This window comes from Hippoglossus stenolepis, chromosome 13 (genome assembly GCF_022539355.2).
Source record: "Hippoglossus stenolepis isolate QCI-W04-F060 chromosome 13, HSTE1.2, whole genome shotgun sequence".
Lineage (NCBI taxonomy): Eukaryota > Metazoa > Chordata > Actinopteri > Pleuronectiformes > Pleuronectidae > Hippoglossus > Hippoglossus stenolepis.
In genome coordinates this window covers 11,437,192-11,509,280 of record NC_061495.1, presented here as the reverse complement: position 1 = coordinate 11,509,280, position 72,089 = coordinate 11,437,192, and the positions used below count along the sequence as shown (strand labels likewise).

Sequence of the window (72,089 nt, the reverse complement as noted above, 5' to 3'; positions counted from 1 at the left end):
TTATCCTAATGAAGGAACGTGTCGTCCAGTACAACGATGAAAAATGTTTTTAATCGTGTTTGGACAACTAAAGTGTCTGACGCAGGGGAACAAGCTATTTCAGGCTTTGTATCACACGTGTTGTTAGTCGGATCAATACGTTGTTGGTTTTGGTCTTAATAGGATTTGATGGCAATAATAAAAATATTGAATATCGTGAGACTTATCTTGTAAATGTCCTTTTGGTTATAGTCCGTGGTCAGGACAAGTCCTTTGTGGTATAAGATTATGTATACGTGATATGTATGTGACACTATAATGAAATATCATTAGTAAGGCAACAAACTGTTATTTGCATCTCTTAGATTTAATTTAATATGCTGATAAATTTTGAATTTAGCCGTCACTGTGTCTAAATGTTCTCTTTTGTTGAGGTGGACACATCTAAGAATAAGTTCAATTCAAAACTAACGACTCTCTCTGCTTTAGATGTAACAGCCAATGGCATCGTGCGTTTTCTTCCAAAGCTGTTCCCATTGGTTCAACTCAATTATATTGTTTCCACCTGTATTACTCTATTGTTACTTGTATGTAGACTGTTCTTGGGCTCTAATACCCTAATTCCCACTATTATCTCATCTCATCTTTTTATCTTAACTTGCATGATATCATCACAGACATACTTACACATTTATAATTGAATCCAAAATCCTGACTGGCTTAAAACCATCCATTACTGTAGAGGAGACTGAATTAATTCCTTTGCTTGGCACCAAGAATTTCTTGATGCCTCAGAAGATAATTTGCCATGTTATTCTTTTCACCTACATAAAAGCACTGACATACAGTACATTTTTATTTAACCCTGATAACAACCGTTAATTCATCAAGAGTAAATAAAATCTTTAGTTGGGAAAGTACATTAATTATCACGTTCATCTGCTTGCTGGTTCCAAACTGGGCTATAATGAAATGTGCTGTAATAGAGATTGCTCTTGGGGAGGCGAGCCGTTTATGAATTGCTAGAGGTGCAGCAGCTGCCTTCCCCCTTGAGAGATAGAAATTTATGCCGTATACCCCGCTGATTGTTGAGAAGGTAAAGAACCAATGGCAGCATGTTCTGAGGTTTAATTTAAAGTGTGTTTCTCACTAGGCTGCTCACAACACTTAATTAAACTCTGCTGTTTTGGCAATGACAAATGCTGTGGTGCAGGAGGAAGCTGGGCTGCTGTGACTGAGAGGCTTTTGTAATTTCCTTCATGTGCAGCGATGGCCAGATCCAGGTCAGAAACTGTAGAATTAAAGAACTAAACAAGATTTAGACATGGGGAATGGGAGGGCAAGGGGGTGGGCGGTTACAGTCGTTTCTTTCACAGGAATACATCTATTTTTCTCTCTCGTTCTTTTATGTCCTCTTGTCTCAATTTTGGGAAAGTTTTGTCAGAGATTTATGAGGGTTGAGCTCCTGTGCCTGGTTTTCTGCACTTATTGCCTCTCACACTGTCATTTCCTCAGGCAAGTATCTGCTTGATGGAGACAGCATTTTACTGAAAGGTATGATGAATAGAATGAATGGTAGGTTCCTGCACGGCATACCGCTCCTATTATTTTATAACGGCCTGATCTTTCTATTAAGTCGCTAAGCATGACTCTTGATTTGCCAAACCATATTTTTCACCAAAGGAAGCATTAAGTCTAAAATATGCAACTAAGTGTGAAATTCAACTTCAGAGGTGTAGCGCACCAGAACGTCAAACTCGGAGCAGTCAACAAACTGACAGGGAGTGACTAATAGCTTTTTTTTTTTTCCTGGAGTAGAAATCCAATTCATGCCAAACAAAAATCTTATTTTGTTTCTGTAATGGTATGACTGTATTACTGTGCATTTCATGAGATCCATTTAAAAGGTGGAGCCAGTCTAGCACATAGAGACTGCAGATCCCTGCCTTCTGCTGTGATATGAAGTCGCACAACTCTGGCTATACACTACAAGGAAATAACCACAAAGATGCCTGCGAGGCACAAACAGGAGCTGGAGCATTTCATTCAATAATGTAATCCATACTTTTAAGTAAAAGACCTCAATTCCTATGTCCTTTTTTATTACTTGAGTGAATGGTACCACACTTTTTTTTTTTTCCATCACGTGCCAATCTTTTTTGTACAGAGGTTTATCACAAGTGTATAAATATGTAGTGGTTTTACCGTGTAGCCAAGAAAACACACAGGTGCTATGTTTGAAAAGGAGCTTCAAGCTAAATTTGAGCACATTTCAAGGGTTGCATTAGATTTGATCTTTTATTACAATTAAATATTTCCTCCTGAAATAACCTGATAAACACACATGATTAAACTTGCTGTATATATGTTTCTTACATCCTGTCATAGAATTGTGGAATAATTTACATCTCAATTAAAATGAGACAAAAATCTATATTTACATTGTAATAAGCTAAATTTGTAAAAGCACAAATACACGTGAGGGACTTTCTTTATTATCATGTAAAAAAAATCCACCCATCTATATATATATTATCTATAGAACTGGAATTATATATTATATCCATCTTTTATCAAATTGAAATGTAGTAATTCCACTGGAGGTGAAAAAAACCTTTGACTAAACCAGATAATTGAATAATAAAAACAGGAGCCTATGCATATAGACAAGTAAAGGTATTTACCCTGTGTTATATAGGGGATGCAAACAGCTCCATATGTATTTTGGTGTTCTGTAAATGCCAGGGAAACACAGTAGCATCCGTTGGAGTTAACGGTGCAGCACTTTTGTGTTCAGTAGCACAAATCATTAATCATGAGGCCGGCCATATTCTTGTAGTGCCTGTGCTTTCATTACTGGGCCTAATTAAACAGTTCTGTGAACTGGAATCTCAGATTCCTCTGTTACAGATTATCATTAATTATGGTGAAAGTGCTCAGAGATGTTGGACTCAATTATATTCTGCTCAACCCTGGCAGTGGGGTGATTCATTGTTCCTAGCACTCCACAGCCGTACTGTCTCTGCTTATCACCAACCTCCACTTTTGTAAATTGGGCTCTGCCAGCCAACAAACTAAGAATTATGTGCTGCTTTTTCATTACAAACATGTTGGAGGAGCACAGACCAATTAAGGGTGGGATATTTTGTGTGGAGTGATGAGGCAGGCATTGGTGCAGGGAGATGGGGGGTTGGATGGAAGGGGGGGGGGGGGGGGGTACTAGGAATGAGCTAACCATGCTGAAGTTGTGGCTTTTCTTACCATGTGTGGTGCAGCCCTCCACCAGGTCTGTTGAGTGATTATTCTCAGCATATTCCCTAGATTTCTCAAAGCTCTCTGTATTGTAATGGTAAAATCTGAATTATGACTGAATAACACTGATATCTCTCTGGCAGGACCACACATATACACGCAGATCTCCATTGTTCTGGACTGGAGGAGGGTTTAAATGAAGATTTCTATTATACCGGGAGCTATAGCTTGGAAGGAAGCGTTCACTTTTCATAATGTTTGTGTATGACAACTTTTTATGCAGCTGAACAATGTCAATATTACTTCTGTGGTCTTATGTAGGGTACTCGGGGGTCTGCGATGCAAACAGTGTGTGAATGAGATTACTGGCCACCTTTTTCAGGGTCAAAGAATCAGGAGGAGAATCTGAATAAAAGAGAAGCAGAAGTTTGAACGGTAAGCTTAGGCCTTAGCGGTTTGCACAATTTCATATGCCACAGTAGGTAGTGATTTTAATATATATGAAAATCAGCCAGAGCTGTGTGCAAGTATCTCTTATAATATCACCAGTGGGAGATTTTCACTGACTTACAAAGCAGGACTGTTTTCGTGTCCCCTCACTACAGTGTTTTCTCGGTACGACTCACAATAAGATATCTGTCTCAGCTGCATTGCTTTAAAGAATTAACACCTCGCAGTAAAAGGGATACATGTGAGAGGAACAGAATTTTACTTTACAATATATTTGTTTCTCTCATAGTTCCTTAAACTGTGGTTCGGCCAATCCCATAATTCCACTGGCAAAGGAGCAAGAAATGGGATTTTTCTCCTTCTGGTGACACAGCGCCAGCTCATTGAAAATGTAATACACTACTTCCAAGTCACAGGTCAGCCGGCAATCTGAATTTTAAAAAGGACTGTGAATAATATTCAGTTTTATTTTGAAAATGAACTTGGTGGCCCCCATCATGAATCCAATATATGTCTTAATCTTCTGGGCTCTTGAAGCCCACAGCTCTGGAAGAAGGCCTTTGACTCCTGAACCTAATAAGGAAATCACTTGTTTTCTCATCCATCTTCTCATATTTATAAGGCCGGACACAAAACAGTTCTTTATTCATGTTATATTATATTAAGACGTCTCAAGTTCTTTCCTAAAAATCTATGTGTTACACAAGAGGCCTGAAGCAATGAAACAACAGAGATTAATCATAATTCATTATTGTCATTCAGAATTATCATTGATGTTATTATGCTTATACACACATTATACATATGTTATATACATATATCTATATACACACAAACATACATATTTACACATGTGCATTTAAACACAAGGATAATACAAATAGACACTATCAGATACTATTATAAAGATATATGTATATATACACATACATATATATATATATGCATATAGATATCTATATGCATATACATCTATACATATACATATAATATATACACACACATACATACACTGTACCTACCCAGAAGACAAGATGAGCATCTCAGCTGTTACTTTGAACTGAACATGGTTGTCAGTGGCAGTGAATTTAAGCGTTAATTACGTACTAACCTTTTCAGAATGGATATTTAGACGAGCTGTGTCCTGCAACTGTGAATGTTCAGGAAATGAAAACATCCAAAGACCAATGAGTATCTACTCACATTAGCATAGTCTGTTAAAGCCCAGTGCCCCAAAACATGCCACGGAAATCCTCCCCTATTTATCTTAAAATAGCCACTTAACTTTGACTGACACTAATTCTTACTACATGAAACTGTAGAAACCCCTTCATTTCCCCCTTCTGTCTCTGTCAGAAAATTACAAAAGACAGAGTTTGTGATGTCGCCAGTGTGCGAATCCCTTTATTCTGTCAGATTACAGCATTTGATATGACGTAGAGCGGCATTCTGGCCTCACATGCCTGCCAGAGAGGGGAGACCTGTCAGCAGCGGAGGAGCGCAGTGCAGATCATCACTCTGACTGATCCACAGGCCCGGAGACTGTCATCTCCTCCGACTGTACAAGTCAACACAAATAAAAGTGAGGAAGCAAAAGCCATAATGGCCGGGAGAGATCCGGGCACATTGTGGCCATTACTTTTATTCAAACCTTACAGATGACATGATGTGAAAAATGAGCCTGTGTCTAGTCGGGTGCCCATTAGTGAGTGAGCACATTATCTCCCCTTTTTCACATTGAATCTCCTCCGTGCATGCAGTGGCAGATGCTTCTGAGGAGTCACTCACTTTTATGGGCTTTTGACTGCCGCACTCTTTTAAATACAGGGGCCTGCACCAGGCAGAGATGACGTATGGCTGTCAGTGCTCTTTACCTCACTGACAGATGCCTTCAGTGGATCTCCTCTTTAAAACCCTCCGTTTAAAACTGAGGGGGACAGCTAACCTCTTCCCTCACCCAGCAGACAAGCATGCATCAAACTGATTATTACAGCAAAGGGGGTGATTTCTAAAAATCTTTATTACCAGAGAATTACAGTGCAATTTACTCAAGTATAGACTAAAGGCAGTCGTGAAATACAATTCCCCAAAACCCTTAAGAGTGATACTACACGGGGAAACTAAAAATTAATTAATATTGAGGATTTTAGGGGAAGATAAAGGTAAATTTGATTGGTGATAAATGATAGACTACACATACTAAGAACATTGTAAATTTTTTTTATTTAGCTTAGATTTAAAAAAACAACACTGACTCCTCTTTCTTACACCCCCAATAGTCCTTAAAACAGCTTCCCCAGCTGATGAAGGAAAATCAATTACTTTGTCAAATCGCTGTGTTCCTGTCATGTTGGTGTGGTTGGAACTGACATGGCGACCGGGTGCTTCCTCTGTGCTTTGTCCATCTGTGAGAATTTCACAGGGGTCTGCATCAAATTGTACAAACTCATAAATATCTGTCCCCCTTAACATGCCAGATTTTCTTGTTGTCACATGGGCGAGCGTTATATGAATCTAAGGAATCTAATTACAGTTTATTGGGTTTAAGGTGCCATTGATGATTATCTGCAGATTGTCCTTTCTGCCTTTTCACTCAGTTTTGCCTCTATTGGTTGATTGACTGGTTGATTGACAACCTTTGTATATATAATGGAATTAGATGATCCACTTGACTCTGGAACTGATAATGAACTAGAAAGGCACTCTCATACCTCTGCCAATGCCCCACAGCCCCCTTAGGAAGCCACATTCAAAATCACTAGATCCCCAAAAAATTTCCATCAAGATCTGTGAGTTGAATAATTGAGAAATCCAGGAAAATATTGAAAAAAGCCTTATTTCACAATGTTAAAGAAAATGAAAAAATTCCTTGGGTCATGCCCCACCACTCCACAAAATCTTATGGAAATAGGTGGGGTAGTTTTTGCGTAATCCTGTTAAACAAATAGGCAGAGGTATAAAATTGACTTGCATGGAGACATTTTCACAAATATTTTAACTCTTATGCAGCAGCAAGATTCACTTCCTGATGCAGTCTTTACAATAAATGAAGCAAAAACTAAATTTAAGTTAAGTTTGTCTAATTAGGTTCGTTGAATAAATCATCAGACATCCATTTAGTCCCTTGCCAACAATATAAATCTGACCTTTTCAGTGGTTGTTGGAACATAAGTTAAAAATTACTCAGCAAACTAATTAGAAATGTACAAATATATGAAATAAGAAAAGTGGGAAATTAACATTGACATCATAAAAATCTGAAAACTGAGAAATGTATATGCAGTAGCCAGTAATGCATCAGTGTGGTACAGTTGACAAATATGCAGCAGCATGGAAACCACCAAGGCGACTCGAGTCTATTTGAAAGTAACATGCACATTATTCTACAATAAGAAATGCAGCGCTACAGAGCAGAGCTCAGAGGTGGTGGTCACTGACAGAGTGTTGGCTTCTCTCAGGCATGAGAGTGAACCAGAGCCGCTTGGTTCAATCTAATCTCTGACAAGAAACAACAAGCCTCTGGGACACCCCGTGGTCCACCTCTACACCACACAACATCATAAGCAGCTGAACTCAAGGGGGTTAAATCTACTGTAGCTGTCAGGGGAGAAATAGGTTTCCATTTTACAACTTCAGTGGCAGAGAGGACCATACCAGTGCTCCTCTATTTCCCCCCCACTACTGCTCACTCGTTTGAATCTCTCTCGTCTCTCTTCGGCTGCTGTCAGTTTTCCCTCAGTTCACACCGACACACACTCGGGGGGTTCCCCGGTGACTGCGTCCCATTACTACCCTGAGACGGCTGCACAACAGAGCACCGTAACCCCAAGTGATGCCACTCAGTTCCCCACATTTCACCGTCAAGCAGTGCACAAGACAAACAGGGTTCAGTGGTTGAAGCGCCAGCACAGGTTTAACTCGTCGGTTGGTTAAAACTGATAGAATTCAAAGAGACTCCAATAAGTGCATGACTGTCTCTGTATTTTGGGTATTCATTTAAATAATAGTTATTCTAGGCCTTAACCTATTTACTCAAACTGGTACCAGACCCATCATGCAATATAAAAATACTGGTTGGATCAGAAAACATTTAGAAATTATGTAATCGTACTAGTGACATAGAACAAGACAGCTTCACAGTTTATATAAAGCGATCGTTTCAGATAACGTTCATTCCAGCAGCAATTCCACAATGTTCTTGTAGAGCAAAGTTTACTTGGATAGCAAGTGAGTTTGTTGTCCTACTCAATTTATAAGTTACAGGTATATTGAGAATAAGATGATATATTCGACAGACTTCTGTTGATCAAAAACTCTTTTATTATATCCCAGTACTTTACACTTTAAAATATTGTTTGAGTTTAGGGCTAATTCTGTCTTCCCGTAGATATTTCAATACTGCAGTAAAAAAAACATGAAAGAGGTCAAACAGTCTCCTTACAAACTTGCTTGTTGTGCACAAATTGTGTGTGTATTGGTATAAAAAAGAGGAGGTATGAGTTATTAGCCATTTGATAAATTATGAGATTATGGGATCATCAATACCATCTCTTATATCCTGTAGCAACGCTATAATTTACATCTTATCCTGTTTTTAAATTACCTTTAACCTTAGGCTGGGCAATAAAATAAAAAAAATTATAATTATTGCAATATAAATTCAATCAATAGCAATAAAACAATATCGATATATAGCTTCCACTACGTAATGCTGACAACATCAGGGCAACGCTTGGTTATGCCTAGTACAGTATAATGCTTGTAAGGTGTGTTTACAGAGATACTATTGTTCACAACGTCTGTTGCGCTGTCAGCGTTTATCCAAATACACCAAGTTCCTGATGTGATTCCACATGGATCTCACGCACCATCGTGCTAATCACCTGACACACCTGATTTCCCCGTTCACTCTCTCCACTCATCGAAAGCAAACGTAGCGGCAGCTTGCGATCTGTTTGTTTTGAGTTGTCAAAAAGGAACCAAAGGCATGTATCATCATGGAATAAACGCTACTGCAAGATGTCACCGGCTGCACATGATATGATGAATTACAATCATATGTTAATCAGTCAGAGTTGCAGTAATGGGTTGTTTACACGGCGCTCCATCACAAACCGTCTTGGACTGTTTTCTCATATAGAGATACGGATTCTTGAACAGACGCCACTACAATGAGAATACTAATGAACAGATTCAACTTTTTATTTGTGGCTTTTCTCCTCTTTATATTGTTTATTTTTAACTTAAGATGCATCCAAGGAAAGTACGAAATGAAATGTGTCTTCGGTGAAAAATTAACTGGGATTTTTCAAGCGATTATAATGACTTTGTTTAAGTCTGCCTTCATGTTATTGTTGTTGTTACACAATCTACGTACTGCTGAGACTTTTCATCATTACTCACTGTATTTTTCTCAGACATGGATGCAAAATCATATGTGTGTGCGAGTGTGAGTGTGTGTGTGTGTGTGTGTGTGTGTGTGTGTGTGTGTGTGTGTGTGTGTGTGTGTGTGTGAAGGTTGGCCACAGAGCAAACAGCAGTAGGTCCAGCAACAAGGTCAATACCTGCGTAAGTACCTTTTTATTTCCCCAGCCACCCACAGTGTTGAATCCTGCAGTTTGTCCAGCAAACTAACTAATGACTGGAACAGCTCTCCTGCTTCGCTATTGTTTTCCTTTTTCATCGGTGGGTGAACGCGGAGGATCTGGGAGGTATTTAAAGTAATTAGCAATCATATGAGAATACATAGATGAGCTATATCCTATATATCCATAGGGGGGGTTTGGATAAGAAAATCAATACATAGGTTTAAAGAGATTTAAAAAGCTGTGACGGTGTTTTTCAGAAAATGTACGAAATTTAATGATTTAGAGTTCAAAAAGCAACATTTATTATAGGGGGAGAAAATCACTAACTAGTTGTAAAACCATATATTAAAAATGCGACGCTACCAAATTAAGCATTTTATAAAAAATATCAATAAATAACTCAAAAGCGACCGACTTACTGAAATTCTTATTCAAAAGGATTCATAACATTAAATTGAACAATTTTGTACATGCAAAATCATAATATAGACAAACTGGCATTCGATACAATGAGTGGTCTACTATTATGCCTTAAATCACACACACACGTCTTAAGATGTACACATCAGAATTGTCAGTGAGCCTTTTTGATAACAGTTTTCTTAGAATCGTTTCGGAGAACAACATAATATGATCATGACTTCACAACAATATTTATGAAGTGCGGGGCAATGAATGAACATTGAAATTAGGTTGTGTCACATCTGCTCCAGATCCAATGAAATCCCAGAGAGCAGGTAAGTGGGTGGATTCAGACTGTGCCACTGAAGAAACAACACACCACCTGAGACCTTTGTTTTGCTGCTATCTTACCTGCATCTGGTCTCAATAGAACAACACATCCTCCCTCAGTTAGAACTCAAACATATATCGAACATTAAGCATAACGGAAAAAACACATGAAGTTTTTCAGTCTTAACCGACTTGGGGACTTTGAGGACTTGATAAATCCACCTCACTGAAACCAGCCATATCCGCAAAGGAGGATATTAAATAAGTGAAATTGCAAACAAGGTAATATTTTTAGAATATTACAAACGACAATATAACTAAAGTCATTATTACAGTATATGAGATTTGCGACGGGAGGCGACTGTCTTTAAATAAATGAGAATCGAGAGTAAACAGAAACATGGCGCGCAGAGACACACTTATAAACTATGCTACAACTAAATTGCTTCCCCACTCCACATGGGCTCAATATGCGATTTAAAAGAGCCTGGTGGTGGCAATATTCCTCTGATATGGTGTTTAGTTTTAATAGGAACCGTCAGCTCAAATATGAGCTGACAAACACAGCAAGACAAACACAGCCTCTCTCCGGCAATGAAATATACACTATCAAATAGACCTGTACCTTTTTGAATCCGCTGTGTGGGTGAAACTAAAGCGCAGAACAAACAGCATTCTGATATGGCTTTGAGGGTGATAACGGCGTCTGACAGGGCGGAGAGAGCAGGCTTTGGGCTTGGTGCGAAAACACAAGCCGTGATTGACATGATTCCCTGGCCTTAGAGAAGTTTACCTTTTAATAATAGCTCAGAGAGACCCTCTCAACAACCTGGCCCAGACTTTCACCATCAGCGGGCACTGGCTGGGGAGGTGTATGTGTGTGTGTACTTATGAGTTTTGGGGTTGTGTGTGTGTGTGTATTATGAGTTTTGGGGTTGTGTGTGTGTGTATGTGTGTGTGTGTGTGTGTGTGTGTGTGTGTGTGTGTGTGTGTGTGTGTGTGTGTGTGTGTGTGTGTGTGTGTGTGTGTGTGTGTGTGTGTGTGTGTGTGTGTGTGTGTGTGTGTGTGTGTGTGTGTGTGTGTGTGATGCACACGCGTGTCTGTGCCCACTTGTAGCAGATTTCAATCAAGGATTTCAGTCATGCCCAAATAGCCCTTCTCTTTTGGGCCGAGTTGTTTGAAGAAAATGAGTGGATTCAGGATCAAGAGCCTTTCTGGAGGAATTTAAGTCTGTTTGAGGATTACGACTTCTTCATCCTGTACAAAGCCTGCTGAGAGAGCTATACGCTAGCCCCCTCGGTGGCCGGGCTTACCAATGCATTCCAGGCAGTGATATAGCATTGATAAAACCTCGGGAAGACATCACAGAAACAGATCCTCAAAATAAATAAGGAAGTTAAAAACTTTCCAGTTTCACTCCAGACATATTCTGCTATTGTGGTTCTAAAATTTTTAAGAAGTCGAATGTGTTTGCACTGAAAATCACGTAGGGCCTTTTACTCTCAAGATGAATTAATAGCAGGCCTGCATCCTGCCTTGGTGAAATCCTGCAAACATTTCTCTGTATTTCTGACTCATGCTTTTCTGTTCCTGCAAGCGCTCGTTTCCCTGAACTCAACAAACCTCTGTGGAAAAGCCACACCTCCGTCCATCCGATTTATGAATTACAATTAGCGCAGCAACATGGTCCCCTGCCAACTCTTCAGACTTCAACCGTACTTCCTGCAGCATCGACAACATGCCCGATCCGCTTCTGAGAGATGTCACCAACAGACCTAGCCGCCACAGAAAAAGCCGAAATGGCCACTCGACGGAATCTTCATTAGTCAAACGGCTGATGAGTGAACCGTGTCAGCGACGTGGCCAGCTCGGCGTGGATCATCTCTGAAGCTCAAATCTGTCACCATTTACCCTGTTTACAGCATAACCTCAGAGCAAAAACAAGAAATCAATAGAAAATGGGGACAAATCACTGTAAGTGCCAATATTTAAGACAGCTGAGATAAAGGGCTCGCGGCCACGTAATAGATTCTTTCCATTTACTTTAAGCTTATCGACCAGAGGTTTCATCAATTCCTGATAAGACCATTAGTTAGTTGTTGATAAAACTATTTAGTATCATTATAACTCTAAATAAAACAAATGGAGGCTGTTCACAGATGAGATAGATTTCCAGCAGTTATCCTCAGAAGAGCTCATCACAGAGATTTAAGCATGTAACGTGTTGGCTTATCCAGCTAAATCTACCCTGCAGATCCTGCTCTGTAATACACATGTAAGTGGATGTGTAAGCTTATTACGCACACACAAAAAGAATCTGCATTCAGACTCCATATTACACACAACTCCCGCCATAATGGAACAGGAGCATTTAACCTTTTCTTAACTAATCTGAAATCTCAAGATTCATTCCTATCACCAATAACTTTATTGTTAAACCCATGAAAGGATCATACAAATGACTAAATTCCTGGGAATAATCCAGGCTAAAGGGTTGTAAAGCAACGTGCTATTAAATCATTAAATTTGGCACTTTTAAAAAGATGCGGACACACTGATCTCAGCCACCTCCCAACAGCGTGGAGTCTCCAGAATGCCAGCTTTGTTTAGAAGGTTACGGGACCTTGTTTGACCCGAGAGCGGTGCTACTCTTGGAAGTGTGGCACTGCTGTACTTCACACTTGTACCTTTAGTTCTTGATCGAGTGCACCCGTCCCCGTACAAAATGCAGCCAGGCAGAGCAGAGCAGAGCTGGGTGAGGTGAGACGAGGCGAGGTGAGACGATCATCTCGGGCAAACGAAGCCACGAAACGGGCAGGAAAGAGGAAGTAGCATCTCCTACAGACAGTCACAGCAGGGGACAGACTAACTATAGCCACATCAATGACTAACTCTCACAGCAAGGACACCTCCCTTCACTTTGAAAAGAAAATAAATTAAACAACAAAGGGGGACACTGACATTCACTGCCTTTCAGTTTATTGCACCAAATAACAGCTTGTTGTACGTCCAGCACCAGGATTACTGTCGAGTTCAGCGGCCAGCGAGACGCCGGTGAAATGAGGAAGTATTTTTTTTTAGAGCTGAAGTTCCCTTTCCAGCAGGAGTGATGATCGCTATATGGATTCAGAGATGAAGCAGGAAAAGTTGCCTTATATCTACTGGCCCTAATGTGGTCATTCTAACACAGGAGGAGACACATCTTTGTAGTTCTTCATGCATTACACACACAATCAATAATGGAAAAATATACACTGCGAAAGGCCTTAGTCGCACTGCCTACGAGCGGCATTGATAAATGATTTTGTGCCAGTTATGACAGCAAGGTGCATGCAGTGAAGAGAGTGGAAGGCCTTTTTAATAGTGCAAGGAGAGAATTAAATCAAACCCAGGAGGGCCTCCACTGGAAAGGAGAGATGCTGCATCTCCCTGCTCTAAATCACAGCTCTACTTAGGCACGGCCCTCTCTTTCCCCATTTTTCTACATTATCAGAGGAAACCTGTCACTGCTGTCTATGGCAAAGTTTACAAATCATGATTTATCAGAGAGAGGATCTCTAAACACCTGTGAGAGGAAATAAGCGTCCTCTGCATTATTATTTATGGGCCAAAAAGTTTTTTCAGTCTACCTTTAAGTTAAGAAAGTATCTAAAACATTGGGCATTTACATATTTCTTTAAATGCAATTAGATTTTTATCCCGTGAAAAAACATGTGAAAAAGCCTTAAAATTGGATGTGTATTTATAATAAAATGCTGATTGCATACACAATATTTTTTTTCACTATGGCCTGTAATTCATGTGCAAACAATGAGCCTGTTTCAAGTCCTCAGTGTAAAACCTGTGTAATACACAATTCCTTATTATCCCAGAGTGGGAAGAATAAAAAAAGGGGGGCTTGAAAAAGGAGTGAAAAGTTTCCAAAGGTCAAAAATGAATCAAGCTCATTACCTGCATGTGGAGGATCCAGGTTGCTGCTAACTCATTTAGCAGATTTTTAACCTCTATTTTCTTCCCAAACGGCTGGAGGTTCCCAAAAGAGAGGACATCCATGGCTCCTCACTTACATCTGGATAAGCAAATCATTGTGCTGCTCTTTGGGCCTCCTGGAAACACAGAACACCACGGTTTTATCAAACAGAAAGAACAAACTGTGCACAGTCTCATATTTGTGGACAAACATCATTATACATACTGCTTAATTATTTTTAAACCTGAGACTTCCTATGCATCATCAACCCATTTTCAAACCACTTTGTGCAGTACAAACGGGCAAAGCCAAGCCGGCTGGGGAGAGAAAATCCTTCTTACTGGCCACCGAGGCCAGTAGCCACCACTTTATCCAGTAAGCACTGCAGGAGAAAGCCACAGAGCGAAAGCCATGTGAGGGGAAGAAGTGAACCCAGAATAACAGGCACTCAGGCCACTGTCTTGTGTTCGATCCTGACGCACAACTTTCTCCAAGCAGGAGCTTTTCATGGAGGAGACACCGGCAGAAGAAGACTGTCAGACACACACAGGCCTGAATAAACAGAGCTTTTTATGTATTGGAAATATATCAGACATTTACTACTGGAAATATCTTTAAATTACTTGCATGTCAATAAGGAGCAATGTACAAATGCACATGCTGAAATAGGTAGCTAAAATTAATATATTCTAAAATCTGGATCAGTGTGAATTGTTTCTTTCCTCAGGGAAAGAGATACAGGACAGAGTGAAGGGTGATTTCTCATGCATAAATAGCTGAGGAGCTAATTTGAGCTGATTTAGGTTGTTAGGTTTATGGCCTAAACATTCTGTTGTGTTTGACTGTACAATTTGGACCGTGCACAGAGAGGTAAAGAGAGCACTACGATTGGTGAAAGCCTACACATGACGACAGTAAAACTGGTCAATTAATCTGAAAAAACTGACATAATTAACACACTCAGTTATTTAATACCATTTTTATGCTTCTACAATAATCTTAATGTTTTTATTTGACCATTAAAATCGGTGCAAAATAAAAAAATAAATGTTAATATAGGAACATGCAATTTAACATTTAAGACATGAAAATATTTAATTTTATTCAAATTCAAAATAAAAAAATAAAAAAGTGCTAATCTTGAGTTGTATTTTCCACACAAGATGGAAGAAATAGAAATAAAACAAACAAAAAAAGACATTAATGCTCTAAGGGAAGTCCAGGCTGTAAATGTGCACAATATTCCACATTATATGTCATTTCAGAGTGCACTCCAAGTGACGCAGTGTCAAATCTGTGTGACAGATTTAGGTGAACGCTGGTGAAGGGAGCCCTGCGTGGGGAGAGCGGCTTAGGGCTGACTCAAGCAGCTAGTACAAGATCTCCAGCAGGCAGGAAGGAGCCCTGCTCACCGCCGAGCCGCTGCCCGGCCAGACCACCGACGCCGACAGCTGAGCAATAACCTGACACCATTGCCATCTTCTGACTGCATTCACACACGACTCTGTGTGTCAGCTTCTGGGGCCCAGACCAACTTACAGGGCATTGCATTGGCCAGAGAGATTGACAAGAACATAAAGCAAAGGCACAATTTCATATTGCTGATAGCACCAGAGTCAAGTGAACTTTATAAAAAGGGAAAAAAGAGGATCTGCAAATATGTAAAAAAAAAAAGGAAGAAGATATAAGTTATATGTTTGAACATGTACAATAATCTGGAGACCGATTGGGTTTATAAACTTGTGGCATATAGATCTAAAGGGATGTGAACAGGGAGTTTGTATGAGACATGTTTGTGAAGGGTTCACATTTAGAACAAATATTTTTCCTTTATTTTTAATGTAATGTCTCCCTCTTTTGGTCGATGCTGTAGATTGAGACAGGAATTTATAAAGTCAAAGCACTTTTGCATCAGAAGTCCATAACAGGGTGAATTTTATCATAGCAGACCTTTATTTCTTTTATATTTTTAACCATCTCTGAATTTTTGCAGCAGTCAGGATGGCCTGTGTTTATATATAATATTCTAAAACAGAATTTAGGATTTTGTGGTTGTAAACTTGTTTTTTTTATTTAAAATATAATTTATCATTTTTTAACATGTCTTTATTGTTTTGGGTTCTGTCATGTTTGGTAAACTAAAGTTATAAATATGATTTCACTGAGAGCTGGACGCTGCCAGGTTCATCCTGAAATCTGGGCGCTCTCTGACATCTAGTGGACAAACTGTAGACTGCTTCTAGAGGAGATCTTGCCCTGGCTCTGTAAACTTTTGCAAATCATCTTCTTCACTTTCATGGTCTTCACACCAAATATTGATTTCACCCTCTCCTCAGTCTGTAAGGCAGCTAAAATTTGGGCACTGTGTGTTACATGGGCTGGATCTCCCACTATGGCTCAGTGATGCATACAAAAACATATAAAAACTGACCATTTTCATATAAGGTGATGTGGATAAAATGTTCAAAAGAAATCATTATTTTTTTTAAGTTTAAAGATTTACTTTTGCTCCTTCCTTGTATAAGCATTATTTGACTTTTGATATTTTGCTATTGATAAATTATATATTTCATATTGTTTTAATACTATTGTTTTATGTTCTAATCCCATTAAACATGCAACTGAAGCAGAACTATTGTCTTGACTGCATATTGTGCTTTTCATCTGTCCACTGACAAAGTAATTTATTACAGTGCCAGAAAGTCCAACCTTTTTCAATCTGTACCGTAATATACTAAAGCCGAAGACATTGAACACAGCACCAGAAGTGAAATAGAGCCAGAATCAATAATTAAATCAATATAAGAACAGACTCAAGTATTGGAGGAGCACATTTAAAACTGTTAATTGTGAAATTAATGGAGGAGAAGCAGAAGTTGCTGAGTAGAATGAGGTTTATACAGTATGGAGCAATAACTGTTAATTACTGAGCCATTCAGGTTATAGGCTTAATAAATGGGGTTTTCGCAGCTTGTAGAAAAGTAGCTGAGAGAAGAGAGCAGAACTGACAAGTACAGTAAATAACAAAGTGTTTTAAAAAGCTCAAAGGCACAAAGCCAGAGCAGCTGAAGACAGTTGGTACATTTCTATCAGCTTGTAGACTGTGGAACCAAAGCATTTCTATTTATGATAATAGATAATAAAAAATAAACTTAATTTGTATAACAGCCTGGTATTATCAATATAAGACACACAAACAATGACCACAAGGGGGGGAAATCTCCACTTTAAGTAATTTATATAAAATATTTACCCTTAGCCTCCATTTTGAACACAGGTGGTCTGAACAGGTGAGTTACAGGCCTCCTCGGTTTGGGTCATGGCGACATCGATAAGAGAAAGATAACACTTAACCAACTGAACTAATACTTAACTGACTAACTAAGTAACTAACTAAGTAACGAAGTAACAAACGTTGCCTGGTAACGTTATTCCTTTGACACTTGTGCACGCGGTCACTTGTCAAACACAAACAAACTTAGAAAATCTCAGCGGGTCGTTTTCATCACTTACCGAAGTTTTGAATTCATCTCCAGGTCGCAGCGAGTTTTATCCACGTTTGATAAATGTTTAGAAGAAACATGATGACGTCATACTTTGCATGAAACTAAAGAAAACCTGTTGCTACATCTTCTCTGATACGCTGATGACCGGTGTTGTCCCTGACAGGCGGCCGGAAGTGACATACTTCCTTAATGCTCTTATAAAATGCGTCACTAAAATGTAAATTACATTATCGGGTTAATTGACTCAGAGATAAAGACGTAATATTATATCATACTGAATATGTATAATTGTTTTGTTTGTACAGGAGGAAAGAAAAAAATAAAGAAAAAAATATATATTATTCATATTTGTGATTTATTTGTTATTTATTTATTTGTATGTTTTGTTTTCTTTGTTTACTTGTGTGTCTGCTTTGGTTGGGTCATAAGGAGATTTTGTGTTAGTTTGCAACTTTATTTATCTCTATGTTTCTCGTTATTCATCCCTCACTTCTTCATACTTAATTAGTTAGCCAGTTATTTCACTGACACAAACAAATAAAACATTTGGGTTCAAACAATATGAAAGGCGTACAAAACAAAAGAGTAGTAGAAAGAAAGTTATTAAAGATATTAAAAGGTGATGTTGCAAGAAAAGTGTGTAACATAACAAAGGTTCTTTTATCCACAAAGAGTGAAGTTACTCACAGGGACTCCATTCACATATAAAGCATTTAACTCTCTCAGTGACAAACATTTCAACTTTTCACATCAGCTGACCCCTTAACTACTTTCACAAGTTCCACGTCATCATTGAACAGCTTTTAATACATTGCTCCTCATCTGTTGTGTTTAGACTTGATAAAGCATCTGTTGTTCAATTACTGTCACTTTGAACCCTGGTTTGGCCGAGGCCTTTCTGTGTGGAGTTTGTATGTTCTCTGCCTGTGTGGTTTCTCTCCTGACACTCCGACTCCCCCCCACAGTCCAAAGACATGGAGGTTAGGTTCATGTAACTGACCATAGGTGTGAAGAGTGTAAATGTGTGTCTCTGTACGTTGGCCCTGTGATGCTCTGGAGACGTGTCCAGGCTCCCTTGCAAGTCACATTGGATAAGTGGTGCAGTTTGATAATGGATGGACAAGTCAACTGACACATCAGCTGATTGACACGCTTCAACTGACAGTTTAACTCGTCTCCTCCCAGCTCTGAACTGTCAATTCCACTGCTGTCAACGTGCACTTCTACACTTTACGTATCCCCAGCACTTTTCGTTTATCAGAAATTTCATGTGCTTTCATTTCTTTAACTGATCATTCTTTCGCTTTTTTCTCTCCTTTCAACTGAGAGTTCAATGGTGTTCAGTACATGCACTTTAATTATTTTCAGCTTCTACATAACAACTTATACATCGGCTGATATTCTCTTTTGAACTAACACTTCAATTACCTATCTTACAAGTCTAATTGCTGTTTGTGCTGACAGAGCAACCCCACTTAATTTTAGCAACTTTGATTCATTCCTCTTCAAATGACAACTTCACTGCTTTCTAATTTATTCATTATTTGGTTCAAAACAACACCTCAGACAAGGAAAAAAAAGTTAATTTAAATTCAAATGTATAACACACATGCTGAAGGTACATTCTTTCCTGTTTTTAATTAACATTGTAAAACATCATCTAAACTTAGTTTTCATATCTCACTCAATAATTAACGACTTTCTGTTTCTGTGATATTTACATTGCAAATATTCAACAGAACATTTTTGTCATGTTGTCTCAATCGGCTGGACAGAACTAGTGAAGCTGACAATAACTAAGGTGGTGATAGACAAGTTTGTACAGTTAGTCTATGTAAACAAGAAAGAGTTGAATAAAGTCTGATCTCTTCTGTGTCTGCTTAACACAAATATTAGAACTGAATGAGAACTTGGAAACCATCAAGAACAGAAAAACTAGATACAGAAGGTTGCACTCCACAAGAGAGATGGAGAAACAATTATTTTGTGTTGAAGTAAAGGAGAAAAAGTAAAGGTCAGTGTGCCGTAGGGACACAATCACCATTACAGCTGGAAACAAGCACGTAAACTGACTGAGTTGTAGGGACAATTGCTCCTGGATGAAGTTATTACTCTTTGGCAGAGTTTAGTTGCCTCAAAAGTAGCTTTAACAGGAGCACATTCTGACAGAGACAACATCAGGTATATACAGGTATATACGTCATGTGGTGAGTGGGTTAAGAGCCAAGAAGGTGAAACCCGTTCGTCTTTCAGTACTGTCACAGAGTGGGTCACTGATATAGCTATAGATAAAAAGTAAAGAGAAAAAAAGATAAGGAAAAAAAATATTTCCAGTTTTTCTCTCGGATTCACAATGAAACCACAGACATAACAAATATCACCCTACTAGTCCTTCTAGTGCTTGAGAGTTATTCTGGTTAGAATAACACGAGGAGAGTTGAGGATAGTTTTGTCTCTGAAATGAAGAAAACCAATGAACTTACTAATTTTAAATGTTTTATTAAATATAAAAATAAAACGATCTATACAGCAAAAAACACAGCTACAAAGTGCTTTACATGGTGGAAAAACGATAAAATAATGCACATGTAGGTAACAAAAATGGCGAACCAGAATTTTTTTAACAAAGATATGTTTTACTAAATAATTTAAAGAATTCTTTTAAAAAGTCAATTTTATAAAGTGTATAAAGTTGATACAAGCTGTGGCTGGTGGAGCACCACACGTGGCAATCAGTCAAGTCTATTTTTGCCAAATCTGACCTGAGGCTAGCTCCACAGTAAAGGTCAAGAGGTCTTTCACAGCAAATCATTTGTTTTCACACAAAAATAATCCTTACCAGATGGTGGCAGTAGAGGAAAAGTATTTAAAAACCATCTACCTGAAGCTTGGTGTAACAGGCACCGCACAGCAGGACTGTTGGAAAGAAAGAAAACTGAACAAATTGAATATCTGATGGAACTGAAAGTCTGCTCACGTCAACCGTAACTCTAATTCTGCTCATAAAGAAAGACAGAAAATGAATGACTGCAACTGATTGTGCAGGGTCTTTACTGGCAACCTGCTCATCTTTATGCCAATGGGAGAGTGCTGTGAGTCACACCACTGAAAAAAGTCGTCAATAACTGCGTCGGGTCCACTTCATCTTCCTCTTGAGAGCAGTAGGAGAGAGAGTGAGATTTGAGGTTTGACTCTGGAGGACAGCAGGGAGCATCAGGGAACATCAGGGAACATCACACTGAGGTCACCAACTGAGTGTCTCCAGCTGAAACACCTCAAGCCCAGTGGGAGATGAAAACGAGCAGAGGAGACGCACAAAAGTTGCAGAAGATGATCTATTTATCTATCTATCTATCTATCTATCTATCTATCTATCTATCTATCTATCTATCTATCTATCTATCTATCTATCTATCTATCTATCTATCTATCTATCTATCTATCTATCTATCTATCTATCTATCTATCTATCTATCTTTCTATGGGTGTCTGCATTCCTGGAACAAATGCTGTGTTTACTGCTCATTAAAACAACAAAAGTTTGTTCCGCTGACCCGAGAATTCAGTGATATGCTGTATTAAACTAAATTTGCTGTCACTACCAATAACTACAACTGAAAAGAAAAATGCTTCTCCGCAGTCCCTCAGTCTGAAATGTGGAATGATGCTTACAATTTCTCTTCTGTGCATTAGATGGCACTGTTGTTCTTGTAATGTAATGACTGAACCTGTGGTCAGATCCGGGTGTTCTCAACGCAGCATGAGACCAACACTCATCAGAACTGCTATCAACAAGTTGAAGATGGTTTCCATTTTCACTTAGGACGTGTTGCTTGTTGTGCATTGGTTGTATAATTGAGTTCCAGTGATTGGGCTGAATGTACGTTTCATGTGTAAAATATAATCAACTGCAACAGCCAATCATTTCAGGAGGCACTGCATGATTCTGCAGTGATAGAATCTGACACGTGTTAGAGCATCTCTTTCCATCTGATATCGTCTGACTCCTTTAAGGTCGGCTGCTTTTCTTCCTGTACCTGGAGTTAATATTGCATAAGCTCGGTGTTGTCATTTTAAATGAAGATGCATGATGCTAACACGCTCACATCCTGCAGCCTCCATGTGTTCCCACTCTCCTGAAGGATTATCTTGCATTCCCCTCCTTATTACACACGCTGTAGGTCCCTGGTTTTATGTTTTATGACGAGCGGTGGCTGTAAACACAAAGAGTCTCGACGGTGCCCGTGGATTATTTGTTATTATTATTATTCAGAGAGGAACAGACAGAAACAGACATATTGTGTTTAGAAATATCTATGATGACGAATGAAAGTGTCAACACAACCTCGTTATAGACGATTCAGGAAGAGGAAAAGTATTATTGCGCTGAGTGTTATATGAATATGGTGAACGAAGCATTAGCACATGCTGAATATAAGTTAGAGACAAAACATAGAAATGCATAAAAATCTATTTGATGAACCTTAAGACTACAACACAAAACAAATACAATCCAGCTGTCCAGACAGGTAGAATTATTTGAAAAATTTTGAAGCACAGCAACTGCAGAAACACAGACTTCATTATTTGAAGTCATCTTTTGTTTAGTTGCTTTTTAATATTTTTTGAGATCAGAACAATGGATGTTTTTCTCTTTTCATTCTTTGAAATAAAGAAGATTTAATTATTCGGTGCAGGAGCTTTTTCAACCAAGGTCTTGTGATTTCTACTCCTGACACTCTGCATTAGATTTTGACAGGGACTTTTTGATTAATACATATTTCATTATTGAATATGAGAAAGCTTAAAGAATTGGAATACATTACATAAGGATGTTTTATGTTTTGTGCTAGGAGTCGCCCTCCTGTCCCTGGCATTGAAATAAGATGTCTTCATTCTTAAGAAAATAATAACAATCTTGACATGACATCAAGTAACCTGACATGTTATCTGCTCCCTCCCATAGGGTATAATACTAAAATGGTTGACAATCCACATGTACGTAAACCAAGCATTTGCTCTGTCGACAGATCTATGTTGTAATAAACTGATATATTTAAGTAAGGAGGGGCACATCCAGGGGTGTGGCTATGGGGGCACTGGCCCCAGCTAAAATGTTATTGGCCCCTGTAGTGCCCCTATCCTGTCAGTAGTCTTAAAAAATTGTCACTTACTAACAATACTTTGTTAAGAATTTACAATTTCTACACAATGTGCTTGAACAAGGAACAACTTTCTACAACATAGTCGATGATGTGTGGCTTTGCTCAAAGCCATAAATCTAACGGTAAACAAGTTATGACATAAATGTGCATCTAATTAAACAAGGAATTCTGTAAGGATGTTGGATGTACAGTATAATTGGCCCCTCTGTGTAAACTGTGGCCCCTTTATGGCCTCTGATTTAGGAAAATCCTAGATCCGCCACTGCAAGCAAGGACAACTGAGGCTTATCAAGTACATAATTTTATTCACCACTGGGAGCACCAATTTGAAATTCATCCATTTTTCATCAAACACCTGTGCAAACGATTTAGCTTCATCGTGTGTAAAATAACAGAAACAAGTGTTTTTAATATGTGTTGGTCCAGGCGTGTAAATGCAAGTTCTGTATTACAACCAGCCTGACATCCTCCTGGTGCTGTGTTATGTGAATGATTTCCCCACAAATCTGAATTCGGTTCCAGGTGTACAGTATGAATAGCATGAGGTATTATGCAGGAGAGAGCAAAACACTTCCCTCCCAACCCCTGCAGAGCGAGGTGGCCCGCGCGCCACATCAAAATGGAAAATCTTCTGCACCTGACAGAGCTCGACTGAGAACTGTGTCTCATTATAGGCGACTCATTATCTCCTCTCTGTGTGTGCATTTTGTGTGTGTATGTGTGTTTGCCTATGCATTAGCATGTGCGTGCACGCCTGCGTGATATGACATTTTCCCGTTGAGCCTATACAAGACAGTTATGAAGGCATCATGTTTTCAGCCAAACACACTGTGACCACCGGGGGAGGGGAGGAGGGAAATTTGATAAATTGCCTGTAAAGTGACAGTGAGGACGGAGGTCAGCGTTTTACTAAACGTGACGATCCCCTGACCTTCGCTGCGTGTCCGCTAATATAACACATTTTCACATTCTCCCTGAAAATGTGACAACCTCTCCCTTTCCTCTTCTCCTTCTGAACTTCCCTCCTCTGTGTGTTCACTGGTGTGTTACCCTATCAAGCTCTTGCTGTGCACTGACTCTGCGTTGCCCGAGAAAACATGTTCTCAAACCTCAGTTTTCTGATTTAAATAGGTGGGTATGTGAGTGAGAAAATATCCCGTTCTCTATTGTTGGCTGTGAGGATGATATTAATTAGCATAATTGCAATGACCATGTGGACTGAGATTATTGTGTGGCTGCTGGGCTGTCTGTTCTATTGTAGCTCCTCATAGAGCCTGTGGATTGCTCATTGACTCACCCAGCAGTAGTGTTTCCTAGCAACGCCTCTTGAATGTACTGTACAGTACTTCCCCATCGCATGGGCGCCTTTAATAATCTGCTCTGCTATTTCCATGTAAGCTTTGTTAAAAGATTTATGGTGCATTTGAAACTGTGCTTTACCTCTTCTCCCGTTCTTTCAGTGCATGGCAGTAAACAGGGGCAGATCCAAAGGATAGTTTACAGCTGGGCTTTCCCATGCATGTCTCCCTGTGTGTGTCGGGTGAATTAACACGATGCAGGAATGTAAGGACTCTGGTTCATTCAGTGGAGGGGTAGAAAATGCTGATCAGCGTTGATTGCTCTGAATGAACTGATAGAAGAAATGCTCTGCTGGAAGAACTGCTCTGACCTCAGCTATTTCATTAACCGTGCCGCGCTCCAGATAGACATTTTTAATAAGTGAGGATAATTTCACTGAGGGACCTCAACTGTCATGACGAAGCTGGTGAATGCATGTATCACGGTGTTACACAACACATCCCCACCGCGGCCTCTGTCAGGTGGATTCTGCCTGTGCACTGCTGCACAATTAAACAAACAATTAAACTTAACGGCAAAGGCTACATGAAAAAAAAAAGGAGTGCAATAGAAAGCTGTGAGCTGAGGGCAGTAGGAATTGAGACGGAGAGAGAGGTTATCTGTTTGCAGGTGATGAATCCTGGCATTCCATGTACTGCTCTTGCCTGAGTCCGGCTGTGAAATTTATGGCCCGTATAAAGGCTCCTCATCATGTGGCTGACAGACAGTATATATTCTGCAGGACAGGAGATCATGACTCCTGCTGCCTTGTGAAATTGCGACTGAGATCCCTCTGAATCACCGTGCAGGGATCCGTCTGCGTGTGGGTTGGTATGCAGACCTCAAAGCTTTGGTCTTGGCAAGGAATGGAGTTTTTATATTTTTATTTTTTATTTTCCAACCCCCCTCACCTCACCGTTATCCCCGGGTGATATATCGGCAGCCCGACCACAGTTATTGCCCTGAGTCATCTGTCCGTGCACAAATACATTCTTCAGCAGCATCAGCGACTACATCGTCTAACTCGTACTCAACCCCGGGGTCTGCAGCCCCTGAGCGCGCAGCTGGAGGCCCCTGAACATCTGCCGGCACTGTGTTCACCTGTGCCGCTCATCCACTTGTTTTTGTTTTATTCATCTCTCATATTAAACCTCCCCCTCCCATCATCACAAGCTAACCTCGACCCATGATTGCCGCGTTTAACATCATTGTGTCAGACCTGTAGTTATGTCTTCTTATTCTTTATATCTCTCTCTCTCTCTCTCTCTCTCTCTCTCTCTCTCTCTCTCTCTCTCTCTCTCCTTCTCTCCTTCACCTGTTTCTGTCCAGCGCTTTTCCCTGAGGTGAAGGAGATGTTGTCTCCCATCTGGCTGACTTCACTGCAGACTGACAGTCTGTTGTAGTTGTCTTGTGACTCGCTGCTGCACAGTGTTCTACCTACTGTCTGATCTGCACTGAAATAATAGTTCCTCTTCATGTAACCACTGTAAAACCTGAAAATAAAATCGACTTTGTTATAGTAGAGGCAGAGGCGGATCCAGGGGCGGATCTAGGAAGGTTCTGGCTCCAGCTCAAATAAAAAAGCCATTTTCACATGAACTCTGGAAAATGTGCACGGAATTGGGTTTGGACTTTCTCTGCAGTTTGCCTTTCACACATGAACAATGCAGCAGGAGATTCTCTGCTCAGACATGTTCACAACAACACTGAAATCTCCATAGCTTTCAGGTGAGAGGTGGCACAGCAGGCAGAGGCATGACGTAATGTATTAATTCTGCAGCGGAGATCACACGTTTTTGTTTATGGCACATCGGCATCGGCCCTAATTACCAAAAGATCTCTTGACATCCTCATTGGATTCTTGTACTTGTCTGGCACAGCTTTTTCATCCTGAGGGGGGGCTTTTTTTTTATGGAAATGTCATCCATACACCCACTCGCTTGTGGTGAATCCTGCTGAGGATCTTCTGCTGTGTTCTCACATCGGCTCCTTCGTACATTCTGCGCAGTTTTTAGTTTTAGTCGTGAGGCTCTCACTAAGACATTCTCACAAACAGCCCCTTCCGGATAATGTTCGCAGATTCACCGGAGTTCGGTGCATGTCTGCGAGCAGCTTAATTAGCCCTGTCTTGAAAAAAACAAAACTAGCTACCTACGAACAATACTATTTTCGAAGAATCTCATATCTGCCACTGGCTGGAGGCAGAACAAACCCTTCTTATGTACAGTATAGGTAACACAGACAGGATAACCCACCGACTGTGTCTGAACTGGCCACTTTATTAAGTTAATAAAAGATGTTAAGTGAGTGTGCAGTGCAGTTTTCTCCCCCTATGAATCGACAGTCATCTTACAAGCTTAATCGCTATTTAGCGTCAGTAACTGCAGGGTGGAAATGTGACACTGATATTACCATATTATCCCACTGAGATAAGATTCTCTTCAAATCTGTGTATATATTTAAACACACACACACACACACACACACACACACACACACACACACACACACACACACACACACACACACACACACACACACACACACACACACACACACTGGAACCCTGTGTCTAATGGCTAAACATATGGCTCGAAGCACGAGTAAAATGTTTTCCGTCTATTCTCTAAATGTATTTTTCTTTTAATGCAACAACTGGAATTAGTTTTTTTGTATTTGTCCCATGACTTAAATGAACCCAGTGATAATATATCTTTTGTTCGAGGGTAGATTAAAATTTCAGGTCACAAAATGGCAGGAGATGTCCGGCACTATTTGCAAAGCAACCCGTCAGTGTTTCTTAATTAAGCCATTAGGAGGCACATTTCCTGGACCTGGCCGTGTCTGGTGTTAATGAGGCACCTCCGCGGTCCGCTGTGGTTACTTTCAAGGCCGTGCAGTTCTCTTTGGGCGAGGATAAAATGAGATGAGGAAGCATGAGTCAGCAGTAAGAATTTGAAGCGAGGTGATTAAAGGTAGTAGTGAAGACCCTTTCTGGGAGCAAAAGATTAAGCCGATGCTACTCTCTCATCTTCCTCAAAGCCGGAGCCATTTGATGTGGCCCCTATGGGTTGCTCATCCAGAGCCAACATTGCGCAGCAGCAGATCACAAAAATGAAATTGCACATATTCAAATATGTTTTGATGAGAGTGGCTATCATTAGGCGATCGAAAGATTGGCTTAGAACATCACGGATTGCGTTTGAAATTCCTCCTGCTGAGGATTTGGCAACACAGAGGATTTTATGTGTCCCGAGCCATTTGCAAAAGTAAAAGAATATACTGTAGTTATTTTGACTTGGATGACACAGAGATTAAACATTTGGCCGACAAAAGAAATTAACTGGCAACTAGATGTCATTATTTAAGTCTTTTAACAAAATACCAGTTATTTTCATGGTTCCAGCATCTTATTTATCCTTTCTTAATCTGCAAACTAGATTAACCCTCAGTAGAGCGCATTCCTCCGCCAAGGCCAAGTAGTCCCTTTAAACTGCTTCAAGTTACATACACTTAAGCCCCTTTTTCCACCGATCCAAAAACCCACTAAAACCTTCTAACATCTGGCTTATGGATACAATCAGTATTCACTCCCAGGTCAAATGAGTATATGCTTTAATTGGCTCTGGCTGATCGTCAGTAATGGAAACATGACGCCCGGGTGAACAGGATAATATGAACACGAGGCACCCGCGTATACCCTCTAATTTCACCATTGGCAATCAGTGAAAATGTCACTAAAAGGCACAAACGTCTTGCACTGTTAAAGAAAGTGAAAAAAGAATTCTTGCCTCACCAGCAAAATATAATGAGTTCTGTCCCGACAATCCTTTAACCAGGTTTTGTAGTAATCCGTTCAGTAGTTTTTGAATAATACTGCTAATTAACAAACAACCAAACACAGATGGAAACAAAAAAGCATAGCATTCATTGAGGGTATAGATAAAGACAGACAGGTGACAAACATGTGCCTCCTGACACTGTGTGCCTCTTTTCTACTTCTCCAACAAGATGCTTCTAGCTTTGATAGGATAATATCCTTTAATTTCATTCTGCTGATTGGAAAAAAAACAGCTATTTGAAGAACTTGGACGTCGTGCTGAGGTGGCAAGTAAAATAATCCTGACCTCACCAAGTTTGCTCCAGCTTTCTGTTGATGCAACTTATCTTTAATATGCAGACCTCCACGTGTGACAGGCTTTAAAGGCGTACACAAAAATGTCCTTCTTCTGTAGAAAGCCTTCAGCGTACATAGCGACAGTTCATACCTTATCACATCCCGCTCAGGGACATACGCACAAGCAACTTATGGAGACAGCTTGTTTGTGAAATTGTGTTCGCTGTTTGATTTGTGACCATCAAATGTGTAGTGAGCATCCACAGTGTGCGGTGTAGTACAGTGCAGTATGTGTGTGGGTGTACAGTATGTGTTGATGTGCATGTTTTATATTTTATGATTGTATGTATGAGCGAACGTGCCTGAAAGGACCATCGCACATATGTCCCTCATATATAACTCAGGGGGATAATCATATTAGAGTGAGTCACACTTGACCTGCCTCGCCGAGGATTTAAATAGATCATAAATACAGTTGCAGTGTGGGGAAATTACTGACATGCTACCGACATGTCACATCTGATAATGTGCCGCTTGTACAGCACGGTGCTGCAAATTGTAATGGCCTTTAATTTATGTAATGTATTTTAGAAGGGCAATTATTCATAGTCATTGTCAATTCTGAGGGCGATGGAGCAAATGATACAAGGGTGTTTTTGAAGGCTCTCATTCAGCCAAGGTTTCCCTCCTTTAATGCTCTCGCTGATTTTACTGATGTAGAGCCGGGGCATTGTGCGATACGTAGATGAAGCCATTAGCACAGATACATTAAACATGAGCCATGAGCTGGGCACTGGAATAAGAGGGAACAGATGGTAAGCATATTTTGAGCTGAGCCAGAATGAATAATTCGCCCAACTGATGCCACAGCAACGCCAGCAACAGCTTTTTTGGAAACTTCCAGCTTGTTGTGAGTGAAGTTTGGATTTGTACATCTTTTTCTGTCTCAATGTCAAAAACCTTGGATCAACACATTTAGAGAGATTTTTTTTTTTCAAATATTGAAAAAAAACAAAACCATGTAAAACCTGTGAGAATGGTATAAGAGACCACTGCAAGAATCCCAACACCCACAAGCCCGTCTTTTGATGTATTCCCTCTGGTTTTGCGGTCCCCTCACTGTGCTGATCTTTGGTTCACCTTTGTAAACAAGCTGTTGCTGTGTGTGACATTCTGCCTTTACAGCAGCTTAGCTCTCCAGGTTCAGACGGTGGATGTTTGTCCTTCAGGGGACAGTTGCCCTCAAACCTACCTGTCAGTTTAAATAAGAGGTGGCAGAGCATTTTGCAGTAGTTCTCCTGAAAGCGCTCAGGGATTAATCCATTTCAAAAAGAGTCATATGCCTTAATAGATTTTTTTCTGCCAAGTGAGGTAAATCATTTAATCATTTAAAAATCCCTGATACATTTTTAACCAATGCTTGGATGATTCATTTCTTCATGGAGTTGAAGAGTCGGTGACTTGGTCAAGCTTTCAAAGCCTATTACGTCAGATTGTTTCCCCATCAGCTCACATGTTGAGAGAAGCTCTTGGTTTTTTTCAGTCCACTGTTCACAGACTGTGAACCAGATTTGACTGTTATTGGTTCATCGAATAGGTGTTTTTAACACATATCTGTCCTATATACAGGGGTGAATCCAGGGGTGGGGCAGGGGGGACTGGAATCTGAAATCTTATTGGGGTCTTTTTTAAATAAAATTGTCACTAACTGACTAAAAAATTCTAAGCTGTTGTTAAGTACACAATGTGCTTGAACGAGAAACACCTTTTAAAGTATATTCAATGATGTGTGGATTTACTCAAAGCTAATAGTAAACAAGGAATTACTTAAATGTGGACCTGAATTAGATATCTGTGTAAATTGTGGCTCCTTAATGGCCCCTGATTTAGAGAAAACCTAGATCTGTCACTACCCCCACATATTATCTAACAAGTAGGTTCAGTAGCCTGTAACTTGTAACATCTAGTTAGCAACTTCTGGTTTCTGTTTCTAATTTGACCAATCACGTTTCAGCAGGCTTTGGTTGCTGTTAATAGAGACTAGCCAAAATGTCGTCTGGACCTGAAACTGCTAGAAAAGCGTTTTGCTGTTTGTGTGCTGTGTGGAGAAACGTTCGACTCCTGTTGTAAAAGAAGCTAGTCGGACTGTAAACAGTGTTTGGCGAACAAAAGACTTGGCCAGGTTATCCGCTGTGTACATCCGACGCCCCCAAGTATTGGCTGTTAAAAGTAGAGGCTTATTTGTCGATAGTCGATGGGCTCCGAGATTGAGGGGGCAGTTATCACCCATTTATTTCAGTGAGCCAATATTGTTGGACACCAGTTTGCTCATGTGAATGCCACCAACAAAAAAACTAAATGTGGTGCTTACGGTGCTTTTTTGGCCAGGACACAAAGTAAGTGTGTTGTTAGCTATTTAATATTTGTTTATTAGCTATTATAGTTGCAAAGTTGCATTGCACATGAAAACTTTTTAGTTATTGGCCGCGGCAAACCCCAACTCCTTCTAACAGTTCAGGTCCTATTGTGTTTGAGCAGTATAATGTTCATTTTTTTCCTCCCTCTCAATGATGATGTGTTTTGACATTTGATGATATGGCAGCCCCACCAAACCACCATGGTCATTACTCCTGCAGCGTGGGAATATTTTTTAGCAGTAAAGTTTTGTTTGACTGCATTATGCATTACAGTTGCTGAATGATTTATTCCGTCTGACAAGTAGCCCATAATTGAATGTACCCTTCAAACGCAATGCTGTGAAAGCTAACACACTCGCCCAGATTCGGCTTCATTGCCTCCAGGAAGCCTACTTCCCATTCTACCCCAATTAAGATTATTTCTCCGCGATATAACTCTCAGTCTAGCTCTCTAATAACGGTGAAGATGGAGAGAAAGGAAAGAGGGGTCAAGTGTAAGTTTGAGCAAACCAATTATCGGGTGTTTTTTTTTTATGCAGCAACACTCCTCATAAGAGTTTTTGTTTTTTAATAGATGAGCCGGTAAAGTGAGCTGCCTGGAAAGTGAGCTTTAACACATCTGTATGCATGGAGATCTCCAGCTCCTCTGACTCAACAACAATGAGGCTTTTTTAATCAGGGATCTGTTTCACTAATACAGCAGCGTTAAAGTTAAATGAAAACACGTTCCCACCGCTGAATTATCCTGTGTTCTGAGGACACGCCTCACACCAGCAGGGACCTGGTGCCAAGAGTCACATTACCTTTCTCAGCATGTCTTTATCTTCATTATCCCATCCCCTGTCACCTATCGATCTCTCACCAGACCTTCAAAAAGCAACAGCGGGGAAAGAAAATTGAGCTCCTTTGTGCTCGCATGACCCCGACGAACGAGGGAAGACAGAGAGGGGAAAGAAAACAGCGCTTCATTCTGCAACATTTAGTCCAATCAGCTCCCTGAGGCTGAACGCCGATGGGAGGCTTGGCTCCCGTTGTGAAGGAAAGTGGAGACTGTGAGCGTGCTCTATTTTTCTATAGCATAAAAAATGCATGCGATGTGGGTGAAGTGCATTATGAATTACATGCAGGGGAACGTTCTTACTAATCCATATAGGATGTACGCACATGGATGTTCAGCATCAGGATCTACCGACGGATTGGCATCTGAATCATGAGCCATCCAGATGTTTTCAAATTCAACTGAGGAAACATAAACCAGATTTTAATGTCAGATACATTCTTGGTAATTGCAGAACAGATTCTTGTGTTTTCCTGAGAGTAACATATTGTAGCACAGTGATACCTAACAGCATGTAAGCTTATGGTGTATTTAATTATGCAATAACTAAGTAGGTGAGAGAGATAGAGGTATTTCTTTGGTAGCGTTTAAACATCTGACCACCAGGGGAAGAGCCCAACGCTGTTTACAACCACGCTAACAAATGGAACACAGTGTAGACCTCTGAAATATTCATCTCTCTGCCGACAGAGCAGACACTGACAGCGAAAAGACAATGATAGAGCGAATGACCAACAGCAGGACGGAGACTTTGCCCAGCCAAGTGGAACCACCCCGAAATCTCCCGTGGATTTTTTTCCTCCTGCTGCTGAAAATGTAGAGCGAAACCTACAGACTCCTTCTTATAGAAAAAGAACACATGCAGTTAAATGTAAATCTACAGCTAAATGAAAACATGTTAAGTCCTGGCAACATGCGGATGCAATGCATTCTGGTTGCAGTTGCTAGGTAACAAGTGCTTAAGGGGAAACCCTTGTTATGAAGTATTTAAAACATGTAATTAATTGCTATTTTACAGATAGAAGTATTTGAACACTAATCTTAAATACTGATCACATCAGCAACTGTTAATGTCTATTGGACCTTTTTTCATCACATAGTTTGGATAAAAGGGAAAAAAGCATCACCCGCAAATTACCTTAATGGATTTGTTTTTCTCTCTATTCGCAGTAAATCTGTGTAAATCGTCGTATGAGACAATACGAGGGTTGTGTGCGAAATCAAAAAGCCTTCGTGTACTGTATGTCATGCTTGCAGAGGAACAGAGCGCGGTTCTGTCTCCGCAGCCACGGAGCCGAGGTTGCAGCCGAGCATCCGCCACCCTCGTCTGAACAGGCCTATTCTTAGCAGGCACGGATTGGGCGAGAGCACTTGTTTTATTTCAGTCCTACTGGCTCTGCCTGAAGCACCACAATTATTTGGTGCCCTTCGAGTATGAAGAGTCATTTTGCTCAACATCCACCACATGGATGAACAAAAGGTGGTGGGATTTATGAAGGTTCACTGCAGCTTGCAGAAACATTCCTCGTGGCCGTGCACAAGCCTGGTATGTTTTCTTTTTTGCTCATTCTGCAATATCACTTCAATGACTTAATGACGGGGTAATTTGTCAAGACTACAATTTTTGTGTTTCAATCATTTTCACACATCAAAATCTTGCTTGTTTGAAGACACAAAGCAGTAATAACGCACCACATGCACGAGGATTTAAATTAAACCATTTATCATTCTTCTGTGCCAAATTACTATACTAATGACTTTCAGATCATTTTCTGCTGAGGCTCGCATCCACTGAATGACATGCGTTGGCTTCCCATGGCTGGAAAGATGAAGACGTGCTCTCGAAGCAGTTTCTTTTCTGGCAAAGGAGGTAAACAGCCGCTGCCTGATCTCAAAGCAAACGTGAAATAGGGAGCAGATAAAGCGTCGGCCAGAGGTTTTCTACACAGAAATGTGATGTGTCCTCCTCAGCCTCTTTTTCCTCTGCACTGTCGGTGACTAAAGCAGAGATGGATTTTGACTCAGGTGCAAACTGAGCTTTTTTGTGGACGCCCACACCGGCCTGTTATCGTACAAATACAATACACCAGAGACAAGGCATCTGTTGTGGCCGTGTGTGTGTGTGTGTGTGTGTGTGTGTGTGTGTGTGTGTGTGGTGTGTGTGTGTGGGGATATGCAGGGCTGTGTCTGTGGATGGATTTTTTGCATAATTTGTCCTTTCCACCTTTTCTTTTCCCGTATATAAAGCAAACTTCTATCAATACACTGTAGAGAATATAAATACACCAAGCAGGGGTGGTCTGATTTCCAATGCGAACCTCAGAGTGCAGAACACAGTGCAGCGTGCCGTCTCGACAGCGGCAAAGCATTAGGCTGTTGCAGCTGTTTCCACCCTGAATCATCAAACCTATTTGTATTGCCAGGATAAGAGCTCAGGGATGAAGAGGGAAAGTGTAAATGTAAAACAAGTCATGACAGGATCTGACAAGAGACAGAAATATCCTCTCTCCCCTCTGGTGTTCTCTTTTACATTCTCCCAACCATTTTAATCTCCCCCTTAATACCATCCCTTCCAGACTCAACTTTGATCACTGTCATTTCGCAAACTTACAGGATTGGAAGGATTGAGATAAATGCATTATTCATCCCACTCACCAATTTGGGTCTCCTCTGCCGCCTGTAATGCACTTCTCTCATCTCCCTGTCAGTTTTGTCTTTTGTTCACTTCGCTCTGTCGTAGGACGGCACAGATCTTCGGGGATCTGAAATGGACTACGGAGTTTAAAAGGAAAATGTCACAAGTTCACTTAAATTTGCTTCATAAAAACCTAAATAAATAATATTGCTATAATTTGCTATCTGAATATGTTAAAATGGACCAGGTTCATATATTTCTCTTTAACATGTCGTGGGTACGTTTGTGCGTTCTCTCCATGTCTGCGTGGGTTTTCTCCCGCATTTCAAGAACATGCAGATGGGGGTTAATTGGAGACTCCAAATTGTCCATGGGTGTGAATGTGAGTGTAAATGGTTGTTGGTCTATTAAGCTGGTGACCTGTCTCAAAGGATAAGCAAGGACCACGCCCTAACTATGTGTGATTTAAAGGTTTGAATGTAAATGATGTATTGGATGTTGAGGAGAAATGAATGGATGTTGAGTGAAGGGGTTGAAGTGAAGATGCGTCTCATAGGCTGATCTGAGAGGGTTCACTGGTGACCGGGCAGAGGGAGAGTCAGTGTCAGGGAAGGGAAACGGTTTGGGATGAGATAAGTAGGATGGATGGATGGATGAGACTCATGGGTAAGTGCTTAATTTAAGTACTTCAATGTATACTTAGAATTCCGTTCATTTCCTTCTCACTTGCAGTGACCGTCTCTGCTCAGCATCAGAAGGCATGTTGAACAACAAGCAGTGGTACCACCCGCGTATTTGAGAATGATCAAATCATGACCGCCTTGAGCCACAGTGAACACTTAGCTTCCCAGCACGACCTGCACCTCGGTAAATCAAACCCAGGGCTCATGACACAGGAGCTTCTGCAGCAGTATTGGATTGGAAAATCACGATAGAGGCCCTGAAATCTGATTTACTCTCTCGTCAACTGGACTAAAGACTAATCTGAAGATTGCAGGAGACCACACCCAGTGACACACTCTGACAGTCAGTCCAACATGGTGATATCTAAATGCAACTAATGTATAATATAAATCTGCTGGATTTTGATAGTTGATGAAAACAGTGATAAGAGGATGTGTCTGAGGGAAGGGGAATAAAAACACAGCTTCATCAATACTTATAGGAATTAACATGAAGAACTGTAATCCATATGTAACCCCCTTGGATTTTTAAATGTCCTTTTTATGGACTTTTACATCTTTTCCTCGTCTTCTCTTTTTAATTCAAACTTGTGTTCGTTTAATTCATTATTTTGTGATTTTAAGTGGGCTTTTGAATATTAATAGTGAACCTTCTGTTTTATAAAATGACTAATCATTTTTCTTTCGGATTCAGTCAACACAAGTCTCTGTTATCTCCTTGGTCACACAGAACTGCCCTTGCACCCAATGCGACCAAAAGAATGATGTCACAGTGAAGATGACCTTTGACCTTTTAGTTATTAGATGTCATCACTTCATCTTTTCATTTTATTTAGACATTTGTAACAGTTGGTATATGAGTTCTTGAGTTAAGGCCAGACCACCAAAATGTAGCCAGTTCCACCTTGAGTCCGAGATCCCTCAAGGCGTTGCTGATATATCGCGTTCCAAAAAGGACGAACAGACAAAAAGATGAACGACCTGAAAACAATTCCTCAAGCTGCGGCTGCTGTGGAGGTGTTAAAAATGTTTTCCACCTCATTAGTTAGCTAGTCGAGTTTTTCATTCACGAACAGTTGATGATGATGAAAATGGGGGCAGATTCTTAGTAATTATAAGTCCATGATTTCAGGCAAGGGTAAAGTTACCTGAAAGTAGAGAAGCTAGCTGAAAGCAACAAACATCACCAACAGGTTTTATCAGCTGTAGATAGCTCTAACTTATTAAAACACAAGCTATGTATCATTAGCTTCAAGAACACGGTGTCTCTGGCTCATATAGAACACTTTCAAATGTTCTTCTACAATCTTGTACCATAACTTAAATATGTTCCTGATGGATACACAATGTCAAACTAAAAGACAAGACCAAAGGTGTCGGTGAACTCAGGAAATACTTCTCTCACAGTTGAACTGTATCGCTTCGTGTCAAATGATGTTGCATGCACTGTTCTCTGTAACTTTCTGAAACTGACAGTCTGATATATGCACCCACTTCATGCCAAGATTGACCAATGGTGCCACAGTGAGAAAGCAAGCGTGCCCTGAATTTATTTTCTGTCTTGCTCTCTTGCTCTTTGCATTCCTTACACAACCTCCTCTGCCACCTTTCATGTGTCAAACCAAGAGGAACAATACAAAGGCCTTCAAGGAGAGACTGTCTTAAAGTGGGCACTATTATCTCCGTGTATAAACTATTATGGCTGCTCACCCACCTCTCTGAGGTCTCACTTTACAGCCTGCAGTCGAGTGGGGCTGCGTGAAAAAACGCTTTGTCTTTTTAACGTAGTAGGATGACAGGTTGTACAAACTAGTTTTTCCAGGATAACTCAACCTTATAGCTGCATATCAATGTCAAAAAAAAGACTAGAGGAGATATATGTATGTATGTGAGTAGGCTAATGTCCGAATCAGGACCTTTTCTTGACCGCTTCCTGCGAACCCCCGAGTGAGCTCACATGAGAATACAGCTTAAAAATGTCTGGACAATTTAAAGCAAACCAGTGGGCCAGATGATGGCGCTTTTTAACATGTGATGGACGCGAAACTTTATATTAAAGTATATATCTCAATATGAAAAAGAGGTGTCATATATGTCAAAGATGCCATTGGAGATGTCAACGTGGTAAGACAAGAGATTAGAGGGTTTTAACGATAAGGGCTGTGTTGATGTGCTGTGAACAAAAAGACGTGATTTCCACAGCATAGTTTGTACCTCTTGTCTCTGGTGTGCTCTACCCGGGCACCACTCCTCGTCTGGATGTTTGAACATTTTCGCTGCCTCTGCTATGTTCTTCATATGAGAAAGGAAAACCCTGGAATATGTACTGAACCAAGTTCATGTCTGAAAACAAAGAAATAGCATTTGTTCTTGCAGTATTTAACAACCCGTTGTGTTACGAGTACAGAGTAATAAGACTCCGTTATTTCATTTGAACTAGATTCCTCTTGAGAGCCAGGCATTGAGTTTTTCGTGCCAAACCCTAGCCCATGGAAGAAAGCTTGATATTACTTTTATAAAACTACATGATGAGACATGTTCATTTGTAGCGGAGGAAATGGCAGACCAGGCGTATTTCATTCGAGGCAAAACTCAGAAAACCATTGTAATAGTGTGAAGACGTGTCTTGTTTCTCAGGGTGTCAGGCCAACAGTTCGCTCTCTGTCCCATCCCATCTTGACACAGACACATGGTGACGTGTTTAAACAGCGGTTAGCGTGCCGTTTTTTGGCACTTTGAACGTTCAATGAAATACCTCGCTGCTTGTCTTTCTTCGCAGCAAAGTGCGGTGACACGGGAAACCATTTCTCTGATTTCTTTGTGTTGTTGAGTATTTAGGGGAACCATTTGGATTTAATAGAGAGTGTGAGGAGAAACAGAAACTGCTGCCATTTCAGGCTTTAATTTGTCCTGTAATAAGCAAGCAGCTGTTTTCTTTGCCACGGGCTGAGTCTGTGTCAGATACTCCTTGTCGAGAAACCTTATAATGGAAATTATCACATGTTACATTTTCGTGGAATGCTAACAAGATTGTGAACTCTGAATAACGATTTTCTTTCCTCCTACTATAATCCTCTCACATCTCCCAAATTACACTTGAGTCAATTATTTTAGTATCGACATGCTGTCTGTGTGAAGAGGCACTGATGGCTCTAGCGCTAGAGAAACTCATTTCCCTGTGACAAAAGCTAAAAGAAAAAAAGGTGACATTTAAAGCAAAGATCTCCCTTTGTCATGAAGTACAATCGTTTTGTGGTAAAGCAAGAGCTGTTATAACGTGGCCTGAGGGGATTTGCACCCCATCCCCAAGGAGTCAGAGGATGATGCCTTCAGCAGTTCTGGATATTCTGATCCATCCCATGGGTTTATTTCAGAGATTCAGAATGAAACAAACTGCCTGTGACGACGACAGTCATGGCACTGACTCTATCTCCACGAGTCCGTTAAGGTATCTCCTAAGGTACAGTTATTATTTACACAGCATATTTGACAGCAACAGAGAGTGTACCGTGAAATATGAACAGCAGCGGTGATTACACAGGGTATGATCAAAACAAGAAAGTGCCAGAAGAAAAGATTTCTCGCAGGGACACTGGCTCCGTGTTGAAGTGGGATCCTTTTTCTGGCACAGTTCTGGTCCAGATTTAGAATTAGATCGCATCAATTTTCAGCCCTGCATGTGTTGTCAATAAGGCAAGATAACTGTACAAAAATAGCACGAGCGAGCCGTGGTGAGTGCTGTATCTTTTGTGTTTTTGGGAAAAGAACTGCAGACAGACTCGAAAAGATACAATCATCTACATCTGTGCTCCTGAGATTTTTGACAGGGTTTTGGTCGAGATATCTTCTACAGCACATGTTCAGTATCTGACGATGTAGAAATAAGGAGTGATCGCCCCGGCTTCGCATGATTACCAGGGCTTTGTCTGTGCTTTTGAAAGGCTTACATTAGGTACAGGCATAAGGTTGCTATAAGAGAGGATCTTATAGATTTTGGCATTAAACGAATAGTTTGAGAATTTATTGTTTCTTGCCAGGAATTATATGAGAACATTAATACCACTCTCATGTCTGTGCATATTTATGCATGGAGCCCAACTGATTTCTCGGTTGGCCAATAAAAATTGGCTGATATGAGCCTTCCACAGACATAATGGTGTTGGTTTAAATTATTTTTATTTATTCAAGTTATATAAATATATATACATACAGTATATGCTCATATCGGTCTCAGTCAAGAGAAGCTATATCATGCAGCACTTCCTCCATCCTTTCTACACATGAAAATCTCCCTTCATGTTAACACTGTTACAAACATTTCACTGTAACAAGGTTAGTTGCTTTATTTAGAAGCTTCATTAAGGAGTAAAGCTCTGAAGTTGCCTCTCTGTACCTGTATCACTTTTTTCAAGTGCAAAAATCTATATTGGTCAAGCTCACAGGATGTGTACAAAGATGGAGTCATGACTGATCCCAAAAGTGAAGCCAAAGCATATTGATCACCACCTGGTGGGTGGCTACAGTACATGTTATAAATCCTACCTCCTCCATGACAATGGATGGGACATGGACCAAACTAAAAAGTCATACAAAATTGGTTGGAGATGGTTTTTGTAATGTTAGGTAGTTCTTATCACACTGATGTTTGTTCAAGTGCTAATTTTCCCGGTAAGTTTGGTTTTCATTATTTGTTTGATGCTGTGAAAACGAGTGTGTGCATCGATTGGAACCTTGCAACCGCTGCTCCATCCCCCGATCACTACAGCACAGACTCTGGCTCCAAATGCACAAGATGGTGGTGTTCTTATCCAGGATCTTTTGGCTTCAGTTCTGGATAGTGGGTACAAGTGTAGACTTGTCGTCCATCTTTATATACAGTCTATGGCCAGGCTCTATACAGTATGTGGCTACGGCTAACACCCTGTGAGCTTAGCTTAGCATACAGACTTGAAGTACAGGAAACGTCTGGCCTGTTTCCGATCAACGGTAACGGAATCTACCTTTTACTATTTAGCATGCTACATCTTGTTTGTTTACTTGTTAATAAAAATGTGTTATAACAACAATTTGCCATTTATAAAAGTGTGTTGTTGTTACACTTTGGCCTTTAAAACTGACAGAACAGACGGATTAAAGAAATGAAATATAGCATGAACAGAGCCAGGTTAGTTATTTCTCATGTTTCCCGTCTTTATGCTCTAATCTAACTGGCTGCTGGCTCTTTAGCTTCATAGTAACTGTACAAATGTGAGAGTGGTATCAACCTTTTAATCTAACTCTTGGCAAGAAGGCAAATAATCATATTTCCCAGAGTGGCCCTATTCCTTTAAGGTGAAAATGATTTGAATGTGCTTTGCCTTGGGTAATGATTAGACTTATATGGTGGTAGATGCAGCTGCACAGGCTCTTTACAGTGAGGTAAGAGTGTTGTAGCTCTTCCTTCATTTTGACCACCCCCCTGTTATATAGGCTTATTTAAAACAATTTATTTGATTAGAACTGGATACGCATGCATTGCATCTGGTCAAAGTAGCGAGATGCTTAACAGTTAGTTAGATCTTTATTCCTGAAGAGATTGGGTATCATACAATGTATTTTATGCATTTAGAGAAAACCAGATTTTATGGCATGGATTCAGTAAACAGGATGGATATCGGGCTGTGGTTGACCCTGTGGCTATATCAAGATTATAGTCATTATAATATTATTGCTTTCATCACAGAGGAGAGAGGATGTCGACCGTTACAGGCCCACCTCTAAATCTAGTAACACCTAAGTTGAAATTCTAATGGCGTGTCTGATATGACTACACAGGCCTACTGCAGATTACTACACTGACTTTGTAGTGCAAGTGACTGCACAGTACTGAACTGTAGCCCCGAAGCAGTTAATTCATAACAAAAATGCCCATAAATGCTTTCTAATATCAGCGGGTAGTATAGAATGATTGCTTTGTGCTTATCAAGTACAAATATGGACTCTTTCAACTTAAGTGTTACTTTAATAAGCAAGTGAAGATGTCTCGCATTGTGCCCAGTTCAGACAGGTCACATGATGCAGATAATGCCTTTGCCAACGTAAAACACATCATCTGGCAACATATTCGGAATTTGATCAACTAATAAAATCATAAAATCGCACATGGTAAAATATTCTATATATGAAATACCAAAAAATACAGCTGTGAACAAACATGAAAATGGAAACAAGGTAATATAGTTAAGGCTAAACATCTTTGTCTATTACCTTTGTATAGCTAAGTCAATAAGAGGAGCATGCAATCAACATAACATTGCCACAACTTTACGTTTAAACAACAAAAGCAATCAACTGAAAACAAACGTTATGTGCCTTTCGACCACCACAAAATCAGAAGCGTGTGATGAGAAGTTTCCCACGTAGTAAATCATATGGCTTTGTGCAATTTCTCACCGTCAGTCAATTTACCAATGAAATCGTTCATGTAAAGTAATATATCAATAAATGACATGCCAGAAGTTATTGAGATTCGGTTCTACATGCGCTGTTTCTTACATGCCAGATTGTGCTAATTGTACATCGTCCTAAAAAAAAAAGAGTCAGAGACCTTTCATCATAGCATGTACACTTACACCCAGGGACAAATGTGCTCAATTCCATCACCCTACTTTATATAAGGTATTTGTGCACAAATTCTACATTTCTTTTAATATAAGAATATTGTTCGTTAATAAATTAGGAATAGTACAAGGACTTCAGGTAGGGGGGAATAAAGGTGGATGGCAGAAGTTAAATATGTCGCCTGCTTTATGTAAAGCGATCTGAATTCATCTTTCTGAGTTTGGGCGGTAGGTGTCCGTCCATCCTGCCCCCACCTCCCCCAGCCAGTCGCTGCAGCTTGGGAGGTAAGTCCGCCACTGACTTGCTCATGGGCTCTGTGCACATCTTGGAGGCCTTACCGCCATGCTTATCATCAGAGACGCCGGGAACAGAGCTGATTCGCTGCAGCTTCATGGGCAGGTCTCCGAAGCTGTAAGTCATCTCTGAGGTGGTGGAGCTCATCCTCAGAAGCTTCTTGGGCAGGCCTTCCCGTCCCGTGATCTTCTGGAGCTTGGTGGGCAGCTTGGTGGTGCTGTCATTGTCCTCCAGCGTCTCCAGGCAGTCCAGGGAGCTGTTCTTCTCCCCGCTGTTGCACAGGGATGGAGCCATGAGGGGCGAGGAGAGGAGCAAAGCCTCCTCCTGCTCCTTCACGCTGTACGGAGTGGTGGGCACCTCGAATGTGGCGTGGAACTGAGAGTAGTCCACCTTGAAGAAGCCTTCCTCCAAGGAGATGACTGGGAAGAAGCGGTGTCCCCACAGGACCTCGTCCTCGGTGTAAGACGTCCTCGCTTGGCAGGTCATCCCTGTCAGGGAAGAAATAAAACACACAATTAACTCTGAGGCTTCACAAATTATGACAAATTATGTGTCACAGCCCAACACAGCAGAGTCTAATGATTTAAGACGAAACACTTCATGACTCTGGTATTTAACAGCAGAACCCTGATTTCATTATATGCTTGGCACTGCTCCATTAGAATCAACAATATTCGCCGGGATTCCTGCATCACAAAGCAAACAATACTGCAAACACATTTAATAAGCGCTTAATGTATTAGGGAGCCAGCTGCCTAAATAAAAAGCTTAATTGATTTTCACTTTTCAAACATGATGAGCAATTTTCAGCCTAACTTGAAAAATAATTAAAAGTATAGCTGAGTATTTGCTTTATGTTTTGTTTATTTATATAATAGAAATGGGTAATTATTAAATTATAAAGGCCCAGCACATTCTAAATTGACTACTAATGCCAAACTGTCAGTGCAGTGTTTACCTGTGGCTCCACATTACACTAAAAAAGGAACATTTTAAATTACCAATGAACCAACTTCAAAAATGTATTGGTGAGAAACCAAATAATTAAATTTGTTCAGATTGAGATTAACAAGTTACATTAAAACAAATGATCACTTTAATTTGAAAAAATAAATAAATTCATTGGATTTTTCTTTACTTAAGCTGGTGAAGTTTCTTTTTTCATTCAAAAATAGGTTAAAGTTGACACATAAATAATATAGACAACAACCCATAGAATTTAATGTATTTTTTAAGGAAAAATGTAAGTCTACATTAAGAAAAACACTTATTTTATTTAGTTAAAACACAGGTCTTCTTCACATCAGCTCTTATGTTACTTAACAGCTCACTCCACAGTTTAATCTTGACTAGTAGCTACAAAAGATAAAAGATTAAGATAATCAATCTCCAGAGAGACAAACCCAGACAAGAAACTTCTGCAGGCAAAAGTCTGAAGTCTAAATTACACAAACATTAATTTCTATGTGAGGAGATTTCTTACCCAATAAAACTGATTAGATTTCATCCAAAACACATACGGTTACATAAAGTACCAGCTTCATAACATTGCTCGTCTTGAGAAAAGACAAAATGAATGTGACAACTTAAAAGCCCTAAATTCTGTCATTTGAAGATTTGCAAGTTAAAAGAAAAATTCTTCTTTAGCATGTTCTGGGTTTGTTCATGTGCTCTGCAAATCTGGCATCAGATAGTAGATTGTGATACCCTTTATAATAAATCATCCTTCACAGGGGACTCTGAATTAAACCCCTGCTTAAAAACTCCCCCTCGTATCCTCAGAAACAAATGAATGTAATTAGAAGAATCATGAGGTTTGCATTAATGATCAACCTTTTTTTTTACATTCAAAGTTATTGGAAGCGTACAAATGATTACTCAGCACCATCATATCTGCCTGTGCATTATATCACACTGCACTGCTTACAGCAAAGCCCTATCCATCTTAGCATATTTAACATTCTGCTGAAAAAAAACCCCTTTAATTTCATACAGAAAGTGAGCATAGAAAATCTATAATTACTTTTACATTCTAGAACACCCCCACCCCCCAACTAAATTGGTTATATCAGTCCAAACAGCCATTCTTTTAGCAGCGAGGAATGGCTGGGGGTGCTCATGTTCAGGCTTGTTAAAATCCATTAGGAAATCAGCGACTGCAGTTGGTTATTATCACGTGTTTTAATTACCAGCTTAATATTGTTCTGGCAGCGTCGGTTGGGTCCAAAGTGCTCGTTCACAACTAGACGTCGCCGCCGATTGCGAGGATCGTGGAAAACTATGGGGGCATCTGTGGTTTGTGCCCGATTCCCAAGGTCATAAAAGAATCCACTGATAACGACGCTGTACACAAGCGCAGATGTGCGAGAGACTGAACATCAAGTGCGTTTGGGGTATTCAAAGTATTACTTCTGCACTATTGAGTCAGAGTCCCGGAGCCTTTGGGCACATGGAAGTGTGCAGCAGTGGATAAAGCGGGCTAAACTAATGAGAACTTTAGGGCCAAAGCGATCGAGAGTTAAGTGTGAATGGAAATCTTATGTTATTGTGAGCGTGTCAGCTGCCTTCGGGCAAAACACTGTCGCCATGTTATCCTCAACAGGCTTATATGTAGGGATTCTAAGAGCTGTGATGTATGAAACGCTCAGTTTTTTATGTTTTCTAGCAGCTATTGGACATCCACACTGGATATAATCAGGACTAAAACATCGATAGCAAGATGCATGATGAGAAAACACTTTTAAACAAGTGAAGTGAAATTGCACCTCAGGTGACGCTGCCACAGGAAACAGCTAAACAGCCTCATCTACCAGCTAAGAATAGTGCTCTACTGTTCGTGCAGATGGTGTAGGAGTTACTGTAAGACCTCTGTCCTGTGAACCCTGCAGGCCTGGGGGCTGAATCCCTCCTCATCCCCCTCCCCAAAAAGGACCACTCTCGGATGTAGATGATCTAATAAACGGTAGCTTTCTTCAAAACCTAACAACGGCACTAGACTTAATCATGGCCATTAACATCCAGTTAATTTCTAAACATTATTCAAAGGTTGATGCCTGAGCAGTTCCATAATTATAGACCTGGGCTGCCTCATATACATCCAATTGTGTTGCTCAAGACCAGCTGTTATGCAACACCCACATTCATATGGCACACGGTATAACACACTCGGCAATGCTAATGAAGTGTGTCAAACCACAGTTCATTTTGAGATGGAATCTGACACATTGTGCAGAGGAATATGTTCGACAATGACTCGTACAGTCGAACATCCAGAAATAGCACCAGCATAAAAAATAAAACCCGTATTTGATATGTTCTGCAGTTGCCGTGTATTAATACTTAGAATAGAAATCCAGTCAAATGAGAATACTCATATCCGCGTGTATTTCATACTGGTAAATCCTTATGTAACTCTAAAATACACGCCTGCCGAGGACTCTGTTTCTATGGAAACAAAACTGTAGGAATGTGCGCATGCAACAGCCATAAACCTTTCACTGCTGAGTTCGGGCAAAAGTAACAGTGACAACACAAAACAAAAGTCTCTTTCTTATATCACAGAAGCAGACAAAAAAAAGGAAAAAAGCATAATCCAGGCTGCTGTGAAAGGATTTTTCATTCAGGGTCAAATCATCCATCCACACAAAACCTCATCTGAAAGAGCCTTTGTTTTGGTGCAGCGGCTAAATCATACATTTTAGTGGCTTCTCATCAGTGAAGGCCAGAGCCCTTATTAGAAATGTCATCGTTAATAAAGCACAGAGCAGCTGCCTCTTCCTCTGTCATCCATCACTCTCACTGTATATTACTGTGATTTGTCTGCGGTGTCTATAGCACACGTGTTGTGCCGTGTCGAAGCACATACACCGACTTAGTCCTCTCTGCTGGGAACATGCAACTGTGCGACATCCCAGCTGTGACAGAAACACCTCTGACGAGGGGTGTAAGATGCTGTAAGAGGTGTCTGTAACAACAGTTCACATATGTCACAGAGCGAAACGAGACAAGCTCAGTCACAGAGTCAGATTCTTTTTGGACAGTTTTTTAAACTATATTCTGGGTTCCATAGGTCCACCTGACTATATATTTAAATAAAAGATAATTTCTTAAATATGAAAACACCCTGAAAATAAAAACTTTTCTGGTATTTTTGCCCATTTGACACAAACATTGCAGGTTTGTACCAGAAACTTTGTAACGACACATAGTGTAGATCTTTACCAACCATACCATGAGGATGCCCTACGGAGCTATGTATATAAAAACCTTCCACTATAACAGGAAAACACATCACATGAGATATGGAAAATGTCGACATTTAACAGGGTGTTTTCCATTTTTGTGACTGAGAAGTTCTGATGTTAATCAAATGGCAACTTTTCAAGTAGCATAAGGTCCCATCTTCTGAAGCCTCAGAAGCCTCAATGATGAAAAATAATAAAAGCTAATCAACACATGAGCAGATTTATTCATTCTTTAATTCATTAACAATAGAAAATAGACAATATTAACAAAATGAACAATATTAATAATACAGTTAAACCACCGTAGAAGAGAAGGAAGCAGAAGAAACCATGACGGAGAAACATCACTACGATTGGTGGAGAGACAATTCTTCATTCAGCTCATTAGGAGAGAAATGTGTAACTCTGTGGATCCATTACATTTCTAATTTCAGTAAATGGTTATCTGTTCCCCTCTGTGACTCAGTGTGAGCCAATACTGATACATTTCAAATCCATAGCAGAGCGGCCGTTCACAATAAAGTGCCATACAGTGACAGATTTAGCTACGCCACTGTTACAGAATCAATGTTGGGGGAATCAACAGCGTTCTGGTTGATTTGGCAGGACTACATATGTGTCGTGGGCAGGTAAATGCACTGCTGTGTGTTACTTATCGTATTAGTACAGATTATTTATGGGTAAACGACTGCCCCAGCTCCAGGTTAGGGTTTAGCCATGGAGACAGAAACACAACTTAGAAAGAATTCTGAATCTATGTCTGCTAGTGATATGTCTAGGTGCCTCTTTGCAAATATGTTCATCATATCAACCGTATAAGGTGCACTGTGTTCATATGGTGCCTTTCTCATCTAATGACCAATCAAAGCACCTTACAGGACAGGTTATATCCCATATCCCACATTATTCACAGAGTCTGACTGAATTCTGGCATCAGAGGCATTTAAGGGTTCAGTGTCTTGCCCAAGGACACTTTAAAAGCATGCAGACTGGAGGAGCCGGGGTTTGGAACCAACTCTAATAATGGTACATCAACAAAACTAAACCTAACGGGGACTCAAACTCATCATCCATCCATCCATCATCTATTATCCAAGACAAGATTACACCAATGGACGATTTAAAGTCTCCAGTTACCCTAACCCCAATCTGCATATGTTTGGACAGTGGGAGGAAGTAGAAGTAGTGTGGAGTACTGGAGAATCACACACAGACAGAGAGAACATGCAAACTCCAAGCAGGGATTTGAACAGGGAACCTTCTTGCTGTGAGGCAAACACTGTGAGGCTAAACACTGTACCACCGTGCCGCCCTAAAACACATCATCTGAAAATTAAGACACAGAAAAAAACGAAAAAAAACTACGAGCAATGACTTAAAACATGAATAAAATAAAGTATCAACTTTGCAAGAGCTGTTTCGTGCCATTTCCATCTAATTTTCATAAAACTATGTCGACAGTATATAAGCTGAGGGATATATATTTCCTGACTAGCTAATTTATATCTTAATCATACAAAAGGGTGAAATCCTGAAGTCCTTCATCGCTGAAGTTCGCCAGGCGGTTTAGAGCTCGTAATATCTATAACATGTGACAACAGGAACGGCATTAGAGTAATCCTCTGCTGAATCCACACATTCCGAGGGGATGTGAAAATGCATTTCATTAAAGGTGAATTTCAGAGGAGGAGGATGAGCATAGAAAACCAGAGGGAAAAAAAAAATGTCAGGGTTCTGTGGATTTGGGTTGAGGTTTTTTCAGCCATCATAGCAAAAACCACACCACTAAAAATAATCCAAACTAAGTGACTATATAACAGGTGCTCTCCCTGCACTGAACAGTGTTTCACCGACTCCCAACTGATTCCATTAGGCACTGGGAAAAAGGCAGGAAGTTGTGTGTCAAGAATAAACTTTGAGATTTAGATGCACAAAAGCCATCTCAGCTTGGAACTCTAAGTAAATGCACTTTTCCCTGTGACAGAGAGCTAGCTGCTCCTCTGGTCTCACAAAGTGAAGCAGCCGCAGTCAGCAGAGTGACAGCCAAGATAAAATGGGTTCTTTGGTGGCTGGAATAGAAAAGCACTGTAAACTCAGAGGCAGGCTGCCAGTGTTTCTTGATAGCAGCTGAAAAAAAACAAAGAAAACCTAAGTGGTATTCACAGTCCCAGTCATCTGAAAGAAGCTTATCCAGGTTGTAGAAGCCGGAGGATCATATCCGTTTGGGGCCTCAGCCACAGAGCTGCACTTGACACAACGAGGACAGAGGAAAGTCAAGGGGCCGACCCGAGAGCACAGATCTATTTATTGCACCTCGGTCAAATCACCCAGGCAGAGGCTTATTCTAGATTTTAAAATCAAACACATCACTGCTTTTCTTTGATCCGACAACCCACAGGCGCCAGGCAGATGACACTGGAAATTGACAGCCATGTGAAAATTAAGGTTCATATGACTTCTTGCACAATGCAAGGCGCTGAAAAAAAGTCAGGTGGGCGTAAGAAGAGTTCCTCACAACCTCACATTTAATGACAAAATCACAAATAACCTTCCCATCCCTCTGTCTCTCTCCCTCTCTCTCTCTCTGGCTTTCCTTTTCATTCAGTCACTCAAACAGTCACACACACACACACGCAAACTCACTCACCAGTGCAGTGCTGGCAGCAAAGTCCCCTGACAGTCTATCACGGATGTGGAAGCAGCTCCAGTGTTATGTATGAGAAAAAATGCGAGCGAAAACAAGCATGAGAATCTGGACGCTGCAGACACGGAGCGCCACCACACAACACCGCCCAATACTCATCCCATTGTTGGACGATCGCTGTTGCCAAGGCTGTCCACAAAAATGTATCTGCTGCACCGCTGGATTGTGAGGAAAAACAATTTATTTAACACTTACCTGTTTTTCATTTGAATTCCAGGGATCTTTGTTGCAACATATGCAGCTCCTGTGCTGAATAAGGTAACTCATGTAAAGACAAGAGGAGGAGAATATGGAGATGCTGAGCTTTGCATCCAAACCATCGACTGTAAATAAAGATGGACGACATCGCCACTTCCTTAAACCATCAAGAAATGAAGCCAAAATATCCCGGATACGGATGCTGCCATCTTGGACCAATGATGTCCTTTGGAGCCAGAGTTGGCGGCCTATAGTAGGGATCAGAGGATGGAGCCGCAGCATGTAATATTGTTTGCCGTGTCCGGAGCCATTTTGTCAGTGAAAGTGGTGTGATCGTTAGCTATGCTTGACAATTGGGGGAGAAGGTGTGGCCCAAGCTGAATGGGTTGGTTGGTCAGGCAAAACGTTCCACTGGCTGGCAAAAAGGATGCAGTGTGATGCAACTACTTGTCAAGCTAAACAAGCGCATTACAGGAACTAGCCTTGTAGCGACGTCCTGGGCTCGGAGCTAGCTCAGCAGCAGATGGACACTTTGCTTATCCCACAAACCAGGTTATGTGATGAGACTGTGCAGTGTATCTTATACTCCATATAAAGGGTGGGGGGTCCACATTGCCTGCAGCAGTCCCACTGGCCCAGCAGGCGTGTTGAAAAAGACTCTTCAGGTTGGAGTGTACTTCTAAAATAACAGAAACCATCTTTAAGAAAATTTGATTTAAGTGACTTTTTAGTCCACGTCCCGCATCCACTAACACGGTGGAGGCAGGGGTTGTGACATATACTGCAGGCAGCCACAAGGGATCGATTTTTGGCTTCACTTTTAGGGAGCTGTCATGTCGTACATCTTTATATTCAGTGTATGTGTCTTCCTGAAGAGAGGAAAGTTCAATTCTCGAGTCACAGTAATATATTTCTGAGTAGTTTGGCTTTTCACAACTGACTTCTTTTTTCTTTTCAATGAAATGTTACGAAGGATAGAGGAATTTGTACCTATAATAGGTTTTTAAAAATCCCATTTTGATACAGACACTGTTATTGTGGCCATGAGTCCTGTCTGATTATTTTGTTTCTATGGTGACCACCATCAAGTGGTATAAATGTAGAGAAGAAATCCAGAAGCATCCAGTGACCTGTTTTTCACAGTTTGACTTCTCGAAGATTGAAATAAGTCCCCTCGGTTAAATAACGTTTTGGTGTGTGATCCATTAGTGAAGGTGGCTTCTGGATGTTTGCAGCTCTGAGGTTTTAATCCAGCCGCACAGCACCGACTGAGTGATGAGAACAAGTGGGAAGCCGGTGGAGGGGAGCAGGCAGGGGAAGTGCACTGGGTGGGGGAGGGGAGAGCCTGGATACTGAGGAGATTGCTTGAGTGTGTGGAGGCTGCTGGAGAGGGAAAGGGAAGGGAATTGGAGCAGGGGCTGCCAAACATCTCCACTCAAGGTGGGGTGTCAGGCAGGCTGCGGGAACATATGGCTGCAGGCCATTAACACAGCCAGGAGAGCGCACATTACCAAGTGAAGGCCGTGCTGATTATTGCTGCAAAGGGAACCAGTTGAGCAAAACAGCAATCGATGGATTTCCTTTAGGCCAGACAATCACTAATGGTCGAATAGGGAAAATCACACTGGGGATATGCTCACACCACCTGAGGCTATGAATGATTTGAATTATTAAGTGCAGAAATGATCAGAAAACCATTTTCAGACAATGAGTGAAAGCCATTTACTCTCATATTGATTTCAGCTATTAAGGCTACTTAGTTTAGAAGTTACAGCTGGAAGACGGGGTGGGGGGTGCGATTTCTGGGCCTTAAGAGATCTTAACAAGGAGAGACTCGCTGTTCAGATCAAGACTCCATTGTTTGGTTTTTCCCCGAGTTTGTCACTTGAGTTAGAGAGCAGATTATCCCAGTAAACTCAAGCATGTCTGAGTGACAAAAATAGAAAGAGACATCCCAGAGGAGGGTCCGGCTCGAAGACAAGCTTCAAGAACAACATGTCCGCACGGCTCCTCGCTTAGACGGCACGATTGATTCACCTGCACTTCAGGGACGGTCGCATCTCCACCAATCAATCCTGCCACTGACCAACACTGCAACTGCACAACAACCGTCCTCATAACCTCAAACGAGCGGAGCGACAATATCATCTCAATTATGGCCATTTAGCATTTTCCTCCATCCTTCGAGTAGACGAGGGTTAATGTTGAGGTCTCCTGTTTGTGTTGCTATAATCATCAGAGAAAGTGTCACAACTTCACGGCGTGCACGTCTTCTGAGACAATAACAACGGAGACATAGTCAATTATGTCTAACTCTTCGCGGCATGACAAGGAGATTGCGGCGCATTGTTGGCGAATGCATTCTCTGCTTGCTTTCGTCACGGAGCAACTTCATCCCAGGTCTGACACCACACCTCGTCTACCAGTGATTTATTGCCATCCAACAGGGACTTGACAAATCCCTCAAGACACAATTACCGTTCTCCCCCCTTGGGAAGCTCGCACAGTTCATCTAAAAAGGGATAATGAATCCGGGATGTCATAGCTGGTTCACTGCACTGCCCATTATGTGGAGTTCACCCCCAGTGCAATTATTGTATGTACAGAAGACATAGGAGGTAAATCTCACAATGCCGTCCTGGAATATCCTTGTTTGCTTATGTAAAACTAGTCTTGCTGACTTCAGTGTTCTTTGATAAGATTCAGGCTGCCTTTCAGCAGAGCGTAATGAGTCATTGTGCAGTCGCTGCTCATATACAGATATAGTATACGATTCCAACAGTGTTGCAACAAATGCATGTGCAGCTTATAAACTAGACTGATTCTTGGAATGACTTGAAAGCTGTATTATTTCTATAGTAATAAATATTTATTATATTGTCACCCTGTGCACAGTGTAGGTAGAATACAGTCTGCTACAATCCAGTACTCAGTAGAGAACAGCAGCGGGAGGAAGACGACTGATTGAGGATGTTTCCACTAATTGGACCTCTTGGAATTTTTAATTGGACACCGCTGGTCTATAGTCTTAAATATAGTTAATAATCAAACTATAATAAGTGTGCATAATAATTACTATTAATAAATAATTGCTATTATTAAATTTATCAACATGATGTCATTCATGTTGAGTTTCTTTTATGCCCAGTGTGCTCGCTCGCACTGACTTATGAGGTGCAAGCACAGGCCAGAATGAGCAATAGGATGCTGACTGCAGTTCATTCAATGGCCACTGGTATCGCTAAAAACTAATAATAATAATAAAAGTCTTTGAAGAAAAGATACAGAAGTAACATCATAAAAAGCTCCTTAGAACAGAGTAAAGTTTAACCTATTTTAAAGTTTCAGTGTGTAGAATTTAGTGACATGAAACATGAAAGAGAACCTGTGGTATCCTTCAGTTATAAAGACTCGAAAGGAGTTTAGATTTTCCAGTTTGGACTACTCAATATGGCAGCCTCCGTAGAGAGGTAAATATTGAGTATTTAAATATAAAGGGCTCATTTTAGGGTATTTTTTTTAATTAGAATTATTTTTAAGTGATACCGGTGGCCAATAACTCAAACGCAAATGACTCAATACTGAAACTGCTCATCTCAAAATTACAAATGATTTATCGATGTCTGCCGATGCTGGAGATTGCTCCGTATTGCTGCTCCTTGACCTTATTTGACACCATTGACCAAAACATTCTCATCAATAGACTAACAGTGCCTCGGCATATCCGGAATTGCCCTTAGATGGTTCAAGTCTTATCTCGCAGATAGAGAAATATTAGTTTCCATTGGAAATAACATCTCATCCTTGGCTCCACTGATGTGCGGGGTGCCACAAGGTTCTATTCTTGGTCCAATCCTATTTTCGCTGTACATGCTCCCGTCAGGAAACATCACCAGCAATTTTAATGGTATTTCAAATCATTCCTTTGCCGATGACACCCAAATCTACTTGTCTTTTAAGCCAGACAACATGTCCTAGTAGAGTGCCTAACTGCCATTGAGGATTGGATGTCACTTCTAGTTAATGAGGGATTTTTTTTCTCCCACAGTCGCCAAAGTGCTTGCTCATTGTGGGAACTGTTGTGTCTCTCTATAAATGTTAAGGTCTTGACCTTATTATGTTATGATTTGGCCTTTGAAATTGAACTGAATTGAATATCTTTTATTATAATTCATTCTTCTTTTTGCAATTAATTTTTTGTGAAGTAAAATAGGGTAAAGAAAACAACAATTTGCACAATTTAGATGATTACACAAGAGAAAAAACATCAGTAGGATTATTTTATATTCAATTGCTGCGAACTGATCCCTTTCACCTAAATCTTACACACTGAGCCATTAACTTGTTTATTTATTTTGTTTGGGTTGATTTCTTCAGTAACAATTCATTATGTCCTATAATAAATCATAGTATGGTTTTATATGTAAAATATTAATGAGGGTGAGTGTGGCAGTAAGAATGTGTGTGTGTGTGTGTGTGTGTGTGTGTGTGTGTGTGTGTGTGTGTGTGTGTGTGTGTGTGTGTGTGTGAATGGGTAAATGGTGAAAGTGCTGTACAAATACAGTCCATTTACTATATTAATCTGGAAAGTGACTAGTAACTAAAGCTACTCAACTGAATTGGACTTGCAGTAAAAAGTATAACTACCTCAAATCAGATAAAAAGTACTCGTTCATACTACAGAAATTTTCAGATTAACATAATAAATAATATAACCCACTGTCCATCCTGTTTAAATAAAGATGACCAGAAAATGTGCATTATTGCTTTATCATATTCAGGTCCAGGCTCTATGTATCACTACACCTTTCCATGCACATTATATACCTACTGCTAGGTATATTATGTAGCTACCTGCTTTGAATATCATATTCAAAGCAGGTAGCTGTAAAAATGTATCGTTAATAAAGACAAATGAACCCAAAGCCTGAAATCCATTTAAACAGCTGGGAGCTGTACGGTATCCAACACGTGGCTCCTCTCCATCACCTCTGCTGCACAGGTGGAGCTCAGCAGGGGAAGACACTTCTCTCCGGAGCCCTCACCCTGAGCATATTAGATTTAATTGGAAACTCCGCTCTCACCTGATCTGCGGCACTAACTTCACCGCTGAACCCACTTTAAACCTTTGACCCACGGGGACTTTGGCGGGGAACACGACACTCGGAAGAGAGCGCTCGCTTTCGGTGTAATGACTCCGAATGAATTATGGTCATTTCCCGCAGAGGACGGAACGGCCTGTAACAGCAGGCTCATACCCGGGGTTCGCCTGTGTCAGTGTTTACCTGAGCTCCGGAGCTCCCGACTTCAGGCGACCCCAGACCTCCGGGGCTACAGCCTCTCACTCGTATGATTAAAACTATCAGGCCTGCAGCACCACAGAAAGCTCTCCATTTTTATTTCAATTACTGCTGCGGATGACAAAACACAGATCAAGCCATGACATCGGCTGCTCGGCTAATCACTGGCAATAGATGTTTCCAATTAATTATGCTGGCTGGCTTTATTACTAAACATAGTCTGAATCAAAGCAATTATTACTCCAATTTTCATTTTCTAAACATATGATACGTGTGTATTTGTTGCACAACAATGACTTAATTGGAGCTATGCTGAGTGTATTGTATAACAAAATCATTTTCCCACTGCCCAGGTCTGGTTATTACTCTTATTGACCTTAAATGAGAAGCAATAGTCTATTTAGTGCCTTTTTATTCAGAATGAATATATCTGATCCTAAATCCATCTATGTGCATGATTCAGATCACAATATTCTTTGTTATTGATTCAGGTCCAAACACAGTTCAAGACAGTTCCATGCACAGGTAGAAATAATGAGCATATACTGTAGGTACTTCATTATACAAAGCTATTCTCACCAGTAACACACTGCATTCATGCAGATCGAAACATATGAATAAACATTACCGGTTAATCAAGTCTATATGCAACCAACCCCTAACCACCCACACTCGTTTCAAAACGAGCAGATATCAATTTTTTTTCATTCTGTAACAGTGAATCATAGGAAAGCCCTGCAGCGATAGGAATAACGAGGGGGGGCCGGCCGAAATCTTTGAAAACAATCAAGATCAATGCACAACTTTATCAAATATGAGGAAGCAGCGTTTGTTGATATTTTTGCAATAATTTGCCTCATAATTCAAATCAAGCGATGAGATGAGACACAGCGTTTCATGTAAAACACACATTCAATAGATGATATATACAAATATGGAGATAATGTAGAGTGTGTTTTCCGGGAGGTCAAATTTGAAGTGTCACCACACAGAAATGAAATAAAATCTAAGTGAATCTCACTGAGCAAACAAATACAAGCATCTAAATAAATACTAAGATAGTTTACATAGTTTATCTCGGAGTAAACTTTATGCCTATGAATTTTAATAAAAACCTGGGTAACTTTGCCAGCAGTTTTAAATGTGACAGACACATTTGCGTTGTTTTCGGAGTTTCAGGGCGAGTTTAATGATCGCACTCATTTGCATTAAAGTCACGTCAATCTGAGAGGGAAAAAGGTTTATGCTGATGATACAGTTTGCGCTCATGAATCACTGCTCTTCACAGCTGATGAGTGAATTTAAAAACACTTTGCAGAGCTGGTGGAGATCAGTGTGTTTTGCCACCGTGTTAGAACTAAGACATTATACTAAATTTCAGGCTTGACTAATGTGCTGACAGCTCGTCTTTCTGTCCCATAATGACAACGAGTTCTCGGTGAAATAAATCAGCAGCTTGTTTACCTTTGTTGCTTTTCACGTCTCCAATCTGAAAACTGCACAGATGCACGTCTTCAGCATATGTGAGCTACAGCGTTTAAACAGGAGTGTTGCGGTGTACTACGTCCTGTGCAATTTAAACAGGGAAAATCATAAAATTAATTTAGTTGTGCAAAACACACTGATTAGTTTCATGGTTGGAGGAACATAAACGATTGTCACTGGCAGCTACAGTTTATTTCGGGTTCTCAAGAATCAGCGCCACAAATGAACAGATTGCCTCTGGCCTGGGATTTAAGCCTTTGTAGTGCTGAACAGCATTACTGGTGTTAATGGGACACTTATCTCAACTCCTGATGTATTTTAAGACTCCATGCAGATTCAACTCGGGGAGTCAAAGTCAGGTCATCGTCGGCTCTGTCGTGGAACAGAGGAAATGTCCCTGCAGTGGCATCAAGATGTCATTAAAGTACAATTTGTTTTCATATTATTTTGTATTATTTCAACACATAAACACTGTGTTCTTAATATCTAGTATAATTTGACATCAGTGGAGTTGTGAAATAAATGAAAGGCCCTGCGCGCGCGCACACACACACACACACAGCTCTTTTCAGTTGAAGCCCGGTGGAGCTACAACATAACAGCTACCAAAAGTGAAAACAGCTCGCTCTCCCCTGGTGGCTGGCTGCAGTATAGGTAATAAGCCCTGCCTCCTCCATGTTAGCAGATGGGACTATACTAAAAAGTCAAAGAACACATTGAATAACATTATGATTGACAGCTGAGACTGACTCATGATTGGTCAGGGGTTGGATGGAGCACAGCTCCACCACTGATCAAAGTTTTTAACTTTAAATTGAACAAACTTGATTCATTTCTGTCTTAACAAGACATTTTGTAAGTTAGCAAACTATTTTCTTTTTTCAGTGTAGACTCTTGATCCAAATGACGTCACAAGTGCACAATTGCATCGTCCACTTCAAGGAAAGATAAATGTTTTGAAAGTCTGCAGTGACTCGAGACATCACAAGTTTATTAACATTAAACTAAAACTAACAATCTTTTCTCATTTTGACCAAGGTACTTTTGTCGCTGAAACCTGACAAACAGATGGGACTCAGAATGTGACACCTTGGGTCAGGAGCTAAGATGCTTTGTTCACTCACCCCCCACCCTGACCACCTATGAGGTGTATAAAACTAACAAGTCCACCAACCTTAACGACCATGTAGGTCATTTGTCTGTATACCCTCCGATATGACTCACAGAGGCGTCTCCTGAAATAGCTAACGTTCGAAGGCGTACTAGACCTTGGTCACCATGGCTACAAATAATAAACATGCATGGTTTTGTGGAAGATAAGGGGAAGGAGTCAAGGTGCATCAGGCAACTAAAGCTCAAACCGGAGCCTCATCAGACAAGACGACTGAGTGTTGTGAGTGCCTGTACGTAACCATGATGAACTCTTATCAGGGTTTAGTTTCTATGACCAGAGCAGACACTGCAGAGGAATGAAATGAAATATATTGTGAGTGAGCAACTTGGCAAATGTAATAATTTCCTCAATATATGACATATACAATAGTGTGTCTGTTATTTTTAAGCAAAAATGCCAAACATTCATTAATTCCTCGTCTTCGATTGGGATGATTTACTGCTTCTCTCTGTTTTACACCACTGATTATCTTCGGCTTTTGAACTGTCAGAATAAAAAGTTATTTGAAGACATTGTCTTAGGCTCTGAGAAATGGTGATGGGTAATTTTTATGAAATTGTTTGTTTATATTAAAGTATTCATCAATAATATAAACTGCACACTAAACAATAATTAAGTTGTCAAGAATAAACTACATCCCTCACACAGTTTTCAAAGCCTAAAATGCATATGATATGTAATAATCCCTCCATCCAGCGATTATCTATACCGCTATGGGGGTCGCAGGGGACGATCCCAGCTGACATTGCAAGAGAAGCGGGATACACCCTGGATAAACCGTATCACAGGGCCAACATACTGAGACAAACTCGCAGAGACTCACAGTCACATTCACACCTCTACTTTATATTTAGAGTCTCCAGTTAACATAAACCCAATCTGCATGTCTTTAGAAGCCGGAGTACAAGGAGGCAACTGACGCAGACATGAGAAGAACATGCAAACTCCACAAAGGAGATCTCCGGCCAACCCGGGATTCGAACCAGGAACCTTGTTGCCCTGACCTGACATGACTAACCATAGCTCAAAGAGATAATATAGTTTTCATAATAACTGTGATGACTTTGTCGAGCAGATTCAAGCGTACAGTATCACAGCTGAGCAGACGCTGCTGCACTGCAGAGTCTGTGAGAATTAAGAAGCTCATTGTCCAAAAAATGTTTTTGCTGAACCCTACAATGAAAAACCTCTGAATATATTAGAAGGTATTGGTATTTATTGGAATTAAAACTGCATACACACAGTCAACATCAGCTGGGCTGCAGTAATGACGCATTTTTCACTTATGCTGAATTATTTTCTCTTTTGTTACCCAAGCACCTGTCACGCAGTGCACGAGATTGATTCAGGCTTGGTGTTGTTGTTGTGAGCAGATTCACATCAACCAAGTGACAGGGGGATGGGGATGGAGCGCTCACACACACACACACACACTGACCTCACTGTAAAGCTATTTGCTGTGAAGTGATGTGGTCTGTGTTGTTTGTATTGATTGTAATCGTGTCAGAAATGGTCCGTGTTACTGCTGTTAACGCATCCAAAACTTGTTACTATGAGCTTCTTGTTTCTGCTGTTTTTTTCCTTCCTTACAGAAAGACTCTTTTTTTCCTTTCGGGCAATGCAGTGAGATCACATGTACAGTGCATTAACTGCAATGTGGCCTTAAAGGCATCCTCAGCCTCCGCAGCGTAACAACTCCCTGCGGCCGCGTTCGAAAACCAACTCAACACCACAAAGCCACAACTGGCATCGCTCCAGAAGAAAATATGCTGCTGCGAGACATCCTCCCGGTCTCATTTGAAAGGTGCACCATACTGAGGTGGTGATCAAAAAACTGATTGGGCTCCTGTTCAAACAGGAGCGAGGACTAGCTCTCGCCTCGAAAATGTAGAGGTTGTCCGAGGTTACGTCGAAAATCAGCCCAGATTATTTTTGTGTCCTGTCAGGGGAGCAAATGGTCACAATACCAAAACGGGTATACTGTTGTGTCTGTTGTTATTTAGCAGGAAGATGAGAGAGGCGCAGATTGTGAGGCATAATCTGCAGGGAGGAGTGTTTTAAGTTGTGTTGCGGACACTGGTTTTACCACGTAACAAAAAGAAAAAAAGACAGACCTGGGGAGCTGGGCAGCTTCTTCGCTAGTAAACACTGAGCCTCATAAATATTTTATCTTTTTCTTCCTCTGCTGTATCACCTGTTCTAGCGAGTGCTCCGCGGTACCGTTACACCTCTGTGGGCTTTTCATATTTCAGAAGAGATCCTCCTCAGCGCCAGGAGATTTAATCGGCAGAGCAAATTCATCTCATGTTCGACGACGCATGTTTGCCCGCTTTATTGCTGAAAAATTGGGTTGTGATTCCTATACCATAGGAATAATAATAATAATAATAAAAAAAAGCTAAGTTTAGGTGCAGTGCTGCAATCCTGAATACTCAAGGAGAGGTTGCCATGGAAACAGAGTTACATTGGCCAGAAATGAAGGCATCTGAGGATTTAGACTTTCACTGTACATCAATTTTTAACCATAGATTGTTTCTACATCAGCCTTTCCACCAACTTCACACGAGCACATCCGCTCCTTAATGCAGGAACGGCTGCGCAGCACAAACGTGAGCATAACACGGTCCCACAGACTGAGGCCAAATCAGTTTAATTAAGACTGAGATGGTGACTCTTATAAATGAGGACGATATGACGACACATACTGACGACTATAAATATCTACCAATTCATCAAGGATAATAATCTAAGATATTCATACTTAACAACAAAGACAAGTGTATTAGTATTACAATTACTCTCGTAAAAGAAAACAATGTCAAATGTATTTTTAAACCACACATGTTAAGTGGTTATAAACTGATATAGTCAATAATCAAAATACAGAAGTTGTCACTGAGAGAAACCAGATGTTTCAAACACTGGGCATATCTGACGCCACTAAGTCCAATGTAGATACTGTCGTACATTAGGATTTATTATAAAGCTTTGCCCTCTTTTAGTCACATCTAAATGACCTGACTTAAATCCGGCGTGTCTGGAATCGACGGATCATATGTCAGTTACATCTCAGAGACTTTAAAAAAAAACTGCGAAAAAAGTATGTCTCTCCATACTATAAGGAGCAGAATATCTTTGCTAATTGCCGTCTGCAGTGTCAGCCTGCAAGCCTCCCTGTCACATCTCCATATGCTGCTTCCTCTGAACCAACATATTACAACTGCTCCTCTGTTCGCTCTACACCAGTGAGGGAGCTTTCCCCGCACTACAATATCAGCCGTGTCAAATAAATGGCTGAATTTGAAATGACCTCGGTGGAGGATTTTTCTCGGGGCGTTACTCATCTTGTGTTGAAATGGAATTCCCTAATTCCCGAGGGACCTAAGAAAGCAAATTATTATCCCCTCTGAGAAGAGCCACTGTGAGGTACGAGTGCCGTCCGGGGCACAGACGAGGAGGAATGGAATTTGTCTCGAATGAGAAAAGAAGAAAATGCACGTTGCCTGACACGGACCTGACAGAGTCTCAAAGTGTTCAGTGGCTCTACTCCCTCATTCCCATGAAGTCTTTTAATGCATAGATTAAAATTACTGCACTTAAAACCTGCTAAAAAAAAAACCCAATAATCTATGGTTTATGAAGGCTAAGCACTGTTATTATTAACAACTGTGTATGGCTGCCACAGAAATAAAAATCAATGAAAAGCAATCATGAGGTCAATAGTAAGTCCATTAACACCTCTGAAATCCCTCACCATTATTCATGAGGGTTTAGAAATACAGGACAAACACGTCCAAGGACCAAGCAACATCTTCAGCTCCTGTATTCACGACACCTGCACCCACATCATGCAGGAAAACAGACTCTTGTTTTCACCAGGAGCAGGCCTGTGAAGACGCACATCATTATTGGGCACTCACCTGTCGTCTCTACTATCCCTTCTAGTATCACCACAATTTCAAACTGATCCGTTTGCATGGATCTCTGGGAGAGGTCGTAGAAGGGGCTTTTGGGGTCGATCACATGGCAGATCGTGAGCGGTGAGACGAGAAAGAGCTGGTCGGCCCCTGTGCTGAAACCCACGTCCAACTCCAACTGATCCAGCGGAAGAAACTCGCCTTCGGGCGTCTGGCGAGACTAAGGAAGCGTACAGAGAGAGACAGAGATGTTTGGTGGAGGGGGGAAGGAAGGGGGAAGACACACGTAACCATCTATAGCTTCACACAGGCCTGTGTGCCGTCAGAAACAACACTGACTGCGTTTTTCCTGCGTTATTTTTAAAGCTGGAAGAATATCCCTCTCAGCTTGTGACGTGATGTACCACTGAGTCCAAAAATGGGTTAGTTTCGAACAAGTGGGACAAGTCAGTCGGTTCAAATGTCTAGATACTCAGTTTATTAGTCTATATGAAGAGACGAAATTCACTAAGATGGGTGTGGTTGCAGTCTGTCTTACTGAGTTTATACTTACCTTATTAAAAATGAATGGGAGCCCACATGTAATCTCCTATACTAGCACTGTATCTGTCAGGATGCTCAGTCATCCAGGTCATGGGATTGTACAAGAAAGGCCAGTGGTTCTCGGACTTTGGCACTTCAAGGCACCGTAACTCACACAAACTATAGACCACACTCCCCCTTTTATGAAGGTTTTTGCTTTTAGATGTGTTATTACAGGAAGTGTATGAATATCCAGGACCAAAATAGTCATATATTCTGTCAGTGTGTTGCCTATGGATGAAATTATAGTGAAAATGAACGATTCCTCTTTTTGCCAGGGACCCCCTGTACCCCTCAAGTACCCTATGGGCTGCCCTGTACCCCCACTTTGAGAACCCCTGGAACTGGATTTGCATGTATTTCTTCAAGAAACACAAGCAAGGCCAGTCGCCTATGTTCACTTGTATAACTCCTGAATATACTACTACTAGATTCCTATATGTTACAACTGGAGGACGTGCATTTGCATTGTAGAATGTTGTTATAGGTTTATTACAGACTTCTGTGAAGCCAGGACAGCAGAGAAATCCAGAGACAGTCTCCTAAATGATCGACAGCAGCCACACAGAAATAAAAATATAAACAAAATGTGACATGTGGGACATTTTGGTGAGGCCATGAGTAATTTGCAAGGTTTAAGAAAAAGCTGAAGTCTGTGCTACAAACTGGCTTTTGGATTATCTCACATCCACTGTGTACCTCATATCTTTGTGCACGGATGGTGTAGGCTTAAATGCCAGTGTGTAGGCCTTCCTGTTTCTTTTTTTTTTCATGAAGTGGGCCATAAACAAACCATTGGAAGGAACAATTAAATGTCAGAATGCATTATCAAAGTAGCACCACTTACTTTCAGCAGTTTGCAGCGGATCTGTGCAGAGACCATATGGCTGTTACGCAGGTTCCCGACCCTGAACATGAGAGTTAGTTTCCCATCCCGCATGGAGATCACCGCATGTTCACTGAACATCAGCGTCTCGGCCCTTTTCTTGGGCTGAGACATCTTGATGAACATGCAGCCGATCAGAAAGGCATCGACGATCGACCCGAGGATCGACTGGAACAGAAAGAGAATGATCCCCTCGGGGCACTTGTCCGTGATGTATCTGTAACCGTAGCCTATGGTGGCCTCGGTCTCTATGAAGAAGAGGAAGGCTGAGGGAAAGTTGTACACGTTGGCCACGCATGGGGTGTACTTGTCGTTGTGCGCCCTGTTGAGGTCCCCTCGGATGTAGGCGATGCACCACCACATGAAGGCCATGAAGAGCCACGCGACCGTGTAGGTGAGGATGAAGATAAACAGGTTCCAGCGCCATTTCAAGTCTACCAGTGTCGTGAATAAGTCTGAGAGGTATCTGCTGGTCTCGCCACCCAGGTTCCCATGCTGGACGTTACATCGCCCATTCTTATCCACGAACCGCTGCCTCTTCCTCTTCTTCTCCGGGGGATGCTGGTTGAATCCAGACCCGCTAGATGAGGTGGTCACTACCTGATAATCGTCCCCAAATTTCTTTCGAAGTGCAGACATACTACGATGACAGCAGAAAGGAAAGGAAATAACAAAGGAGTCAGTGAAATGAGAAAAGAAAAAGAAAAAAAGTCCGGGGCTGTAGTTGCTGCAGCCTGTGCGCAATGCCTCCTTGTGCGCAAAAAGAGAGAGAAGGCGATAAAAGTGCGCTGTGTTCGCCCCCAGTTAGTCTTGCATCGTCCTCTTTCGCCGCGCACTACTGCTGCTGCTGTCCACAGCCATGGAACGTCAACAACGTGCGAGTAGTTTTCAAACACCGAGCACAGGAGCCATATGAATCCATATAAGCGACGCACAGGAGAGGAGGCAGCCTATCCAAAACGCGCCCGCGTCGCCGTCCAGGTTTTTTACAGGTTTATCAGTGGCTGCGACGCGGATTACTCATCGCCCTGTGGAAGAGCTGTGGCTGCGTGGACCCGTTCAGAAAGTGTACACGCGCACGCGGCAAGTTTTCATGCGAAACTTCGAAATCCCTCAGTGCCCCGTCAAACGCCAAAATCTCTGCGTAATTATTCGCGGGGAACGGCTGCCAGGATGAAACGTCTCCGCGCGCACTTGCGACCGTGTTGGAGAGCAGTCGGTTTCCAATCCTGCCTGTGTGGTGTGTACACATAGGAGGCGAGTTGCATCCGAGCGTGTGGCCGCAAAAGATGACGAGCAGCTGGAGGAGGAAGATCACTGTCCCACCGTCGTCATTTTGGGCTGCGCGCATCGACGCCGATTGTCGGGGCTCCTTCTTGGGCACCTTCCCCCCTTTTGCTTCTAGGACAATGTCGACAGGGTTGTCATGGTTCGGCGGTGCAGAGATCCACCAAATGTTTCTTTGGGCTCGATCGGATGATGCTTCTGTGCCTTCGGTTCCTCTGTGCGGCTCCTGCGCATTTCCACGTTTCCAGTAATGCACTCACTGTTGCCTAGTGGTTCCACAAAGACAGACAATTTGGAGGAGTAGGAGGAGGAGGACGACGAGGAGGAGGAGGAGGAGAGAGAGAGAGTTCGCCTGGTTTGACAGTTTTTTTTCTCTCCAAGTGATCACATAGGCCGTGTGAAACTGCAGCCAAGATGTCATGATGGCTACAAACACAGCTATTTATAATAATTCACTGCATCCAAAATGATTAATACACTAAAACACCCCAGATATGATTAAAACAGTACATATTTCTGTGTTGCACATACACTGCCATAAAGTATATCCTCACAATGCTGAGTAAATATGTATATATTTCTAGTAACCACTTTATTTTGCTTCCTGATCCTCAGGGTCACCTGTGCTAACAGCCACATGATAACCCCTAAATGTCATCCCATGGGTGACTGCACCGGCCCCACTCTGTGCACGACATCCTTAACGGAGAAAACAAGCGTTGCACGGAAAGCTGCTGACACTCACAGCAAACTGTATGAGATCTCAGGGGGAGCTGCAATCAGGTTGCACTACCCTGAATTCACTTATCATATCAATGCCACATGGAATACACCCACACCATAGTTACCCACATGGTGCCTCTCAAACACACATGGATGACACAATGTACCACCATCTCTCTCATGCTCATCGCTCACACTCGTGGTGTTGCTAAAATCAAGGGGGATTTTTCTCCCTGATGAAAGCATGATTATCAATGAATCAGAAAATCGCTGATGGCTGCAGCTTTGGCCTGAGACATGCGTGGATCAGTCAGAAAGTAGCTTGGGGATCAATTTAATTTGGATGATTTTCACCAGGGAAAGAGTGAAATATCAGCAGATGCCTCAATTGAACTTCCTGAATCAAGCTTGATGTGCTTACTTGCAAACTTCATGTGAACATGAAACATAAATCTTTGTTACAAACTGCTGAAATGTCAAGAAGCGTGTTTTATCTTTTATATCTGTAAATATATTGTAAAAATCTTGCTTTTTGTTCTTATATTTTTAATTTTCTGAGCCAACAGGGATCAATATGCTGTGGAGTCTGTCTGGTACCAGTCTAAATCCTCCTCTCCTGTTATCCTGCAGCTCCCTGTGGTTTACCGCATCATATTCCATGTCCAGTCAGAAGCCCAGTCTGCCCCCCCCTCCCGCCGTACAAACGGTGGCTTCTAAAAACAGCACAAAGGCCTGACATAAATGCTTCCAAATGAACGACTGCGTGGCAGCACAGTGAAATGTTGATATGCCTCCAAGTGTTGTCTGGGAGGCTCTGTGATTCAGTCTTCTCGAGGAGGACACACCGGAAAAAAAGATTTCCCCCCCTATCAGTCACCGGGCCATCATAATTGCCAGGTGAACATTAGCCACAGACTCTGCAGTACTCTGTGCTTTTATAATGAGTGCATGGGGACATGGGTCATCCGCCATGCATTCTGGCCCTCATTAGGAGGAAAAGGCCATTCACATATTTGCAGAGTAAAAATAAGGCTATTAGTTTGGACTGGCCAACAGCCGGCCAGCTGGCACCGTGAGCCAGAGAATTTTAATTGCTGTATTTCACTGATATACTCATTGAAACAAAAGTTTTTTCCACAACTCTTGTCAAAGTGTCTGCTCAGTGTGCGCATTCAGAAAAAAAGCAATTAACTTATTCTACTGTCCAGATTCCTTGAGCTTTAGAGCCCCAGAAAACCTGGTTACATATCAAAGGATAGTTTTCTGTACCACTTTACCTTCATTTATATTCAGTCAAAGCAAAATAACATCATTACAACAAGATGCTTTCGGTATTCTGCTTTTGTAAAAGTTTAAACCAAGCTAATCTCCATTAAGACTGCATTGGTATGGTATGTTGTATGGTATGGTCTGATTTGGATGGATATGGTTCGGTTTGGTTTGTCAAAGCATGGTATGGTTTAGTATAGTTTAGTATGATATGGTATGGTATGGTATGGTATGGGTTGGTTTTATATTGGTTAGTTTGACATGGTTTTGTATGGTTTATCAAAGTATGGAATGTTTAGTATAGTTTAGTATCGTATGGTTTGGTATAGTATGGTTTGGGATGATTTTATATTGTATGGTATGCATGGAAGAAGGAGAAACAGGACATGCAGGAACAGATTGACTTGTCCAGTCAGGGGCAGACCTACGACTCTGGAAGAGGCATACAGACAGAGTTGGAGGACGAGCTCAAGGAGTTGAAGCTGGTGTTGAGGGACAAAGACAAGTTTTTCTACAAATTGGATTCTCGTCCTAGAAACAAGCAGTTTGAGATCAATAGGGTGAAAAAGGACCCTGAACAGAAAGTGCAACCAGGTCAAGGCGATGGAGCTTTCCTTCAACAAGAAGATGGAGCACATCATCTTTGAAAAGGACGCAGTGATCGGCAAGGTGACAAATGAAAAAGTGTCACTTGGACATAAAATCCTGGAACTCATGACCAAGCTCCAAGCCATCCAGAGAGAGGTCCACCCCAACGAGAATGAGTGGAAGACAAAAGTCACCACTCTGGAGGACAGAGTCAAAGCTGAGCAGGCAGAGAAGGAGGCTTTCTATGAGAGGATAAAGAAGCTGGGGAATCTGCTCAGAGAGGGGAAGTGGGCGGCCAAGCACGAGGATTCCCTAATCAAAGGGAGGAAGATGGAGAGCGTCGATCTTGAAAAGGATGCAGTGATCGACCGTGTCACAACTTGAAGCTCATGGCCGAGCTCAGAGCCGTCCAGACAGAGGTTCTCCAGAGCCAGAAGGAGTTGAAGACAAAAGTCGATGCTCTGGAGGACATTGTCTGCTCTGAGAAAATAGAGGACACGGAGAAGAAGAGAACGGTCAAGCAGGAGGACTCCCTCAACCAAGCCAGCAACACGGAGGAGAACATGGAGCTCCTGGTTGTCCAAAACACTGAGCTTCAGGTACGTTTCCTCAGCTCAGTTTGATTTGAGTAATAAATTGTCTGATTGTACGTTTGAGGTTGAGACTTTTGAAAGAGTTCATACTGAACCATATGTCGTCTCTGTCTTTTACAGGAACCTCCATTGACAACTGCCACTGCTCAGGCAGGATCAAGAAGGAGGGGGAGAAAGAACAGAAAGGAACTGAAGGAGGAGACAAAAGTTTGGATTAATATGGTTTGGTACAGGTTGGTTTTATAGGGTTTGGTTTGACATGGTATGGTTTAGTATGGTTTTGTATGATATTACAGGTATTAGATTGTACGGTTTGGTATAATGTGGTTTGGTTTGGTTTGACATGGTCTAAAGTTCGATACAAACACAAATCCCCTCAGTCATGGTAAGAAGATGATTGAATAAAATATGTTTTTACAACCTTTGACATACATTAATTAACAGAATAAATATTTCACATTCACAAGCTCCTATCTCCACATGGACACATTTCAGGATCACTTGTAATCACAGAGAATATTTATATGATGTAGCATGTGGTGGGATTAAAGTGCCATTTATGGCTTGCCTTTAAATGAGCGGCCAAATGGGAGTCTATAGAAGCCTTCATTTGAACCATCATTCAAACGTTTCCTGGCCGTGCAGCAACACTTTAATTCTGCTCGACACGCAGGCTTTGTCAGTGACAGGTAAATACAAGGAAGAGGTTAAGGTCCGGGCTTGTTCTTGTCACACGCCAGGAGGCAGCTGACGTGAAACACTGTGCACTTAATTAGAATATATGCAGATTGGGGCTCTCAGCTAATAATGGGTGGATTTAGAAAGGCTGCACTTTTCAACAGCTTTTTACTCAATAAAACTCTGTCGTCACCATCACTGCCCAGTGTAATGTGGTTGGCCTTTCTTGCAACAGGCCCCCGTCAAAATTCTGTTTGTCAATGATCAGTAAACTTTGATTATCTTTTTCTGTAAGCCATCTCATAAAAATAGCCCGGGCAAAGTCTGATGGTCGGGCGGGGATGCGATTGATTTATAAATCTAATCAGACCAATGTAGGACACAAGATGCATTCGTCCTCTCTGAATCAGCCTGGATAGCACTTGAGGTCATTTTCCAAGAAGATCACCCAATCACTTCAGACAATCTCCTCTAATTTTCCATCTTCCCTTATAATCTATACAATCAAAGACAGATCAGAGGGAGGGCCATATTTTGATGGATCTATTATTCTCACCCCACCCCCCACTCCTACACATTTGCCCCTTCCTCACACAAATAAAATCACCCTGTAATCATATTCTTCTGCTCCGATATTGATTTTTGTATTTCAAATAAAAGATATGCGCTAGGATTTTTCACCCTGCAGAGACAGGGTCCTAACATGATCGGGAGGATGTGAACGATGCTTGGTGGATGCTCCAGCGCTAACAGGGTCGTCCTCCATACTTGGCATGAAATGTGGCGAATGAGCAAAGCTGCATCTCTAACCCAGGGGGGGTGCAGCAACTGGGTCAAAACATGGAGCTTTCGAGGGACATAGGAAGTCGTCAGCATCATGTGGTGATTGGGGAACATTACAGATGTTTGCGCTTGACTGAAAGAAGCAACAGCATTTAAACACAAACCGAATGATAGCTCTTATAGCCACGTTGTCGTTGTTTATACAATCCTTCATAGGTGCACTTAAAAAGCAAATAGAAATATGGTTCTGGTTCAGTCTCTTAGGGTATGTTTCCCCAATTGAAATAAGACCTTATGAGTTGATGCTGTGGTCGAAAATAGCATCCAAACAGAAGTGTTTTGTGGAACAGCTCCTGGAGATTGATGATTGATTACTACACAATTACTGCTGAAAGCAGCGGGGCCCCACCTCCTAATCACTGCTCTCGTCTCTAAAAGGAGATTATCACATAGGAGAAGCTGGTTAGAGCCACTTCCTCCCTGCAAATCAATAAAAATTACTCAAGAGATAGCAAGAATACATCAGAAACATCTCCCTTAAATCCCCAGGCTGGCTACACATTTAAAGACAAGTGCTGGGGTATGTGTCTCCTGTGGCATTGGATCTGAGCCCCACTGAGTTAATGGCCTCAGTCCATGTCTAATTAAAGCTGCTTTTCAATGCGGGCGCTCTGGAACTACAGGTCCCCTCAACAATTAAGTGCAGGATTTCTTCTCTGGTCTCGAGCGAGAAGGAAAGGCACATCCAGAGGGTTGATCGCCCCCCCCTCTCCCCCCTCTCCCCTTCATGCCTGTGCCTATTATTGGATTCACTTAGCTGATGGAACCACATATATTGAGCAGGGGAGACAAACCAGTATACAATCAAACACATGGGAGACACTTGGAGAAACAGGACCTAGGAAGGTAAAGCGTCTTATTTGAAGTCGAGGCACGGAAGTGTTGAGATCGTCTCGTCATGATGGTCTAATGGAAACAGGTTAGAGAGACAATTCTATAACCAGAAGGTAAAGGGTTCCGCTCCTGCTGCAGTGTCCTTGAGGATGTAGGCGATGCACCACCACATAGAGGCCATGAAGAGCCACCCGACCGTGTAGGTGAGGATGAAGATAAACAGATCCCAGCGCCATTTCAAGTCTACCAGTGTCGTGAATAAGTCTGAGAGGTATCTGCTGGTCTCACCACCCAGGTTCCCATAAACTCCATTTATCATCTGACAACAGCTCAGGTTTCTCTTGTGGCACTGTGGAGGAGCCCCTGGACTCAAAGGGCTTAAACTTTTGTTATGAGAGGCGGTTTAGGGCATAGAAGAATACTTCACTTGCACATACATGTCAAACATATACATAGATATTTGCATGCATACGCATATGTATATAAATAAAGGCATGCATACACACACACGACACTTGCACCAGTCCACCATTTATAATGCATTTCAGCATCTCCACTAATTCCACACTCCAAAATGAACAGTTCAATTATCACTTCTTCACTTCAGGAGCATCACATTAGTTTTAGCTTGGTTTTCCTAATAAACCGAGTGCAAAGCTTTTATATGCACTGATTTTAGTGCATCACTGATTCAGGTCAAACACCTGTAACGTTTGAGGCTGAACTACAGAAACACTCAAAACGAATAGTGTCGAGAACAGCAGGGGAAAATATAGAAACTATGGTGTAATATGGTCCAGAGTTTCTCAACATGGGTCGAGTTTTGTATTCCCTGAGATTTAATGAGCTCATGCTTTATGTAGTCGAGAGCTGTACAGCGTCCCTGGTGAGAAGTTCTGATCTTGTTCCACCTTAGAGAGCCACAGATAGCCACAGATAAAGCCTCCATTAGGGCCATTATTTTACAGCATCTCACCCCTTAATGGACTCCTCTGGCCAGGCCACACACCCACTATCTTATCCTCACAGGCCCAGTTAACCAGCCTGGGTTTGGCTTCCTACAGGTGTGAGGCTGTCTGAAACAGCAGCACATCCCCGCAGGGCCCCTGCTGAGAATGTGGCGAGGCGCTGATGTGCTGTCGGCTCCACAAAGACACCCATTAATACCAGCGCGCAGTGGTTGCCTCAGAGAGGTCAACAAACGTTTACTAAAGAGCTTGAGAGAAGGAAATTTAAATATACACTACCGTTCAAAAGTTTGGGGTCACCCAGACAATTTCGTGTTTTCCATGAAAACTCACACTTTTATTTATCAAATGAGTTGCAAAATGAATAGAAAATATAGTCAAGACATTGACAAGGTTAGAAATAATGATTTTTATTTGAAATATTAATTTTGTTCTTCAAACTTTGCTTTCGTCAAAGAATGCTCCATTTGCAGCAATTACAGCATTGCAGACCTTTGGCATTCTAGCTGTTAATTTGTTGAGGTAATCTGTAGAAATTTCACCCCACGCTTCCTGAAGCACCTCCCACAAGTTGGATTGGCTTGATGGGCACTTCTTGCGTACCATACGGTCAAGCTGCTCCCACAACAGCTCAATGGGGTTGAGATCTGGTGACTGCGCTGGCCACTCCATTACAGACAGCATACCAGCTGTCTGCTTCTTCCCTAAATAGTTCTTGCATAATTTGGAGGTGTGCTTTGGGTCATTGTCCTGTTGTAGGAGGAAATTGGCTCCAATCAAGCGCTGTCCACAGGGTATGGCATGGCGTTGCAAAATGGAGTGATAGCCTTCCTTATTTAAAATCCCTTTTACCTTGTACAAATCTCCCACTTTACCAGCACCAAAGCAGCCCCAGACCATCACATTACCTCCACCATGCTTGACAGATGGCGTCAGGCACTCATCCAGCATCTTTTCACCTGTTCTGCGTCTCACAAATGTTCTTCTGTGTGATCCAAACACCTCAAACTTTGATTCGTCTGTCCATAACACTTTTTCCAATCTTCCTCTGTCCAATGTCTGTGTTATTTTGCCCATATCAATCTTTTTTTTTATTGGCCAGTCTCAGATATGGCTTTTTCTTTGCCACTCTGCTCAGAAGGCCAGCATCCCGAGTCGCCTCTTCACTGTAGACGTTGACACTGGCGTTTTGCGTGTACCATTTAAAGAAGCTGCCAGTTGAGGACCTGTGAGGCGTCTATTTCTCAAACTAGAGACTCTAATATACTTGTCTTCTTGCTGAGTTGTGCACGGCGGGGCCTCCAACTTCTCTTTCTACTCTGGTTAGAGCCCGTTTGTGCTGTTCTCTGAAGGGAGTAGTACACACCGTTGTAGGAAATTTTCAGTTTCTCTCTTCACCCATGGAATAGCCTTCATTTCTAAGAACAAGAATAGACTGGCGAGTTTCACATGAAAGTTCTCTTTTTCTGGCCATTTTGAGAGTATAATCGAACCCACAAATGTGATGCTCCAGATACTCAACTAGCTCAAAGGAAGGCCAGTTTTATAGCTTCTCTCACCAGCAAAACAGTTTTCAGTTGTGCTAACATAATTGCACAAGGGTTTTCAAGGGTTTTCTAATCATCCTTTAGTCTTCTAAGGCGATTAGCAAACACAATGTACCATTAGAACACGGAGTGATAGTTGCTGGAAATGGGCCTCTATACACCTATGTAGATATTTCATTAAAAACCAGACGTTTCCACCTAGAATAGTCATTTACCACATTAACAATGTATAGAGTGTATTTCTGATTAATTTAATGTTATCTTCATTGAAAAAAACAGTGCTTTTCTTTGAAAAATAAGGAAATTTCTAAGTGACCCCAAACTTTTGAACGGTAGTGTACATTTGCAGTTGGAGCATTAGTGTTGTTAAAAAGAGAACAGTCTGTGTCCTGTTGAAGGCAAAGTGCCTTCCTTGCATTTATTAATATTGCAGTAACAGTTTTTTCTTCGTCTTGCGGGATAAAAGTCCAAACTATTTAGTATTCTTGAACATTTAACCTTTTTAGTAAATTTGTTGCTTTCTTGCCAAGAGTCATTGAGAGGGTTGCTGCCACTCTCATGCAGTATATGTCCAAGACTGAAAACGGGGGGAAACAACAAGCATGGCCGTGTCCATAGGACGCACACCAGCTACACCGGCATCATCTGTGCAGTTCACTATAATTAACATGAATAAAGAGCTGTCTGTAGAGGTTATGAGCCAGA

At 41.2% G+C, this 72,089-nt stretch overlaps 1 protein-coding gene across 1 annotated transcript; it reads right to left on the bottom strand.

Moving 5' to 3' along the window:
- Nucleotides 1–38,829: 38,829 nt before the first annotated feature.
- Nucleotides 38,830–63,667, bottom strand: kcnj3a (potassium inwardly rectifying channel subfamily J member 3a). The gene is made up of 3 exons (XM_035175303.2): nt 62,016–63,667; nt 60,590–60,806; nt 38,830–42,052 (listed from the first exon to the last, which is right to left on the bottom strand). Exons 1-3 carry the CDS (start codon nt 62,691–62,693, stop codon nt 41,457–41,459), a joined length of 1,491 nt encoding a protein of 496 aa, XP_035031194.1. The 5' UTR covers nt 62,694–63,667; the 3' UTR covers nt 38,830–41,456.
- Nucleotides 63,668–72,089: the final 8,422 nt, after the last annotated feature.

Excerpts from the sequence above, each read along its gene's own strand:
- kcnj3a (XM_035175303.2), bottom strand. The coding sequence starts at position 62,693 with ATGTCTGCACTTCGAAAGAAATTTGGGGACGATTATCAGGTAGTGACC. Across the intron at positions 60,807-62,015 it reads TCCGCTGCAAACTGCTGAAA|TCTCGCCAGACGCCCGAAGG; the intron begins GTAAGTGGTGCT and ends ACGCTTCCTTAG. Across the intron at positions 42,053-60,589 it reads AGGGATAGTAGAGACGACAG|GGATGACCTGCCAAGCGAGG; the intron begins GTGAGTGCCCAA and ends CTTCCCTGACAG.